This window comes from Nicotiana tomentosiformis, chromosome 8 (assembly GCF_000390325.3).
Source record: "Nicotiana tomentosiformis chromosome 8, ASM39032v3, whole genome shotgun sequence".
Classification (NCBI taxonomy): domain Eukaryota; kingdom Viridiplantae; phylum Streptophyta; class Magnoliopsida; order Solanales; family Solanaceae; genus Nicotiana; species Nicotiana tomentosiformis.
In genome coordinates this window covers 127,841,621-127,913,709 of record NC_090819.1, presented here as the reverse complement: position 1 = coordinate 127,913,709, position 72,089 = coordinate 127,841,621, and the positions used below count along the sequence as shown (strand labels likewise).

The following is a 72,089-nucleotide window of genomic DNA, read 5'->3' as shown; positions in this document are numbered from 1 at the left end:
TTGAGGTGTAAATTGGGGATTTGAGGCTAGGAATTTGGAGAGTTGGTTTTGAGGATTTGAATGACCAATTGGTGTCAAATTTTGATGAATTTGGTATGGTTGGGCTCGTGAGTGAATGAGCTTTCAGATTTTGTAACTTTTGTCGGATTTCGAGACGTGGGCCCGAGGGTCGGTTTTTGGCCGATTTTGGATTTTGGCTATAATTTCGTATTTGTTTTGTGGAATTAATTCCTTTAGCCTATATTGATTGTATTGAACTGCTTGTGGCTAGATTCGGGAAGTTTGAAGATGGATTTGAGTTGTTTTTGGTTAGTTTTGAGCCGTTCGGAGGTCGGAACGCGCATGATGGCATCTTTGGAGCATCGCTTGGCTTGCTCATCATTGGTATTGGCTTATTCGAGGTAAGTAACTCTTCTAATCTTAGTGTTGAGGGTTTGAAGCCCCAAAATACGTGTTATGTGATTGGAATTGAGGTGACGCACATGCTAGGTGACGGGCGTGTGGGCGTGCACCATGTGAATTGGGACTCTTTTGTTTCCGTGGCACTATATAGTGGTCCTACTTTGTTGATGTTCGTATTTTCACCATGTGATAAAGTAATTGAGTTGTCAATCATGCTACATATATGTTTAGGTTTTATGACTATACTGCTAGGACCCATGTGGTCATTTCTTGCTATCATTTCACCGATTTCATTGATATTTCGTACTCAGTCATATTCATGCATTCATATCATATCTCAGTCTCAGTTGTTATTTATTGATACATCATATCATTTTTGTCAGGCTAGTTCATGACATTAAGAGCCTGTGAGTGAGACTGGAGAGATTGACGACTGAGTGAGGCTGGGCCTGTGTGTGAGGATATTGATACTATAGCACGTGAGTTGTCCGTGCAGCACGTGAGTTGTCCTTGCGTATCCATATATTGATTTTGATATTATGGCGCGTGAGTTGTTCGTGAAGCACGTGAGTTGTCCGTGCGGTTTATAGCGCTTGGGCTGAAGGAGCCCCTCCGGAATCTGTACAACCCTAGTGAGCGTGGATGATATTATTGAGGGATGGATTTCCCTGGACATGGATTTGTCCGAAGTATTTGATACTTGGAGATGGATTTCTCTACAGGGTTGGATTGCCCTTTTTCCTCAGTGCTGGTTGACTTACAATCAGTGTTGTATATGTTCCTGGATGGATTTCCCTGGGCCGTATGGGCCATATACAGTACCGAGTGGTTGAGCATGATGAGTGAAAAGTATGAGACAGTGAGATCGAGTACTCTAAGATTGTGAGTACATGAGTTCATCTCTGAGATACATTGCATTGACATGCACACATGACATACACGGATAGAAATATATTTTTCTCATGTTGTTCGGTATCACATCATTCATGATTTCTCACATATGTTGGCCGATGGCCATAGTGGTGTATTTGTTTTACACTGGTTGTCTGGGGAAAAAAAATAAACCTGTTGTTTATTATTGAAAGGATTTTGGGAAAATTAAATATTTTCAAACTTATTCATATTTTTGGAAACTCCGGTAAACGATTTGGGTTTTTCATTGATGTACTTGAAAGGCAGAACTATTTTCAAAAGTCATGTTTTGTCGAGCATTTGATTGTTGAGTTACTTTTGGTATTACATGCTTTATGTTGTTATGAACTGGTGTTGGTTATGGAAGTTGAACTCTGACCTTGGTACAAGCTTGTCACTACTTTCAACCTAAGATTAGGTTTGTTACTTATTGAGTACATGGGTCGGTTGTACTCATATTATACCTCTGCACCTTGCATGCAGATGTTGGTTGCTGACGTTGGTGTGTTCGATGGGAGCTGGATTGAAGATGTACCTGCGTCCCGATTGTAGCTGCCTCTTATTCGTGATATCCTTAGATTTATAAAACTCTATTTATGTACTTTTCAAACCGGCTATGTATTTATTTCATTTTTGCTTTGTAAACTCTATTCTTAGAAGCTCATGATTTGTACTACCAGTTCTTGGGGAATGTATAAGATTAAGATAATTCTTTACTTAAATTGCTTTATTAATTGTTATTGGAATTGGTTAGTGATTAAGTGGCTTACCTAGCAGTGGGTTAGGTGCCATCACCACTAGTCGGATTTTGGGTCGTGACAAGGTGGTATCAGAGCTCTAGGTTTATAGGTTTTATAAGTCATGAGCAAGTGTCTTGTAGAGTCTTGTGGATCAGTATGATGACGTCCATACCTATCTTCGAGAGGCTACAGGACATTTAGGATATACTTCTCATCTTTCTTTCCTTATCATGCGGCATTGATTCAGCTCGAAGCGTAACTCTTTGAATTCCTTCCACGCATTCGTATGCGCACCTGAGCGCTCGGTATCGGTTGTGTGCCGGCGGCTTGTGATTCCATGGTTGAGGTGCGATATGTGATTTTGGCGTGCTGATGATGAGCCAGTCTGGAGGACTTGAGGACGGGTTTTGACGGTAGCTTGAGCACTGAGATTTCGATTGTGTGAGCACGTGCTTTTGGGACTTATAGGTCTGTTGGTGTCCCTATTAGTGGAATTTGTGATTGGATGACTATGTGGTGAGTATGATGTAACTGTGAGATGTGTTCAGATTGTTCCAATGTGACGAGAAGAGTTTACTTGAGATGTAGCAAGGATTATGGGGTTTCAGATTTTTGTCTTGATTTGGCGTATGGTCTCGAGTTATGGGTGTGTTGAGGGATCTCTTATGTTGTTTAGTTGTGGAGTGAAGAAGATTCTCATGTCTTGTTGAGGAGTTCAGAATCGAGATGATTAAGTGATTGCATAGTAATCGTGACTGTGGGAGAGTATAGAGAAATGTCAGCTTGAGGCAAGCCGATGGGTTATCTCCTGCGAGGTGTCCTGAGGTTGTGTGATCCCTATGATGTTTTTGTAGAGAGTTCTCCTTTACCAGTGAATGATAATTGTGCGATTTGAGTTTGGATCGGTTGTAACAGTTGACCTGACTATCACGAGGATGAATGCGAGATTTGCAGATGATTTGAGGTATTATATGGTTTGTGTTACATGAGCTTGCAAGGACTTAGTTGAATTTCAGTGCGGAATTCTGGCAGTAATAGAGTATGGGTATTGTAAATTATGGAGTGTTTTAATCTATGGCTTTCAGCCAAGTGAGGGAGTCTGTTATCGACGAGTTGATTGCACGATTATGTGTTGTATTGGTTACGGTTTGAGGTATACTGGTGAATCAACTATGACTGCAGGGGTTGAGATTGAGGATGACTCGAGTAAGGGGATTTCTGGATACGGGTTGTATTACACTCTATGGGTATATGGGAATCATGGAATGATTGAGTGGTTATTTGTGAAAGATATAGTGTGTATGGAGTAGGAATTTGCTTGGTCGCGTTAAGGTGAGGATTACTCCTTTGGGCGTCGTCGTGCCAATGGGGCACCAATCGTTTGGCCCGTTTGGGGCGGTGCAATCGAGATTTGAACAGAGTGGATGACTCTCGAGAATGGTTCTAATGGATTCAAGAATTATATGTAGCAATTGGGAATTTCGGATTGGTGTATGGCTAGGATCTGATATTTGCATTGGACTGTGTCGAGACTTGTGGAATTTTTATATCATTGTGGATTATGCATTTCAGTATCAAAAAGGTGAAGGAAATAGTTTTAGGTTCATATAAGGTCTCTTTAGAGTGTGTGTCGCGATTGTGGTGCTTTGGGGTGCTTAAGAGAAGAGTCAGCGGCTTATGGGCCTTAGGGTGTTGTGGTTTTATACTAGGGTCTCTTGTGTGGTGAATTTTGGCTAAGGATCCTGGTGTTCCAGCAAGGAGAAGTATCAATTTGAAGATAATTTGGAAAGGACTTGGAGAAATAGGACAGCTTGGTAGTAGGTTGGGTTGGCACAGTAATGGATATAATCAGTTCTTTAGGTACTTATGATGTGGCTAGTCTCCACAGGTGTTTTGTGGCAATGCTCTTGGGTTTTGACGACCAACGTGGATGGGTTGAGTTAGAGAGATTCGGTTCTGATAGCTTGGTTATGTGCAAATGGGTTTCAAAGAGTTCTCAATAGTTTTTACCACGGTTCGAGGAGTATATTTCCTACCGGTGTGAGGAATATGTTGCATATTAGAATTTTCTCCGGGATGAGATCAAATGGAAGGTTTCTGATTGATCGAGTATGTATTCTGCTTGTGACTCGGAGTTGATTATAAGATTCTTGTACTCTTCGCATGATGGCATAGTAGACGCGGTGTATTGCGTGGGATTGAGATTTGCTTGTGCAAGGTCACAGTTCAGTTTTGAAGGGAAGGACATAAATTCGTAGGCAACATGGACGGTTTCAGATGACTAGGCAAATGATATTACTAATCAGTATGGCCTGATGAGAGTATACATTCAGAAGGGGCAATGTGTTTTGATTTATGGGCACTTCATTGGTATTATGGCACTCTCCTAGTTGATCGACTGTTGATATTCAAATTTTGCCATGTGGCACGAAAGAATTTTAGAAGTATTTCTCGTGGGATGATCGTGTATGAGAGATGTGTTAGACATTCTGGCGGTGGAGATGGGATTCGTGTGTTCTATGGATTTGGAGACTGGGAGTTCTCAAGAGCAGGTTATTTTCATGGTTGTGGACTGTGAAGTCATTGCCGAAGCTTGCTAGACGATAATATGTGTTATGATTTAGTCATTGTGGGATTTTGGAGGGTTATTTATCCATGTGTGGGTGCCCATAGTTGATTTGGGAGCCCATTGGTAGGCCCAACTAGGATGGGTATTCTACGTCGAGTCGGATTGGTTGGATCTGTGCTGCTATTATTGAGGGATGTGACATTCGGTTGTTGTTGAGCTTATTCGTGTTCTGAAATGATCTGTGAGTTACTCTTCTATGCTACGAGGGGTTGCAATTCGTGGGTTATATGCACACACGGTGTGGTTCTATTTGGGCTTTATAGCGAGATTTGAGCGAGATGAGTATTTGAGTATTGCGTGATTGTTTGCGCATTGGCTATGTTCTTTTCAGATTGTGGTATTGTGCTATTTGATCTCCTGGATTACGGTAATGCACCTTGGGTACTTGATGTCGAATTTCGCGTGGTTATTGATTTTGAGCATGGTGGCTAAGGTATTTCATATGGATTAGTGTTTAGACGGGGTCACGTATTGCAGCGGAGTTATGTTGAGATATGATTCCTTGTGTTAGATTCGAGTGTTTTGGTTATACAGTGTGTGATAGGTTCTTAGCATTGCATTGTAGTGGTACTTGTTGAGCTTGAGGGACAGTTCTACTGTCTGAATCAGTTTTCTATGATTTGAGTATATTTGGAAGGTTGCTTATTGGTGCACAGATTGCACAGGTTATGGCGTTAGAATGTATTGATATGGCATGTCACTAGAGTATTCGTGTTGGATGAGATGAGATCATTGGACCTAAAATGGATACTATCGGAATTGATTACAGCATGTTTGGAAGGATAATATCGAAAGTTGGCTTAGAATTGGCTATAGTTCTTGTCGAATGAGAAGGAATTCCATAACTAGTTGATCTGATGAATCGTTATGAGTTCTGCGTGTTTCTTTCATCATCGGCGGTGTACGAAGGTCTTAGAACGATATTTTGTTTGATATAAGGTTTATTACCGGTATTGGGTTATTTTGAGCAGCTACTGTGATTTGAAATTATCGCTATGAGTATTTGAGTTATGCGGTACATTATATGATTACATCTTGGGTTATGGTGAAGGCTTGTTACAGCTTGTTCAGACTTATACAGTGTGTAGATGCGAGATTCTGATCTTATAGAAATTTCGGATGTTGGAAATTGGATTCTAAGATTTATGGGCTGGGTTGAATTAAGAAACTATAGTTATGTTGTGTTGTCGGGCCTATATGGGACAGGGTGACGTGGGATCACCCCCGGGTATGTACATGGTAAGGTTACATGATGATTTGATGGCTTTTGGAACAACTCTTGGCACGTTAGAGGACAAACGTATGTTTAAGTGGGGAGGATGTAACGACCCGACCGGTCGTTTTGAGCATTTACACTTCGCTCGGTTGTTTGAGGGCATGAGTAGCTCCGTATGATGTATTTTGACTTGTGTGAATCATTGGGTTTGACTTTCAGATTATTCGGAATCGAATTGGAAGAAAGAATTTCATTGTTGAAGCTTTAAATTGGGAGAGTTGACCGGAGGTCTGTGGTTGAATTTGGCTCGAAATGGCGAAAGTTGAAATTTGGAAAGTTTGACCGAGAGTGGACTTTTTGATATCGGGGTCAGATTTCGATTTCGAAAGTTGGAGCAGGTCTGTAACGTCGAATGTGACTTGTGTACTAAATTTGAGATCAATCGGGCGTGATTTGATAGGTTTTGGTGTCGTTTGTAGAATTTGGAAATTTTAAAGTTTCTTAGACTTGAATCTGTGTGTAGTTTGTGTTTTCGATGTTGTTGGAGGTGATTTAAAGATTCGATTAAGTTCGTATGATGTTATAAGACTTGTTGGTATGTTTGGTTGAGGTCCCGGGGGGCCTCGGGTTGATTTCAGGTGGTTAACGAATTTGGAATGTGATTTGAGAACTTGCTGAAGTCTGAAAGCTGCTGGTATGACCGCACCTGCGGAGAGGGGACCGCAGGTGCAATGCCGTAGGTGCGGCAGGTTGAGCGCAGGTGCGGAAAGGGTGGAGAACAGCAGGGGTTGCAGGTGTGATGGTTTCTCCGCACCTGCAATAGCGCAGATGCGGACCATGGATCGCAGGAGCGGAGGCAGCCAAAGTTAGTCGTTTTCACAGGTGCATCCAGATTTTTCGCACCACCGGGCGCGCAGGTGCGAGCCTAGGCTCCGCAGGTGCAGAAGTGCCTGGGCAAAACCTATATCAGCGGGGTCCGAGATTTTTGGCTTCATTTCATCATTTTGAGCTCGGATTTTAGAGATTTTGAGAGGGCTTTTCAAGTGGGATTCTTAAGGTAAGTTCCTTGTCTTCATTTTTATTCAATAATTATGTTTCCCCACTGATTTTCCACCTAGATGGTGTGTTTTTGAGCTGTAAATTGGGGATTTGAGGCTAGGGATTTGGAGAGGTAGTTTTGAGGATTTGAATGACCAATTGGTGTCGGATTTTTATGAATTTGGTATGGTTGGGCTCGTGAGTGAATGAGCATTCAGATTTTTTGACTTTTATCGAAATTCGAGACGTGGGCCCGAGGGTCGGGTTTGGGTCGATTTCGGATTTTGGCTACAATTTCGTATTTGTTTTGTGAAGTTAATTCCTTTAGCCTATATTGATTGTATTGAACTGCTTGTGACTAGATTCGGGATGTTTGGAGACGGATTTGAGTTGTTTTTGGTTAGTTTTGAGTCGTTCGGAGGTCGGAACGCGCGGGATGGCATCTTTGGACCATCGCTTGGCTTGCTCAGTATTGGTTTTGGCTTGTTCGAGGTAAGTAACTCTTCTAATCTGAGTGCTGAGGGTATGAAGCCCCAAAATACGTGTTATGTGATTGGTATTGAGGTGACCCACACGCTAGGTGACGGGCGTGTGGGCGTGCACCATGTGAATTGGGATTCTATTGTTTTCGTGGCACTATATAGTGGTCCTACTTTGTTGATGTCTGTATTTTCACCATGTGATAAAGTAATTGAGTTGTCGGTTATGCTAGATATCATGTTTAGGCTATATGACGATACTGCTAGGACCCATAGTGGTCATTTCTTGCTATCATTTCACTGATTTCATTGATATTTCGTACTCAGTCATATTCATGCATTCATATCATATCTTAGTCTCAGTTGTTATTTATTGATACATCATGTCATTTTCGTCGGGCTAGTTCATGACATTGAGAGCCCGTGAGTGAGACTGGAGAGATTGATGATTGAGTGAGGCCGGGGGCCTGTTTGTGAGGATATTGATACTATAACACGTGAGTTGTTCGTGCAGCACATGAGTTGTTCGTGCGTATCCATATATTGATTTTGATATTATGGCACGTGAGTTGTCCGTGCAGCATGTGAGTTGTCCGTGCGGTTTATAGCGCTTGGGCTGATGGAGCCCCTCCGAAATCTGTACAACCCTAGTGAGCGTGGATGATATTATTGAGGGATGGATCTCCCTGGACATGGATTTGTCCGAAGTATTTGATACTTGGAGATGGATTTCTCTACAGGGTTGGATTGCCCTTTTTTCTCAGTGCTGGTTGACTTACAGTCAGTGTTGTATATGTTCCAGGATGGATTTTACTGGGCCATATACAGTACCGAGTGGTTGAGCATGATGAGTGAAAAGTATGAGACAGTGAGATCGAGTACTCAGAGAGTGTGAGTACATGAGTTCATCTCTGAGATACATTGCATTGACATGCACACATGACATACACGGATAAAAATATATTTTTCTCATGTTGTTCGGTATCACATCATTCATGATTTCTCACACATGTTGGCCGATGGCCATAGTGATGCATTTGTTTTACACTGGTTATCTAGAAAGAAAAAGAAACATACTGTTTATTATTGGAAGTATTTTGGGAAAATTAAATGTTTTCAAACTTATTCATATTTTTCGCAACTCCGGTAAACGATTTAGGTTTTTCATTGATGTACTTGAAAGGCAGAACTATTTTTCGACGTCATGTTTTGTTGAGCATTTGATTGTTGAGTTACTTCTGGTATTACATGCTTTATGTTGTTATGAACTGGTGTTGGTTATGGGAGTTGAACTCTGACCTTTGTATAAGCTCGTCACTGCTTTCAACCTAAGGTTAGGTTTATTACTTATTGAGTACATGGGGTCGGTTGTACTCATACTACACTTCTGCATATTGCGTGTAGATATTGGTTGTTGATGTTGTTGTGTTCGATGGGAGCTGGATTGAAGATGTACCTGCGTCCCGGTTGTAGCTACATCTTGTTCGTGGTAGCCTTAGATCTATAAAACTCTGTTTATGTACTTTTCAAACCGACTATATATTTATTTCATTTTCGCTTTGTAACTCTATTCTTAGAAGCTCATGATTTGTACTCTTAGTTCTTAGAGAATGTGTAAGATTAAGATTTCTTTACTTAAATTGCTTTATTAATTGTTATTGGAATTGGTTAGTGGTTAAGTGGCTTACCTAGCGGGTGGGTTAGGTGCCATCACGACTAATCAGATTTTGGGTCATGATAGTGTATCTATATACAAAAATAAATATATATACAATTTACAATTTCCGACCGATATCGGTCGGAAAATTTATAATTATATGATAAATAATTATTTATTATAAAAAAAATGCAATTGACGTAGGGCGAAAAAAAATTAAATTCAAAATTCCGACCGACATCGGTTGGTATTATATATTTCTTTTAATTAATCATTATTTTTATAGATAATATGCAAGTTTGACCAGTCTTTGGTCAAAGATTGACCATTTTTCGACCGAAGGCGGTCGAAAAAATAATTTTTTTTTGTGGGACCAAATAAATCGACCGATATCGATCGGTATACTTTTTTATAAATTTTTATTTGATTTTTTGACCATTTTTCTTTGTTTCAGACCGATTTCGGTCGGTATTTTATTCCGACCAAAGTCGGTCGGAATGCCTTGGAAGAAATTTGCCAGATTTCTAGTAGTGATATATATATATATATATATATTCTGCAAATAGCATGCACCACGACACCTCCCCTTGGATGTGGCGCGTCGGTACGTCCATCACCAGAGCAAAGAAAAAAGGTTTGAGTGCCAACCCCTGATGCAACCCCATCATAACCCCATCTTCATCAATCTCCCCATCATTAACGCGTCTCGTCAACTTGATACGTGCATTAGGAGTTGATACGTGCATTAGAGCTCGATTAATTTGATTCACGCCACATAAGGGAAATATTTTTCCTACCAAGATATATTTCATTCATAGGGCTGGTTAGTGGAGAAATTTTATCTATTCTACAACACAAACCTTGATGATATATACGTCTTCCGTTGCGTCTCAATTCTATTATATTGTAGTCATTTCAAGAAGTATTTTCGTCTTTGATTGACAAAAAAGGCGGCTGAGACCAGTTACTTAGGTTATATTCCTACAAAATATGTGTTTTCATTAGGGGTGTACATGCACCGGGCTAGTTCGATTTTTATCAAGACCACGGGAGAAGCTATGTTAGCCCAAGAGTGGTCAACTGACCACCCTTCGCCAAAAATTATACTACGTGTAAGGTAAAATATTACTTGTTATTGAATAAAAATATACTTTAAAGTTTGAACACCATTGCATAGCTCACTAGCAAAGGGTGTTCAAAATTTGAACACCCTTATTGAATTTCCTGGTTCGCCACTAATGAAGACCAAACCAAGCCAACTATATCGGTTTGGATTGGTTCGGTTTGTCAGTATTTTCAGGTTTCTTGAATTTTTTGTTATATGAATATTATTTTAATCTTACTTTATTAAAATTATAAATAAAGTTTTGATAAACGAATATATTTTTAGTAAAAATAGAATAAATTGACAAACATATGACCAATTAATATATTACTATGGGAGAAGTTTTTAGTAACATATGCTAGTTATTTTCTTAGTCTTCTAACAATAATTTTTCGTTGATTTACGCTTTAATTTCAAGGTTAACCGGATTTAATAAGTAAACACAAAAATTAATATTAAACCTAAATAATGATATATTCTATTTAATTTTAAAATTATCGAAATATCATTTCAAATTCACAAAAGATATAAGAATTTAACATATCTTGATATATGAATATGAAAGAACAAAAAGATTGGTGCATTTCAATAACACTTGATAAGATAGTGATGATACAATCCATTATTTAAAGTAAAATAAAATGGATACACTTCATAGTTCTATTGAATATTACATCCCATGAGAGGATAATAAATATTTCTAGATATGTTTTAAAAACAATTCTATATAAAGTCTTAAAAGTATATATATATATATATATATATATATATATATATATATATATTTGGTAACAAATGTAAATATTACCATTGACCTCCAAAACCAATACAAAATAAAGAGCACCTAAGTTCTGAATGCAGACTTTAGGCCTCAACAAAACATAGTAATCCTCTAATTACACTATATATCCTGAACTAGCCTCCTACATTTCTGTGCTTTCTTTGATGCCCTTAGCATCTCTACTCTTTCCTTAATCTCCCTTTTTATTATTATTATCACCTCACTACTATGTACATTTACTTCACGAAATAACTTCCAATTCCTAACTCTCCAAGTATGATATATCACTGTTGCACATATAGCTGCCTCCAGTTCCTTCTTAAACACCTTCCAGTGTTTCTTTTTTATAGATTCCAGCATGATTTTTGCATCAGCAACTTGTACAGTTATCCCTATCCATTGCAGCACAACCTGCCATACTAACTTACTCCAATCATACTCCTTGAATAGGTGTTCATTGGTTTCCAACACCTGACAATTGCATAAATAGCAGCTGGAATCCTCCAGCTGAATGTGGAGTTTAAGCATCCTTTCTTTGGTAAGTAATCTTCTTTGGACTGCTAGCCACATAATGAATCTATTCTTTGGCTGGGCCAAGGCTGTCCATACCAGTGTAGCTACCTCAAGCTTGTTGTATTGGACAATTAGGGAAAGGTAACTCTGAGTGATTGAGTACTCTATGTTGCTTGTGAGCTTATACCTACCTTGATTATACCAATCCTCCATTACCTCCTTAAGAGAATTCAGTTTCTTCCAGTACCAACTACAGTCTAGGGGAGGTTTGTGACTCCATATATTTGGTTCAGACTTCATATATATACCCCATTTCATCCATAGAGACTCCTTTCACATTAACAGTTGCCATATCAACTTCCACACCGAAGCTATGTTCCAATCCCTGCTTCCTTTAATGTTTAAGCCTCCTAGTTTCTTTGGGCAACACATTTTTTCCCAAGCAACTAGTGCCACTTTCTTCTTATCTTCACTCTTTCCCCACAGATATTCTCTACATAATTTGTCTACCTCCTTTAGGACACTTTGAGGCAAAATAAAAACAGACCCCCAGAAACTGTGTATAGAGAACAATATTGTATTAACAATCTACAGCTTGCCATCATAAGAGAAATGCTTAGCATATGTAACGGTGATCCTTTGAGTGATCTTGCTAACTAACATTTGGTAGTCTATTTTACTCCATTTCTTAGGGGATAATGGCATCCCCTGATATCTGATAGGAAATGTCCCCAATGAAAAGCCTGTAATGGCTAAAAGTTCTTCTTTTATGCTCTTCTCCACCCCAGATATAAAAATGCTGGATTTGTCCAGATTAGCAGTCAAACCCGAGACCTTACCAAAGTGGTGCAGAACTTCAATTACTCTCTTAACTGAACTTACATTACCCTTGCATGATAACATGAGATCATCAACAAATATAAGGTGAGTAAGCCTCAAGCCTTTACACATTGGGTGGAATCTGAAGTCAGGGAGCATGCTAATTGTCTTCAATGCTCTAGATAAGTATTCCATGACTATAACAAATAGTAAAGATGACATATGATCACCTTGCCGCAGGCCCCTCTTTCTTGCAAAGAAACCATGCCCCATATTATTCACCTTAATAGAGAATCTAGTTGTTGAAACATATATCATGATGAAAAAATATGTCTAGAAATCCAAAGCCTATTAAAGCTTCCTCAAGAAATTCTCAACTCACCATATCATAAGCTTTCCTCAAATCAATTTTCATCAAACATCTAGGACTTGTCCTCCTGTTGTAGTGTCTTAACAGGTCATAACAAATCAACACACTGTGCATCATTGATCTTCCTTGCACAAAACTTGATTGGTTATCAGCTATCAAGTAGTTCACAGCAACTTTCAACCTATCACATATAAGTTTAGATATAGATTTGTAGAGGACATTACAGCAGGAGAATGGTATGGATTAGCTAGCATATTCTGGCACATCCATCTTAGGTATAAGAGAAATACTAGTTGTATTAATCTGCTTGAGTAACTTCCCATTCTGAAAAAATTCAAGCACTGCCTCAGTTACTTATTGCCCTACCACTTGCCAGGCTGCTTTATAAAACCTACTGCCATAACCATCAGGCCCTAGGCTTTTATTATTACCAATGTAAAACATTGCTTCCTTTACATCATTGTCCCCAAAAGATTTTATTAGTTCCATCTATTGTTCTGTTGACAGTATTTTACCATTCTTCAGGATACCTTCCTCTGCTTTAGTTCTTGTACTTGAACACTTCCCCAATAGATCTTCATAGAAATCTACAAACATGGTTGCAATTATATCAGGGTTTGTCTGCCAATTGCCATCTGCATCCTTCAGTTATGTAATAGCTTGCTTCAGCTTTCGGTGTTTATTACTGAATAGAAGTAACTGGTGTTATTATCACCTAATCTAATCCAATTGGCTTTACTCTTCTGTTGCAGGTATACTTCTGCTAAGAAGGAATATCTCCTGAATTTTTGATAGACTTCAGTTTCTCTACTTTGCAGAGCTACATTCATAGGGCTCTGTTGCAATTGTCCCTGAACTTGCTTTAAGTGTTCTCCTGTCCTCTTCTGCTTCTGCCATAATACTGTGAATTGGATGAGATTGTAGTCTCTTCAACTTCTCTTCAATAGATTTAGTTTCTGCACCACTCTGTATATTGTATATCCTTCAATATTCATGTCCCACACATCTTTGATTGTTGCATTAAATTGAGGGTGGTGTACCCAAATGTTACTAAAGTTAAATGAACCTCTATTTTCATATCCTCTATATGTAATGATACCTTAGTCGGGAAATGATCACTAATTCCCTCAGCAAGGAATCTAGCATTACAAGTTGGCATTTTATCAAGCCATTCACCATTCATAAAGATCCAATCTATTTTGGAAAAGATCCCCTGCTCATCATTTTTGTCATTCCAAGTATATCTATTCCCTTGAGTAGGCATTTCCATCAATCCACTTCCTTGCACATATTGATGGAAATCAATCACCTCTGCCCAAGTTACTACATTCCCTCCAATTCTATCTGTTGAGTGTAACACTGAGTTAAAATCTCCAGTACTAGCCATGGCTTAGTGCATCCCCTGCTATGCCTCACCAATTCATCCCATAACTTCCTCCTTTCTTCCTTAGTGTTGAAGGCATACACATAGGATATATCAAACTTCAGCTGCATTGGGATGAAGATGAAGAACACCTCACAAGTCACAATCTGAGGTGAGATATGAACATGTTTTATCACATAGTAGTTTGGTCGCCATGTTATCCAAATTCGACCATTATAATGAGTTTCTAGATTGGATAAGTACTCCCATCCAGCAAACAACTTCCTTGCTATACCATCTAATTTGTCTTTTTTTTTTAATTTTTGTTTCAACTAGGCATATTAAGCCAATTTTTTCTTCGTTGCAAAGGAGCTTACCTTCCTTTTGCTTATTAGGGGCATTGAGCCCTCTAAAATTCCAACTAAGTAAACTATCCATTCCCCATTTGAGGAATAGATTGTCCTCCCACATTTGACATTGTTGCTCCTTTTGAACACTCAACATGTGTATCATTCCTATGTAGCACCTGGAAAGAGTTGGAACTCTCTATCCGTGTAGTCTGCTTGACCATACCCTTGCCATATTTAAGTAGAGTCTGCCAACTTGACCCCTCATCTGTCTTATTTTTCCCAGTTGTTTGTAAGTTACCAGTTTTAGTAGGTGAACTATGGTGCTTTCCTTTGTCTCCCCCTTGTAATTTGTTCACAAGAGGTTGTTTATTTCTTACTTCTATTTGCCCACCTCCATGCTTTACTCTAATTTCTTCATTTTGGTTCTGAACTTTTGGTTCTTTTTTTTCCAATCTACATACCTCATCTGCATGGCCATACTTTGAGCAATGACCACATAGAGTAGGTTTCCAATCATAGCTAACTTTCTGTTCAACCAGCTTACCCTTCTCATTCCTAAATAATATCACATCAGGAAACTTGGCATCCATTTCTACTTCAACCAGCATTCGTGCAAAGTTTAGTCCATTTATCTTTTCTGTATTATGATCTACCATAAGAGGTTTACCAACCAAACTACCTATTTTGCTCAATCCTTTAGGGCTCCAGTACTTGAAATCCAACCCTGAAAACATGATCCATATTGGAACAGTTTGCAACTCCTCTCTAGTGAATTCCAAATCCGGTGTCCATGCTTTGACTATGAGAGGTTTGTTGTCAAAATGGAAAATTCCACCCTGGATCACCTCCTGTTTTCCTATCTCAGTTTTAAATCTAACTACAATCACTCCATTCTTTAGCATAGCAATCCTATCTATCCCATACTTGCCCCATAACCTCTGAATGTATACTTGTATAACCGCAAAATGAGGATGTGCCCCAAGGACATAGCAAATTACAGCATTCCCCCAATATGCAATTTCAGAACTAATGTCATCCAAGTCAATTTCTCTAATTTACTACTCACCTTGTTTCTTAGGAGCAACATATTCAAATTTGTAACCTGCGTTTGCAATTTTAGCTATGTCAAAGCTATCCCACACTGAATTTGGCTTTTTTTGTGCTTCTAGTTCCTCTTCGACCTTGTCCGCCCATGATTTCTTCCCACTACTTGTTGATCCTGATTGCTTGCTACTTGGTAAGGCCAGTACTTCCTCATTCCATAAACGAGCAGCTTCAATTTGATCCAGTTTCACAATGTCCTGTTGTTGCATTACTATTTCATTGGTTTTAGGGTTAGTTGAACTGGAACCCACTGATTTTCCAATTTCTAGTTGTGATTTGTACCCTCGCTGGTTGTTACTCTGCAAGGTCAACGCTTCCTTCACCATTAATACCTTCTGTGACGGGATGCGAGCTCGCTTACCCATGGTAGCGCAGGTTTGGCTAACATGCACCGAGAGAGAAAGCAGCCATCAGAGAAGGTTTTATTGGGGCACTAGAATTTTCATCCTAAGTAATTTATGCATAAAATTATATATTTATATGTCGGTTTGGTTTGAATTTTATTACGCAATATCAAATCAAATTAAACCAAACCTACTCGAATTTTTTAATCGATTTGATTTCACTTTTCGAATTTTTTAATCGATTTGATTTCACTTTTCGGTTTGGTGCGATTTTTCGGTTCGATTTGAACACACATAGTTTTCAAAATAAAAATAAAAAAGAGAAGAAAGCTCGACGGCTATTTCATAAGTACTGTTGAGATTCTGTTTGCCATTGTAATAAAGTTTGAGAATTTGTATAACTTAAGAAATAGTAAATAAGATAATTTGCAAGTTGTAAAATTTCTCCTTTTTCTTGTCAGTCGAATAAAATTAATTACACGTAGATGGGTAAAAGAATAACGCACAATGAATGAATAATTGTATGATACCAAATTAAATGCAAATTATTATTTACAAGTTGAGCTTATATACATGGTACTTGTGTTTATTTAAAAACTATCCTCATATATTGTACTACACATGTGTAGCTTATCAATTATTATTTGTGTTGTACATAGTATGATTAGCCCAAGCGTTGGAGGGGCGGTTGTCGGCTATGGGAGCTTGGAGGAGCAGTGGTGACGCGAGCACTATGTGGTCAGCGACAACAAACTATATTAGGGAGGCTGCGAGAGAGGTGTTAGGGGTCTCGACGGGCATATCTGGTGGGCACAAAGGAGACTGGTGGTGAAATGAAGTGGTCCAAGGTAAAGTGGAAGCAAAGAAGGCGGCGTACCTGAAGTTAGTGGGGAGCATAGGTGAGGAGGAGAGGCGAGTGTGCATGGAGAGGTATAAGGAAGCTAGGAAGGAGGCTAAGTTGGCGGTCACAGAGGCTAAGACTGCGGCTTATGATCGTATGTACGAGGGATTGAGGAAAAAAGGTGGGGAGAAGAAGTTATTCCGGCTGGCCAAGTTGAGAGAGAGGAAGGCTCGGGATTTGGACCAAGTGAGATGCATCCAGGATGAAGATGGTAGAGTATTGATGGAAGATGCCCAGATTAAGAGGAGATGACAGACTTACTTTCATAAACTTCTGAATGAAGAGGGGGATCGGGATATTGTGCTAGGTGAATTGGAGCATCCCGAGAGTCACCGTGACTTTGGGTACTGCAGGCGTATCGAGGTTGAGGAGGTCGTGGGAGCTATGCGTAAGATGAGTAGGGGCAGAGCGACCGTGCCAGACGAAATTCCGGTGAAATTTTAGAAGTGTGTGGGGAGAGCAGGTTTGGAGTGGTTGAATAGGTTGCTTAATATTATTTTTAAGAGGAAGAGGATGCCGGATGAGTGGAGGTAGAGTACGGTGGTTCCATTGTATAAGAACAAAGGTGATATCCAGAGTTGTAACAATTATAGGGGTATCAAATTACTGAGTCACACCATGAAAGTGTGGGAGAGGGTGGTTGAAGCGAGGGTGAGGATGACAGTGTCTGTATCCGATAACCAGTCCGGGTTCATGCCGGGTCGTTCAACTACAGAATCTATACACCTTGTTAGAAGGTTGGTGGAACTATACAGAGAGAGGAAGAAGGATCTGCACATGGTGTTTATTGACCTAGAGAAAGCGTATGACAAAGTTCCTAGAGAAATTCTCTGGAGATGCCTGGAGGAAAAAGGTGTGTCGGTTCCATACATTATGGCGATTAAGGACATGTATGATGGGGCTAAGACTCGGGTTAGGATAGTAGGAGGCGACTCTGAGCATTTTCCGGTTGTAATGGGGTTACACCAAGGTTTTGCGCTCAGTCCGTTCTTATTCGCACTGGTGATGGACGCGTTAACACACCGTATTCAAGGGGATGTGCCATGGTGCATGCTATTCGCCGATGACATAGTTCTGATTGATGAGTCGCGAGCCGGTGTTAACAAGAGGCTGGAGGTTTGGAGACAGGCTCTTGAGTCTAAGGGTTTCAAGCTGAGCAGGACGAAGACGGAATACTTGGAGTGTAAGTTCAGTACTGAGCCAGGGGAAGAGGGCGTGGATGTGAGGCTTGATTTGCAGGTCATCTCGAGTAGAGGCAGCTTCAAGTACCTTGGTTCGGTTATCCAGGGGATGGGAGATCGACGAGGATGTAACACACCGTATTGGGGTAGGATGGATGAATTGGAGGTTAGCATCTGGAGTCTTGTGTGACAAGAGAGTGCCACTGATACTCAAAGGTAAGTTTTATAAAGCGGTGGTTAGACCGGCCATGATTTATGGGGCTGAGTGTTGGCCCATTAAGAACTCACATATCCAGAAGATGAAAGTAGTAGAAATGAGGATATTGCGGTGGATGTGCGGGCACACTAGGATAGATAAGATTAGGAATGATGATATCCGGGAGAAAGTGCATGTGGCTCCCATTGATGACAAGATGCGGGAAGCGAGACTTAGATGGTTCGGACATATTCAGAGGAGAAGCCCAGATGCTGCGGTACGGAGGTGTGAGCAGCTGGTTGTGAAAGGCACGAGAAGAGGTAGAGGGCGACCTAAGAAGTATTGGGGAGAGGTGATCATGCAGGATATGGCGAGGCTCCAGATTTCCGAGGACATGTCACTTGATAGGAAGATGTGGAGGTCGAGCATTAGGGTTGTAGGTTAGGAGGTAGTTGAGTCGTGCCTTACTTCGTACCATTGTGGGACTAACTATGTAGGGTTTTTGTCTAAGATAGCTAGTGGCAATGTTGTGGCTTACTATTTCGCTTTTCAGTGCATGTCCTATTTACTAGCTATCGTTTTTGCTTTGCATCTTTTTTCTAGATTTCATGGTGTTCCTATTTTTCTTATGATTGTTGTGGTGATACTAATATTTACTAATATTGTCTCCCTTTGCTTTGCATCTTTCTTCTGAATTTCATGGTGTTCCTATTTATCCTATGATTGTTGTTGTGATACTAATATTGTCTCCTTTTTGTCTTTTTGTCATTTTGTCTTTTTCTTTTTTTGAGCCGAGGGTCTTTCGAAAATAACTTCTCTACTCCTTCGGGGTAGGGGTAAGGTCTGCGTACACACTACCCTCCCCAGACCCCATTAGTGAGATTTTACTGGGTCGTTGTTGTTGTACATAGTATGATTAGCTCTCAACATTTGAGATTCTGGATATCTCTTTGTTTTCTACGGAAATCTTATGTATATATTGTGAGCATCTAACTTTTTACTATATTTGAATTTTTATCCCTTCTACTATGTAAATATTTTCAGAAATTTAATATATATTTTTTTAGCTTTGTTACACTTTTATATATAGTGTAAAAATTAATAATAATTTAAAAGATCAATTATTACTATTAGTATTTTTTATATATTTTAAAATACAATAAAATAAAATAAAAACTGAAAATAAATTTAAATATTTTAAAAAAACAAAAATAGGAAAAGTAGAAATATAGAATTAAAAAGTAAAAGTAAAAGTAGATGGAAATATTTAATAAAAAGGTAAAAGAAAGTGAAATTTTTTAAAAATAAAAGTATAAGAATGTAGAAATTTAAAAAAATGAAAAGTAAAAGAAAGTTTGAATTAAAAAATAAAAGTAAAGGTAGCTGAATTTTTTTTTTAAAAGTAAAAGAGAGTGAAAATTAAAAAAAAAGTAAAATAAGTGAAAAAAAAGAAGTAAAAAAGGTGGGAATTTAAATATAATAAAAGTAAAAAAGTGAGAAATTTAAAAATTAAAGTAAAGGAAAGTGGGAAATTATTTTTTTTAAAAAAGAAGAAAAATGGGAAGTGAGAATTCTTTTTAATTAAAAAATAATAAAATAATAAAGAAAATCTGAAAAAATTCCGAATTTTTTTCTATAAATAGAAGAAAAATGTGAGGAAAAAAAAAGGAAGAGAGAAAAGAAGGGAGGAGGAAATTGAGAGAAATATTTTTGATTATTCTATGCTAAGAGAATTTCTATTCGTGTCATTCTTTCTTCGGCTTTCTTTCGAAAAATCCAGCAATCCATCACCAAACTCCAACCCCGAAATCAACTGGAAACCAAGCTAAAAAGCACGATAAAAACGAGCCGAAAACCCAGAGAAACAGTCCCCTTTTGTACAGAAAACAACAACTCCAAAGTTTAGTCGTCGAGTTCGAGCTCCGTTTGTCGATTTTGGTCGAGACTCCATTTGTATCCTTGTCCATTATCCGAGCTTCAAAACAATCTTTTAAAGGTCCATTTCTCCATCATTGTTTTGTTAAGATATTATGCTTGAATATATAATTTGATCTTATTTAGCTTCATGAAGATTGAAATATTTTTCTGTATTAATTGTTAGGTCTCATTAGCTTTGTTAAATTTTGTTACTTTCTTGTTTGATTATATGAAGATTGATGAAAACATAATTTTTGGGTACGTAGTGAATGTTTGAACTTTGGGGATAAAATTCATGTATGCTAGTTGAAATTGAAAAATGAGGTTTGGAGTTTTTTTTAAAAAAATGATTGGGCCCGGTGGTTGGGCTTTGCTTAATGAAACATGTACTACTGCAATTGACTAAAGGATAGTGGAGTAGCTTGATGGACTAGTAACCGGACATACTCATTAATTGGCTTTAAAAAGTCAATTGTGCTATGATCAATTTTAAGTTATCTGGGCCAGAATAATTAAGAGCAAAAGCTGATCCTTTTCACAATTGATTTCATAATTCACGGCCTCACTAATCTCAAATCTTAGGAGAATAAATAATATCCGAACCTCGTAGCTTGCTTTAGGCGCAATTAATAATAAATCATCGTAACTATGGGTACGGTTCCTGTAGCATAGTCATGATACGTAAACCCCAATTCAAGTGCGCGTTTCACGCGACTTGACCATAACTTCAAATAATAATAAAAACAATCATGTTATAAATCGCGGGTGCGTTTCACCTGACGCGGTTTGCAATGTGTATCAAAACGACAAGTGTATGACATCGTAGCTTTGTTCAAATAAATTCCATAAATACTAAACGCGGTTAAGCAAATAATTAAAATGGTCAAAAGTTAAAATGCACAATAGGTTTAAAACATATAATAAATCAGATACTTAGGCCAAGTATTAATTATTAAGCGACCGTGCTAAAACCACGGAACTCGGGAGTGCCTCATACCTTCTCTCGGGTTAACAGAATTTCTTACCCGGTCTTATGTGTTCGCGGACCATAGATAAGAGTCAATTTCCTCGATTTGGGATTTTAAAATAAATCGGTGACTTGGGACACTATAACAATTATTCCAAGTGGCGACTCTGAATTAAATAAAATAATCTCATTTCGAAAAATGTCACTTAGATCGGAAAAACTCCCCTATCCCATATCCCTCGGAAAAAAGGAGATGTGATATATATGTGTTTGAAAAATATTTTTTTCTTTCTTATTTTTATGTGTACGATAATTTATAGATGTATGTTTGAAACATAAAAGTAAAGCGTCACGCTAGTTTGACCGACAATGCGAAACAATAACTAAATTAATAAGCTACTTTAAAATAGTGTTGACGTAGGTTGACAATGAGTGAAATATAGCAACTCAATCAGTAATTCTAGATTTGTGTTAAATTACTCAAATTTTTTCCCAGTTTATTGCTTGGACGAGCACTCAGTTTGTTACCTAAAAGAAAGAAAAAAAGGGACGACAATCCTGTCATCCATTAACATATTACAAGAAATTTTCCTTTGTTTTGACGTGATTGTATAAAAAGGAAGTGATGCACGTGCTAGCATTTATACGAATTTCTAATATATATTATTAAAAAAATTATTCATTGTAATCACTATTCTCTCCTATCATTTTTACCTGTCTGTTTAGATTTTGAATAGGTACAAATTAAAAGATCTATTTAATAATATTAATCATAAAGAATATTTGACTAAATTATCTTTATCTCTTCATTGAATGAGTAATTCTTGGAATAATAAGAATAAATTTAAAAAATGTAATGCCTTCTATGTTTACTAAGAGATAAATATTTTCATTTTTATGACTAAAGTAATAGATAAAAGATTAAAAAAAAATAACATTCCATTTGCTTTAAATTTATGTAACATTATTTTTCTACTAGTTTAATTTTTTTTATTTGTTTTTTATATTTTAAATAGTTAACTTAAAACTCTCATTTATTCTTAATGTCATGATCACACAAACATCATTGCTATTATCACAAATTCCAAAAAAAAAACTTAAATTTTGCATTAAGTTAAATATGCCATATAAATTACAACGAATGGAGGAACGTATAAGTTCTCGTTTTGCATAACAATGCAGTTTTTAACGTACTCGTCAACTAGACTATCTTAATCATACGATGTAAGTTTTGTAAGTATTATTCGCATTCAAATAGTTATATTAACCAATAAATACATAATATATATTTTTATATTTATTCTTATCATTAAATTATATTACAATAATAACAAATCCAATATAATCTCGTAAGCGGGATTTGACGTGAATAGTATGTATACAAATCTTATCTCTACTTTGTTAATATAGAAAAGCTATTTTCGATAGATCATCTATTCAAAAAAAATATAATCATAGCATAGTAAAAGAAATAGAATAAAGGGAATTCCATAGAAAAAAGAAAAAGCAGTAACAAAATAATACTCTACAATAACATTATAATAAGATAATAAAGATTTAAATATAAATATATCATTTAAATTAGTAGTTTAGTTTCGGTGTAAACTGTAAACACCAAATGCGAGTAACGTTTATATTCACCTCTTCACTCTCTTCCTTCTCAAACACACTTTCACATTCAAACCCAACAAATCCGCCACTTAACCATTATTTGTACTGCTACTACGAAGTACTCCAGTACTTATATTATTCACTCACTCCTCGGAATCTCTTCAGTTTCCCGCTACTCTTTCTCTCTCTAAAAATCTAAATCTTAAACCCTAATTCACTGAAAACGGTCCGTTTCATTCAATTCTACTTCGCTTTATCCTTCTCTCTCTGCATTTAGGTATATGTTTCTGTATCTATAGTTTTTGTCTTGTCTCCCTCCCCTGTTTATTTGACGGTTTCGTAACAATTCAAGTGTTTTTCTGCATTTTTCTCCATATCTTATTCATTTCTGTTATGTTTTCAAGTTTTTTGTTTTTATTTTTTCCTGATTCTTGCTGTTTTTTAAGGTGATAATTCTCTTTGTTGTAAACTTTTTGATCATGTTCCGTTGCTGATAAAATGCTAGTGCAAAGTTTTGATCTTTGTTGATTTGAATTTTGTTTTTGTAATTAAAAATGATTTTTTTTATTTTTTGTGTACTTTATTAGTTGTAGAGGAGGACCTTTAGGGACACTAATGAAATTGAAATGGTAGGGAGACGATTAGTATGGCCACTACACGAAAATGTTATGCACAAATTGATTTGGAGAGGATACAAGTGATATACATAGCGGATCTTTACTAGTTTGGGATCAAAGCGTAGTTGATTAATTGATTAGTTCTTGAGGAGCACACAATTGATTGATTAGTTCTTGAGGAGCACACAAATTCGTATTCTGATTGAAAAAGAAGTTTCTCTTTTTTTTTCGTGTGTAATTAGTAGCTCTTGCCACTCCCAAGTCTAGATAAAAGAAGAGGGTCCTTTTGGTTGACGGCTAGTATAGAGATAGTGTAACATTATACTGAATTGTTGGGCCCAATGTAGGTGTGCCTACAGAGTATGTAGAATGGAATAGATAGATTCCTATCGCCAACCCTTACTTGGCTTTGGGCATGGCTGCTGTTTTTTTCATATGCACTCGGAAATTGTTCCTATGGAAGTTGAGTGTGTAACTAATATTTAATTGTTCTTATTGCTTGTAATTTTTCTTTTGCAGTCTGAGGATATCTTTTGGCTGCAAGATAATGATACAAGTTAAGGAGGAATCTCAGACTCTGGACTTCGGTGGATTTGCTTCTTGTTCATCTTTCTCTGATAGCAGTTACGAGGCTAGCACTCCGAGATACTCCTCCGAACCTGGGTAAGCCGAAATTTTTTGATTTGCTTTCGATCATGAAGTTGGGCCTCAAATAAGGTCATTGAAGTAAGTGGTTGATTGATGTAATTTTGTTTCACTTCATTTTTGTAAATCCTATTTCAGTTCTAGTTATCGAAGGAGCTCTGGTCCAACTAAACGTTCTTCCCAGGCAGGCTGGACGGAAGAAGAGGTAAATGGCTAGTCGCTGGAGCTCGTGTTTACCCTCTTTATACGTTAAAATTTTAAGTGCATTACTTCTCTACCAAAGCTTCCTGTGTACTTGTATGATGAATTTCTATAACCTTGTGAGTGTGTCTCCATGATAGTTAGGTACTTACACAATTATCTACACGAGTTGTCATGTCTTTTTTCCTTTTGGTTTCTTTGAGGCATGTGGTTGCTTAGGATGTATTGAGCAAGTGAAAGGATTAATATAAAACTTTGTTAGTCAGAATTCCAGTTCTGTTTGCTCATTTTTACTATTTCCATAGGCTCGTTTCTTTTGATCCAGAAATTTCTGACTTCTTTATTCCTTTCACAGGATAATCTGTTGACTGAAGTGGTGAAAAGGTTCAAAGGGAGAAACTGGAAAAAGATAGGTAATACACCATTTATTCTGTCATGCTCTGTACTTTTCAGCTAGGTTAACCACAATGGCCTTTACTTTTTGCTCCTAGTCGCTTTATGGCCTGTGTCCTGCCCCAGGATACTGTAATCTGGGACAAGCATAGGGAAATGGCTTGCGTGGGGAAATATCTACATGAGTGGTTTTTAGTGCCCTAGAACACTAGCACCCCAGACCCCACTTTGTGGGATTTCACTGGGTTTGTTGTTGTAGAACACTAGCACTTCTGTTTGCAGGCATTTGCTGCCTCCTAAGTTGTCTCCTTTTACCGTGAAAGTGACAACAAAACACGTTGACACTGGTTATTGAGTTAACGAACTACCTGCACTATGAAAATTACATACATGAAACCAGTTCATTATCTACTATTACTCAGTAGGTGCAAGGAAGCAATTTTAGGAAGCCTCTATGATCTACCTTTCTTTCAATCCTTTTCGGTACAATTGAACGTTTACTATCTTTTGAATACCTGGCTATGTCATGGAGTGACTTATACTGCTGTATCTATGAGGAAAATTTATCTGCTGAACTTTTTGTGTGATTTGTGTTCTCTTTTGTTCTATAGCTGAGTGCATGAATGGAAGGACTGATGTGCAGTGCTTGCATCGCTGGCAGAAGGTTCTGAATCCTGAACTTGTAAAGGGTCCTTGGTCAAAGGAGGTGCCAATCGATTTTACAACTATTGGTTTGCTTGGAGTTCAATTTCTATATGTCAAGAATATAATCATTAAGACAGTTGTTTTGTTCCTTCTGGAATTTCAGGAGGATGACCTGATTGTTGAGTTAGTTGAGAAATATGGCTGTAAGAAGTGGTCTTTTATTGCTAAGTCTATGCCTGGTCGCATTGGCAAGCAATGTCGGGAAAGGTCAGTTTCCAACTCTGCCTAAATCTGTTGCTATGCAACAGTTAATTTATGTTTTTATACCTCCAGTTAATTTACATGCTCTTAAAATCATTACTTGCAAAACACTTCCTGGAACATCTGTTGTCTACTTACAGAATTCTTTCCTGGCCTTCAAAACTCATTTTTCTCGTGTCATGCAGATATCATATCTTTATCCTATTTTAACTTAGCCCTGTTGGGTTTTCTTTCCTGTGAAAGCACGTCTTGTTTACTTCCTGTTAGCTATTTTTTGATGTTGTATTGTGTCTTTTCAAAACAGTCAATCAATCAACTATGCCTCAATTCCATACTAGTTGGGATTGAAAAATCCGTAATATAATTTGAGGCACAAGCCTCCTTTATCTGGATTCAGACCTGCTATTTTTGTGCATAGGCGGAGTTTTATATATTTTTAAGTGAATAAGAAAAAGCATGACAACCGGGAGCAGCTAAATATTTGATTACTTTGATTTACTGGTGAATGCTTTGTTGAATTTTGCAGTTAAAGGAGACTTGCCGCTCCATGTTCTGTTCTAATTGAAAAAGAAACATGACATTGATTTCAATTTATTATACTTGTTGCAATCTGCTGTGTACACTTATGTTGATAGTATCCTTGGATGTCACAGGTGGCACAACCATCTTGACCCAACAATAAAAAGAGATGCTTGGACGGAACAGGAAGAATCAGTCCTATGCCACTATCACCAAATATACGGGAACAAGTGGGCAGAAATTGCGAGGTTTCTGCCTGGAAGGTAAGCTAGAAAATCTATTTCTTCAATTATGTTTAAGGGTGTTTGATGTAGAGAAGCTTTGGGCATTCCCAGACGACAACAACAACAACAACAATAACAACATAGTGAAATCCCACTAGTGGGGTCTGGGGAGGGTAGTATGTACGTAGACCTTACCCCTACCCCGAAGAGGTAGAGAGACTGTTTCCGAAAGACCCTCGGCTCAAGAGGACAAAAAGACAAAATAAGACAATATCAGTATTACCACAGAAATCATAGGAAAAATAGGAACATGAAATCCAGAAGAAAGATGCAAAGCAAAAACGAAAAAAGCAGAAACAAAAACGATAGCTAGTAAATAGGTCCGACACTGAAACGCAAAATAGTAAGACACGACATTGCCACTAGCTAGCTTAGACAAAAACCCTACCAGACTAGTCTCACAACGTACGAAATAAGGCAAGACTCAACTACCTCCTAACCTACAACCCTAATACTTGACCTCCACATCTTCCTATCAAGTGCCATGTCCTCGGAAATCTGAAGCCTCGCCATGTCCTGCCTGATCACCTCTCCCCAATATTTTTTTAGCCGCCCTCTACCTCTTCTCGTGCCCTCCACAACTAGTCGCTCACACCTCTTTACCGGGGCATCTGGGCTCCTCCTCTGTACATGCCTGAACCATCTGAGCCTCGCTTCTCGCATCTTGTCATCAATGGGAGCCACACGCACCTTCTCCCGAATATCAACATTCCTGATCTTATCCATCCTAGTGTGCCCGCACATCCACCTCAACATCATCATTTCTGCTACTCTCATCTTCTGGATATGTGAGTTCTTAACAGCCCAACACTCAGTCCCGTACATCATGGCCGTCTAACCACCGCTTTATAGAACTTACCTATGAGTATCGGTGGCACTTTCTTGTCACACAAGACTCCAGATGCTAACCTCCACTTCATCCATCCTACCCCAATACGGTGTGTGACATCTTCGTCTATCTCCCCTCCCCCCTGGATAACCGACCCAAAGTACTTGAAGCTGCCTCTACTTGGGATGACCTGTGAGTCAAGCCTCACATCCACGTCCACTTCCCTGGCTCAGCGCTGAACTTACACTTTAGGTATTCCGTCTTCGTCCTGCTCAGCTTGAAACCCTTAGACTCGAGCATGTCTCCAAACCTCCAGCCTCTCGTTAACGCCGGCTCGCGTTTCATCAATCAAAACTATGTCATCGGCGAATAGCATGCACCATGGCACCTCCCCTTGAATATGGTGTGTTAACGCGTCCAACACAAGGGCGAATAGGAACGGACTGAGCGCAGAGCCTTGATGTAGCCCCATAATAACCGGAAAATGCTCAGAGTCGCCTCCTACTGTCCTTACCCGTGTCTTAGCCCCATCATACATGTCCTTAATCGCCATAATGTAAGGAACCGACACACCTTTTGCCTCCAAGCATCTCCAGAGAACTTCTCTAGGAACCTTGTCATATGCTTTCCCCAGGTCAATAAAAACCATGTGCAGGTCCTTCTTCCTATCTTTGTACTGTTCCACCAACCGCCTAACAAGGTGTATAGCTTCTGTAGTAGAACGACCCGGCATGAACCCGAACTGGTTGTCGGAAATAGACACTGACATCCTCACCCTCGCTTCAATCACCCTCTCCCACACTTTCATGGTATGACTCAGTAATTTGATACCCCTATAATTGTTACAACTCTGGATATCATCTTTGTTTTTATACAGTGGAACCACCGTACTCCACCTCCACTCATCCGGCATCCTCTTCGCCTTAAATATAACATTGAACAACCCAGTCAACCACTCCGAACCTGCTCTCCCCACACACTTCTAAAATTCCACCGGAATCTCGTCAGGCCCTGTCGCTCTGCCCCTACTCATCTTACTCATAGCTCCCACGACCTCGTCCACCTTGATGCGCCTGTAGTACCCAAAGTCACGGTGACTCTCGGAATGCTCCAATTCACCTAGCACGATATCCCGATCCCCTTCTTCATTCAGAAGTTTATGAAAGTACGTCTGCCATCTCTTCTTAATCTGGGAATCTTCCATCAATACTCTACCATCGTCGTCCTTGATGCATCTCACTTGGTCCAAATTCCGAGCCTTCCTCTCTATCAACTTGGCCAGCCGGAATAACTTCTTCTCCCCGCCTTTTTCCCCCAGTTCCTCGTACATACGACCATAAGCTGCAGTCTTAGCCTTCGTGACCGCCAGCTTAGCTTCCTTCCTAGCTACCTTATACCTCTCCATGCAAGTACGCCTCTCATCCTCACCTATGCTCCCCACTAACTGCAGGTACGCCGCTTTCTTCGCTTCCACTTTACCTTGGACCACTTCATTCCACCACCAGTCTCCTTTGTGCCCGCCAGCGTCGCCCGTCGAGACTCCTAACACCTCTCTCGCAGCCTTCCTTATACAGTCTACTGTCGTGGACCACATAGTGCTCGCGTCACCACTGCTCCTCCAAGCTCCCATAGCCGACAACCGCCCCTCCAACTCTTGGGCTTTATCCTTAGTTAAGGCTCCCCACCTGATTCTCGGTCTTCCTCGAGCAGACCTTTTCCTCCTCTTCAACATAATACCAACGTCCATTACCAAGAGCACATGTTGTGTCGTGAGTATCTCACCTGGAATCATCTTGCAATCCTTGCACAACCATCTGTCACACCTCCTGAGGAGGAGATAGTCAATCTGAGTTTTCGCCATCGCATTTTGAAAAGTAACCAAATGCTCCTCCCTCTTCGAAAAGGTAGAGTTCGCAATCACCAACCCAAAAGCCTTAGCGAAGTTCAACAACGAGGTACCTACTCCGTTCCTCTCCACAAAACCGAACCCTCCATGCACCTCACTATAACCACCTGCGACCGACCCAATATGACCATTGAAATCCCCTCCTATGAATAGCTTCTCAGCAGGCGGAACCTGGCGCACAATCTCATCCAACCCCTCCCAGAAACGCCGTTTAACCTCCTCATCTAGGCCCGCATGCGGCGCATAGGCGCTAACGACGTTTAGGGTGCACTCTCCAACCACCAACTTAATAATCATCAATCTATCATTCACTCGTCTAACCTCAACCACAGACTTTCTAAGTTCCTTATCCACCAAGATACCCACTCCATTCTTACCCTTCTGGACTCCTGAGTACCAAAGTTTATACCCATCCGCGTCCCTCGCCCTCGACCCTACCCACCTTGTCTCTTGGACGCACGCTATATTGACCCTCCTCTTCTTGAGGATCTTTGCCAACTCTATAGACTTACCCGTCAATGTACCTACATTCCATGACCCAATTCTCAACCAGTGGACACCCTTGTTCCTTTTACCTCCCTTGCTTCCCGACCCGCCCCCAACCCCCGCCCTACCTCCCGCTCCCCCCGAGGACATGACCTCACTCGACCATCCCAGACCACAACCACTATACGTAGGCAGACTAAGGGGAATCATTAACACACACAACAACCCAAACTAGAAGAAGACAAGTTGCAACTACAGGCACACTAATACGGTGAATAAACAAATATGGACTAAGACGATAACAATTTAACTAATTATAAATTAAAGACACAAGATCAGCAAGATATGTGCAACTAAATACCCTAGACAGTGCTAATAGGGCCGAGAGCAAATACAAAGGATCTAAACAGTACAAGTGAGTCAAACAATTAAATGATCTAAGCAAATAAACCACGGCTATAGCACAATACTAGTATAGAACACACTACGAACAATGAAATAAATTTAAACAAAGTGTATCTGCGACAAAGTGTAATGAGACAGGAATGTATAATCTGGTGTCGTCGACGGAGATGGTGGGACCGATGGTAGTAGTGAGAAGATGATGCCGGATGAGTGGAGGTGGAGTACGTCGCCGGCGTCTCGCCGGCAGTGAGAGATGGAGAAGACAAGAAGGAAAAGAGTAGAAGCGGGGTGAGAGAGATGGGGGGAAGAGGGAGGAGGGGTGTGGGCTGATGAAGAGGAGAGTGGAGTGGAGAGAGAGGGGACTTACCTGGGCGGAGGGTAGTCGCCGGTGACTGAATTGGTCGCTGGTTTTGTTACCGTTAAGTAATTTGCAAAATCTATCCCTCTCATACCAATCAGTGCATGGTGCTGAAATCTCATCATTACTACAAGTGTGATATATCATATATCTCGTATGCCAAATCAAACACAACTTTTTGCAATTACCTGGAGTACTACATTCATCAATTTTTCTCTAACAAGCCAAGTTCTTAATATATGATGATTACTCTTAGCTGAGTTTCTTGTTCTAAGCTTGACGCATGCTATTTGATTCATTCACCGAAGTACAATATGCCCATATCTTTGATGTGTTTCCTTTCTGATCTATTTTTCCATTTGGACCTCTCGCAGGACTGATAATGCAATTAAAAATCATTGGAATTCCTCAGTAAAGAAAAGATTGAACTTGAATTTGCCTAGTAGGTTAGTGCTGGATACAGAAAGTGAGGGATCTCCTAATTTCTCTAGTGACAAGAAAAAAATAGAGATCAAGAAGCATCCGGTACAAGCTCAAAATGCAGAACAAACAATCTTTTTAGGCAAGCAGACAGGATTGGATAATGCTGCTGTTGCTTTGTCAACTGATCTGAGAATTGGATATGCTTATTCTGCTGGAAATGCTTTGCATAAGGATACTTCTTTATTTGGAGCCTGTATATCAGCAGAAGAAAATGTGAGGGATCTGATAAAGCCACTTGGTGGAATACAATTTGGCAAGGCAGATGTTCTTCCGATTGGTGAGACAGATAAACCATGCCAATCCAATTTAAGTCGCACTAAAATATCATATCCACTCTCAGCCTCTTCTTCAGATTTTCCTTTGGATCAGTTGCACCACACAAGTTGGAGTACTTCTCAAGTTGAGGCTGTTCATCCTACTACTTTTAGGAGCATGTATGAATCTCCCAAAAGGTCTAGGCACGATACTGTTAATGATCCTAACTGTGATTTTTTGAGTTTGTCGTTGGCTAGCTTTACTGAGGTTCATTCCCAAAGTAACAAGAAGAATAAAGCATATGATACACAATCTTCTTTGGGTCTCAAGCAGCAGGGCTCCTTATATTATGAACCACCACAGTTAAAGGACATGATGATTCCTTTAACAGATGAAAACCTTAGTAGAGACGACCTTATCAGGCAACAAAATGGTCATCCATTTTGCTCTACACCTCCTAGTCTTAAATTAACAGTCTCTGCTAATGGTAGCAGTCCAGAATCTGTCTTAAGGAATTCCGCAATGAGTTACACAAGAACTCCTTCAATCATAAGAAAGAAGAATTCCAGATTTCCTGAAGCTGCAACGCATTCTAGATGCACAGGTACCACCAGTCCCACACATATTTTCCCAAGAGCATCTGACAGGGAAGACACATCAAACCTGAAGGACAGATTTTCTGGATGTAAATCATCAGCTTCGGGAAAATCTCTTGGAAGACGGTTGGAATATGCCTTTGATATGGAATGGGATGCCTCTAGATGTTGCACACCAGTTTCTGCAGCTTCACCTTGTGCACTTAGACTTGGTGGTAATACAATGCTGACACCATAAAAAAGGTATAATTATAAGTAGTGAAGCAGTTCACTTTTAGTTTTTCTTTATCTTCAGCTTTTGCTGCTTAGTTTGAGAAAATATTATTTATTTATTTATTTGATAAAGAGAATACTACTATTATTTTTTGGGAGCTTGAACTCTAGAGTAGCATCATTGTTATGCTAGTTTGGTTAGACAGCTTGAACTGATCTGACAAGTCTGCAAGATATCTTAACCCAACCTCTTATTGATGGATGTGTGTGATTGCACTGCTTTCCCATGTTAGTATATTTTAAGCGGTTACACTTTCGAAATTAGTAGGATGTAAACATGGCCATTTTTCCACATAGCAAGGTGATGGATGTTTTCAGTCATTTGAAATTCTTATCTAATGCTTCTTAGGCTCCTTGTATTGGATGGAGTAGAACATAAGGGAACTATTGGGCTTATAGCGTTTTGTCTCAAAGAATCCCGAGCCTGCAGGTTTCATGACTTAAAACTGATTTGAAGATAAGCTTTTGTGCACGCGTCTTTTGAACAAAATGGCTATATTCATTACTTTATTCTCTTTCTTTTTATTTTTGCGTTTATTCATTTGCAAAGCTGAAAGGATTATATGGTAGAAGGGCGGAAGTGGTATGTGTATAGGGTGGCATATGGGCATGACCATTGCCTTATTCCATATTCCATGCTTTACATTTATTCATTTTTAAAGCTGATAAAATGGTGTTTTCAAAAGCGAGGATATGGGTATGTGCATGGATGAGTATACAGGCGTATACTATAACTCCACATAATATATTCCTACCTGATTGTTCATCTATCCTCCTACAGATTATACTGGTATTAGTGGGCCTTTGACCAGGAACCATTTTGAATTTGGATCTTGACATGTCGGTGGTTTTTAACCGTAGTTATTTTGCCAAGAAGTTGGTGGGCTTACGTGAATTAAGTCGGGGTGGCTGGTGGTTTCGGGATCCCGTAGAAAATGCTTAATATTGTAATTTTCTGAGGATCAGTCTGGAGAGGCTTTTGTTGCAGCATCACAAGCTGGTAAAATTGAGTCTCTTCTCGCATTTGCTTTTAAAGTTGTTGCTTGTGTTCCTATTTCTATATGGTGTTGCATATTAATCGTCATTTCTGAATTGCACAGTCAAATCATACGAACTGATGGATCTTTCGGGTACTTCTTCGAGGCATGTCAATCTTTGAGGAAATAAAATGTCAATGAAGCAATTTAGCGAAAGGAAGGGTCTGTAAATATGCATTTAAATCAATTGCCTGCAGTTTTGTGGCATGTTACATGGTTGCAAAAGTTGTATTTCTAATGCTCGATTTGTCAATCCAAAAAGAATGGTAGAGTTCGGAGAAGTGAGTTTGGATATTAATTCCTTACCGATTTAGTTAAGCATAAATGTTTGAGAAGATCATAGTAAAAGGAAAACAATTTGTCTCTCCGAATTGGCACAGTACAAAGCAAATTGAGATGAAAAAAGTATATTTTTAAGTATCAAATTGAGTATCAGTGATTAAATTTTAGTCGCCAAAACCAAATTACAGTATCAGTTAATGATAAAATTTAGTAATTCTGACCCTAGGAAGTCACTTGCCACTGACAGGTAAATACACTCCTCAACTTGATCGATTTTGCCTAGTAGTTTTAGATATGGACGTGTATCGCCAGCATTTTCTGGTAGACCATCATTTTCGCCAATAACAGGATTGCATCCTTAGCTATCTCAAAGAGTTTTCGGATAAAATGATAAGAACCAATTATTGCTTTGTCTATCAATTATTAACTAATAATATGTCCTCATTATATAGTACTCCTTTTTTTTTCTTTTTCTTTTTTATCTTTATGCTTAGCTGAGAATTATTATTATATTATTATTATTATCGTTACTATTAATTCAATATCATTATCCTTTTTTGAGGTACGATTTGATTAATAAAATGCAAAATGGCAAAGAAGAAATATGCTTTTTTTGCGTTTTTACTATTTGTAACAAACTGAGGTATCTATTTCAGTTAGGAACTTAGGAAAAAAATCTTGGAAATCGAACTTTTGAGAAGATGAGAATTCCATGTCAGCCTTGACGTCTGAAATGACTCAACAACAAATTTTAGTTTTTCAAATTGGAATATTTTCGTGTACTACAAAATCACGTCTACACATTGGCCTATGGTGAGGTACTGATTGTGGGGATCGGCGCGGCTGAAACACTTGAAGATGCATATCTAGAGATTTGACGATAAAAACCGAATAATAATCTTTGGACATCAGGTTTATATATGTCCGTCAAAACAAAAACGAAAGAAAGTTTCAGCAGATAATGATAGTAATAACTCAAAAGTTAATCTAATGCAAAATAAACTTATATTGATGTTACAACTTCCAAAAGTTCTTGCCTCATGGTGAAAGAGATATTTAGCACAATGAAAGAGATAGATAGTATGTTATTGTCATACATAAATCAATTGACTAGATTATGAATATAACTTCATTATAATGTATTGGTTTAAGGTTAAAACAAACTCAATAAGTAAGCTAAACAGTAGTTCATTTACTCGCTTAAACTATTTAATTATGTGAACTTGTTTGATTGAGCACGAAATTTAATATTTAGGAGAAGACTTTGGCCATGTCACTTAAATCTATAGCAAGTGACAAAAAGACCCTTAAAGGCCCACTTATTACCTTTTACGTGGAAAGCACAGTAAAAAGAAATAAGCAGTCAGAACACACCAATGTGTTCCATTTCTTCTTACACATTAATTGAGGTGTCCATTTCCCCATACTTTATTCATATATAAGCTTTTTTAAACATTGACTTTTCAACTTAATAAATAATTCATAAATTGCTGTGATATTTAAATTCAGTGGGTCCAGATCATTTTTTTAAAGAAATTGATAGCAAGGGTAATACGGGAATCCTAAAGTTAAATTACTTCCCAATTTAGAAATGGTTCATTATTTTTGGAACGGACTAAAAAGAAAATATGTTCACATAAACTGAAACGGAAGAGATTCATATGTCCATTTATCTCCGGCTATTGGGATTCGATTTCTGCACCATCATAAGATAAGCTTACTGGTGACAAAGCATCAACAACAACATACTCGGTATAGTCTCACAAATGGAGTATGAGAGGGTAGTGTGTACAGAGACCTTATTCCTACCTTATGAAGGTGGAGAGGTTGTTTTCCAATAAACCCTCGACTAAAGAAATACATATACACCGTAGTTGAGGTAAGAAAATATGACAAAGGAAAGTCCATGTAAAAATAAACAGTAATACAGCGAGAAAAAGCTAACCGAAGCAAAAGCAATGCAGGTCTGAAATCCAAACATAGGGAATACTAGAATATATTAGTACTACAGGTATACAAAAGCAATACAGGTAAGAAAAAGAATTACGTTTAACGTCTTTCTAACCTACTACCCTAATACTTGATCTCCACACCCTACTATCAAGGATTATGTCCTCGACAAGCTGAAGATGTGTTATACTCTGCCTAATCGACTCTCCCCTATACTTCTTTGGCCTACCTCTAATACCTCTCCTTGGCCCCGCCATAACTAACTTCTCACAACTCCTTACTAAGGCATTTGTGAATCTACTTTTCACATGGCTGAACCATCTCAATCGCGCTTATCGCATCTAGTCCACTATTGAGCCACTCCCACCTTATTGGTGACAAAGCACGAAGAGTAAGATCAAATTTACGACCGTTCTTATATAGCCCAAGAATGTATCAGTTTATGCTCCTACCTATTATCTGGATATATCAGGAAAGATTGGGGTCAAGAATTCCTATATAACTTAATTGCAAATTGGCCGAGGCCTGATACTCAATTTCTTAAAATATTTCAATTGGTACATGCAAGAAATAGGTGCTAGATTCCACCAAGTGTACAAATGGAACCTAACCATATATGTCCTCCAATTATATCTTTTAAACCCCTTAGCTAAAGATCAAGAAATTCAGGAAAAAAAAAATTGAATCTAATTAGGCTATTCAACTATTTCGACCATTTTCGACCACCTCATATATTCTTTGGGGCGTCCAAAGATTTGATTTACTTTCTGGTGAAGTGGTAGGCACGTGAGAAAAGAAAAAACGAAAGTAAGTTGCTCAATATCAAATAAGAAATCTTGGCGATCACTAAGATTTTGCTTAGAAATCCCGACGAAGTCTTGCCAATATCAAATAAAAATCCTGGCGTTTGCTAGGAGCTTGCTTCCAGATTCTGGTGTAGAGGTTAATTTTGCAAATATTTTCTTAATAAAGTGAAAATTTAAACGGTAGCACCGAAAGATCCTACTTGTGCAAATAAATAGGTATCAGTTTAACAAAGAAATTTCACTTGATAAATACCTGGCTTAGATTTCAAATTACATTGTAATTGATTAATTATCATCTCACTAATAAGGGTTTTTTTTTGGTTGCTGCATGCATTTACTTATAAGATTGGAAAAAATAAATTCATGTTTTATATAACAGGAATATATAACAAACTTTGGGTGAGGGACCCAAAGCAAACCAACTCGTTGATTTTATCGTACTTGAATTATAATAGCTATAATAAAGCCAAAAGATGGCGTAAAGAATTAGGCTCAATTTGCAGCAACTTGAATAATATTACTTTCACAGAATTTGCTTATAGTATATAGTATATACTATTGCTTATAGTATATAGTATGGGAACAGCTGAACAATATATGCAACAAACGCACTATTGCTCTCAACTTGGATCACTTTTATAACTGAATAAATATTTTTATTAAAATGTGTGTTTACACCATATTTTGGATAAAATAAAAGTTGAGATGAATCCAACAACAACATACACGAAATTATCCTACACCGATTAGCCACAATAAAGAATACATATAAAATTAGTATAAAACTTAAAAGCAAAAATATTGTACAATATTTTGGTTAGCTATCTAAGCTTAATGTTATGTGTTCACAATAACATTTAGATCAACAAATCCTTAATCGTAATATAACAACGTAAGTGGAGTATTTATTTACTTGGTAAGTAAAGTCAATCTTAAAATAGTTAAATTAAATATGATAGATATGTACTTACTCGGGTCCATTCATTAAGGAAATACGAATTACTAGAGAAAAAAATGTGTATTCACTAAATTAACATTAATTAATTGTTATCTTGACATATTGCAATATAAAAATAAAGGTAAATTTTGAAAAAATAATAATTAATTCCTTCTTTATTATGTAAATGAATACTTATTCTGAATCAAAATAGGTTAAATGATCACTTATTGTGGATCGAAGGGAGTAACAAATAATTTGAAGCCTAAAGCGTAAATAAAAAATGTCTTTTGAGAAATTTAATTGCCCTATTAATCGTGACATTAATGTCACGAGACTTTCTATAAATTTGTCTTAAAGTTATTTCACCCCAGAACAATTGTGGAACATAGTTCCAACTTTGTCATTCAAAATATTACTCCCTCCGTTCCACAATAATTTTTTTTTTTTGTGATCCAAAATAAGTGATTTTTTAAGATTTCAAGAATAAATTAATTATTTTTTGACAAGAGTGAGTTGCTCTAGTGGTGAGCCCCCTCAACTTCCAACCAAAAAGTTGTGAGTTCGAGTCACCCCAAGAGCAAGGTGGAGAGTTCTTGGAGTGAGGGAATCGAGGGTCTATCGGAAACAGCCTCTCTATCCCAGGATAGAGGTAAGGTCTGCGTACACACTACCTTCCTTAGACCTCACTAGTTGAATTATACTGGGTTGTTGTTGTTTTCCTACATTGCCCTTAAAGTAAATAATGTTAGAGTATGTGTTATGAGTGTTTACGTGAAGAGATAGTAAATGTTAATATGATCAATTTCATTGCTAATTAATGTTAAAAGGTGAATTTCTTAATCTGTGTGAAAACATCCAAAAAATCACTTATTGTGGACTAGAAGAAGTAGTTTATAAATCTTTAGCAGGGAGCGTTTCCCCCGAATGAAGCTTTACGCGGCACGAATCCGAATATAATCGGATTTCAATGTGAATATCAAATACCGGGCATGAAACAAAAAAAAAACATTAGTTTATAGTACTAAATAGTCTAAATTTATATACATACTATATTTCAATGGTAACTCTCCTCCACTTAAAATATTGGATTCAAAATCCATATTGCATTCATTATTATTTATTTGCCTTTTCTGCACACACACACTCAACTCATGCCTGCCAACCCAGCCGTAACTATATTCCAAACTTCCATAAATTCTCTATCATCCCAATCTTTTTCCAAGAACCACCCACCCCACCTCACCCCATACCCCTCTAAAATCCCATCACCCTTTTTTTTTTAAAAATTCAGTAATGATGACCAGTAGTCATATTACGATTAATTTAAATTTACCTCACGTAAAACTTATTAATAAAATCTTTTTAATAAAAAAATATATTGTATAATCGATTTAAAAAATAATAAAAATATATTATATATATATTAATATATAAATTATATATATAATTTTTAAACGACCGACCATTCGAGGCCTCTAATTAAGGTCCCACCACCCTTCACATTCTCAATTCCTTATTTAAGATGTTCGCTTATCCACTTTTCAAAAACAGTCCTTGATTTGCTCAAACTCTTTTCCTTTTATCTCTTCCCTTTCTCTTCACGTATCTTCTACTTGAGCCTTTTCTTCATTTTGCGCTCAGTAGTGACAACCCCTTTTTCTTATTCTTCCATAAAGTTTGATTTTTTTTTTTTTTTTTTGGAAACTTTATTCTGTGTTGTGAAAATGGGTATGCAACGCCAAGAAAACATTTTGGTAACAGGAGGGGCTGGTTTTATTGGAACACACACTGTTGTTCAGCTTTTGAATGAAGGGTTTAAGGTTACTATCATTGATAATTTCCATAATTCTGTTGAAGAAGCTGTTGATAGAGTCAGAGAATTAGTTGGCCCTCAACTTTCCCAAAATCTTGAATTCCATTTGGTATGTTTTTTCTACTTTCTGAATTTTGTTTGATCATAACCAACACCCTTGTTCTGAAACCAGAAATGGAAAAGGAAAAAGTTAGAAATGAAAGAATTCTATACATTTCTGGGGTTTTAATCTAAAAGGGGTTAATAAGTTCACAAGAATTATTCGTTTTATAGTAGAATTATGACCCCTTGGCACAAACTTTTTTAGATGGTCATATGTTTCCACAAGAATTTTGTATTTATTGAACCTTATTTAGTGTTTTGCTTTTCGTTTCCTTTTTCATTTTTTGGTTTAAAGTTTCCCTGTTTCATGTTGTTGTCATCTTCTGAAAAAAGGTAATCTTGATCAAGTGATTGTTGCTGTATCTATGACTTTTTGTTCCTTTTTTTCTTTTTATTTGTTCTGAGATTTTGCAACTAGGTATGTATAATCCTCAGTAGGAAAAAGTAAGTAATCTCACCGTAAATACTTAACCCTGGTGTTTATACTGAATTATATCAGCTTATCATGGTCAAGTGATTAAATGAGGTGACAGTAAGATCAGCTTATCATGGTTATGTGATTGAATGAGGTGAAAGTATATAAAAAGTTAACCATGGTTAAGTAATACAAGTTTAGTGCCAAAATATGTCATGCATCTATTGACTCGGTGTAAATACTGAGTGTGGGTAAGTTTTTACCATTTTACCTTCCTTAAATGGAGAATACTAAATTGGATCTTTCACTTGCTTTCCAATTTCATCTTATTTTGCTTCTTGGTGGCAGGGTGATATCAGAAACAAAGATGATTTGGACAAGTTATTTTCTAAAAGAAAGTATGCAAATCTCCTACCTCAAATTAGCTCAAGCTGTTATACTTCCCTTTATATGCATTTCTATGGTGATCTTTTCATTGATTGTTTTGAAATATATATTGAAATAGGTTTGCTGCTGTGGTCCATTTTGCGGGGCTTAAGGCTGTTGGGGAGAGTGTTGATCATCCCTTTCTTTATTTTGATAACAATCTGATTGGATCAATAACTTTGTATTCAATCATGGCCAAATATAACTGTAAGAAGGTATGTCTTCTAATTTATAATTGGTTTTTCTTAAATACATATTGAAATACGTTATGTAATCAGGGCAAGTTGGAATCTGTTATATGTTCATCAAGTTGCTACCTTGTACTTATAATTTTTGTAGAATTTGAAGAAAAATAGTAAATATGAGCTTCTTTCAAGAACTCATTTTGCCGCAAAAAGTAGAGAACTTCTGAATTCCTACGGTTGGTGTAGAGTTGGTTGGTCAGGTTGATAACTTTTTAGTTTGATGATGTGAAATTGCAGTTGGTTTTCTCATCATCTGCAACAGTTTATGGTCAGCCTGAAAAGATTCCGTGTGTGGAGGATTTTGAATTGAAGGCTATGAATCCTTATGGTCGGACAAAGGTTTGTATTGTTTAAAGTTATCTCCTCATTTCATTTTATCCTATCTTATTTTGTAGAGTACGAACGATTGGTCACTTCTTCTCTCTAACGTGTGTTTACTTCCATTTAATTAGCTATTTCTTGAAGAGATTGCTCGGGATATTCAGAAGGCAGACACTGAATGGAATATCATTTTGCTGAGATATTTCAACCCGGTAGGAGCTCATGAAAGCGGCAAACTTGGGGAAGATCCAAGGGGCATCCCCAACAATCTTATGCCTTACATTCAGCAAGTAGCTGTTGGTAGATTGCCAGAGTTAAATGTATATGGCACCGACTATCCTACACCTGATGGTACTGCGGTAGGTACTCTTTGCTGATTTTGTAACTTCAGCTTTTCTGTATGAAGAAAACAAGGAAAGAGAACTATTAACCATTGTACTAGCATTCAAGAAGCAGGAAATGAAGAGTGAGCCATACTTAAGAGCTGATTCAATTTATGGAATAGTTATTTATGTTGAAGAATAAGACAGAAATATAATAGGAATATATCTAAGTAGATTTATGGCATGAACTTGCTAGCTTCTACATGTTTCATTCCATACTTAAGACTGATAAACCATTTATAATCTCTTGCTCGCCAGATACGAGATTACATCCATGTTATGGACTTGGCGGACGGTCATGTTGTTGCACTTCAGAGACTTCTCAAGCAGAATGACTTAGGTAAGTAAATCCTTTTCAAAATAAAGTTAAGCTCTGAATTCTTTTGACTTGTCTGCGAGAAAATGATAAATTTTCCTTATACTTTCAATTGAAGACTATGCTCTTTCATATTTACCTATTGAAGGTAACATTTTTATTCTTCTTTTTGATGTTTTGCATTAGGTTGTGTTGCATATAATTTGGGAACTGGTAAAGGCAAATCTGTGCTAGAGATGGTTGCTGCCTTTGAAAGAGCATCTGGAAAGGTCTCTCTCTCTCTCTCATTCTAAATAAATAAAGAAGTTGAATTAATTGAACAAGCTCTTCATTTGTTATATGTTTTGAACTTTCAGAAAATTCCACTTAAAATGTGTCCAAGAAGGCCAGGAGATGCCACTGCTGTTTATGCATCAACCGAAAAAGCTGAGAAGGAGCTTGGCTGGAAGTAAGTAGTAACTGTTTTTTTCCCTTTTCCTATTAGGTATCAAGGCTAATCTTCTTGCACAAATTACAAATTTCAGCAGTTGGAAGAGGATACTAAAATGGGAATTAACTATTTTTGTTTCTTTCCGCAGGGCGAAATATGGTATAGATGAGATGTGCAGGGACCAGTGGAAATGGGCAAGCCAAAATCCTTGGGGATACCAATCAAAACCTTGAAATGTTAAATTATACAAGTAGCAGTTGGAGGACTCAGATCAGACCAACATTACAAATGCTCTTTTAAACTTTATAGTACTAAGTTTCTTAAGAGTTGGATCTGTAGTTACATCCAAATATTTTACATTTTCTGCAAACATAAATGTATCCGAGGGCTAAAACTGTTCAATATGCAATAATTGCTATTGATGGTTATGTACTAGTGAATTCTGTTCTTGTCCCCCCCTTAATGGTTTTATGGGGGCTTAATTGTTGCCTCCTAAGTCCTATCTATGACCCCTTCAACCAATTGCTTTACTGATTATAATTCTTCCAAAAAGAGTAAAGGATGTGGTTATTTATTTTATTGAAGGTGACTGTAGCTGTGTGGAGACTGAACCAAGGTCAAGATTGGAGATTTATATAACGTGGGATTAGGTTGTACTGAATTAACGGGCAGGCAATATATACATGCTTCTCGTCCACACATGCGTATTCATGATTTAAGTTCAATGGAGTTTAACATTTAAGGTTTTCGGATTGAACCCGTATTTCTAAAGTTAGGGGTTCATATATGTTATTTCTTGCAATTATAATGATTTTTTATACTTAAATTTGTGCTCCCCGTAAAAAAATACTGGTTCAGATAAATTCGACACTGCATCAGCCTCTGCTCGTCAAGCAAACTTACATGTAGTATATACGATTTTGAGCTACCTTAAGGTTATTTTAACATAAGTATAATTGAACTTTTAAGGTAGAAATTCTATATCCTTATTTCGTCAGTGAATTGAGAGATGCTCTCAAATGTGTGTCATTACTTACTTCATTCTGGTGAAATCATGGTTTATAAATTGACTTAAACAAGGTAGGAGTAAGTTTTGCGTACGCACTACTCTCTCCGGACCTCACTTGTGGGATTACGGGTATGTTGTTGTAAGTTGACTTAAACATAACATCCCCTGGCTCAGTGTAAACAATTGAGAAATGCCTTCATTCTCAATTGTTGACTTAACACATCCTTTTCTATCACCTGCTTCCATTTAAATTTAGTGGTGGTTAACCAACTATCCTTTACTTGAGACAAGATATATCACCAGCCAGTTATCAGTGTGTAACTTATGCACTTTTCTTCAATTGGCTGCATAACAATCCAAGCTGCTAAATTTTCACTAGTTCCTGACCATCAAATTGCGCTCTTAAAACACACTGTTCTTTTGAGTAACACACAGTTGAAAAAAAGAGAGAATAATGAAAGAAAGGAATGTGCTGATGATTGCTCAGAGAATGGTATCTGATGCATCTCCTTCATCAACTCCAAGATCTCCAGCTACACAACCACCTTTGCCAACACCATCACCATATTCGTTTTCTGTGGCATCGACAAGGTTGAGCTCAAGGCCTTCTATTCATACATATGATCTTACCCTCAGGTCACTGTCACTTCTCTTTTCCTTCATCTCCGCTCTCTCACTAGCTGCACCAGAAGGGACCAAACGAAAAACGATTTCCAGATTCTATGATCACCCAGAATTAACGTAAGAATCAATACTGAGATCCACTTAAATGTCTTTTTCTGGTTGTAGGGGATACTAGAATTTAAACTAAGAACAATCAGTCCCATGGTTTTGAGAGCTAATTTACACCACTGCAGGTACTGCTTCACAGTAAGTATATTACTTTTTATCTACTCGGCCTTTCAACTCTTCAAAAGAGTTTGTGACATTGCTTATAGAGGAGTCTTGATCTCGGATATGACCTCTGACTACCTCAGTTTCATATTTGATCAGGTACTTACCAACTCCAGTTAGCTAGTGATTTCTTCTGAGTCCACAACCGAAAGGAAGATGGCTCACTGTCTGATTCACATATAACTATGACCATAAAAATGGTTGGCACCCATTCCTTTATTTAAAATTAGTACCAAGAATTTAATCTCTCTCTTTTTTCCTTTTTTCTGGATGTCACTCGAAGGAAATCAAGAATCTACACTCTATTAACCACTAAATTTAAATCTTTATGTTGAACATTAACGGTAACAAGCACCAGACAGTAACAAGAAGCAGACATCATCTTATCTCTATCCAAGAAAGAAAGAAAGAAGAGTGCACAGCATCTTAGTTGACTATCAAGCAGCCTAAATTTCAACATTTTTTAATGCTTTTTTCTAGTTCTTCTCTACATTCACTGCAGATAAATCTTTCAGAAACACAAATTCTCATAAGCAGAGTGTTGCACAGTTGGCAGGTTACCTCCTTGTGTCTTCTTCTTCAGTAACCATACCAGTCATTCAACAGATGAATAGCCAAAGCTCTCTCTGGAAGGCGGCTGTTGTTGCTGTTTGCATGTCATTTAGTGCTTTCATGGTCATTGCAGTCTCCGCTCTCTTATCAGGCTACAAGCTGTGCAAAAGGATCATATGGTAATGCACTGGGAATTGGACGCGCATCCAGGATTGACAAAGCTAGCATAGAGTGTAAAATGGAGACATAATTTCTTCACCACTTTTTTGTTTCCATCAAGAATGTTTGGCATATACCTACTGTCCCCGACTAAGCTATTTGGTCTGGCAGAAATTAATAAGAAGAGGGTTCGGAAGTTTATAGCAAAGAAGAGATGATATTTTGGTAGAAACTATCCATATTTTAATTGTGTCGTTGTCATGGTGAATAAACAGTGTAAATAGAACAGTATAAGCTAGATTTTTGCTTCAAAATAACAGCAACTTACAATTCTATATCTACAGAAAATGTTTTCCTGTATTTCCAATTATGCCCTGAAGACAATAATTAAACAGGACTATATTCCCTTTTCTTCATCGGGAACGAAATTATTATCAATAGTATAAAACACTAGCCATTCCATATATAACCAAAACAGTTAACCTTGATGAACAAAGAAGTAGGTTCAGCTAAAAACCTACTGTTGTTGCCATTTCAACATTAGGAACACTAATTCACACAGTATTTTTCAACATCTATTTATTAATATCCGTCATATCTTGAATAACATTTGTCTCAGATGGCTTACATATATGATTCTAAATACGTAGAGGTTGAAGCAACTCCTTCACCATACCATCAGATCCAATGTACACTGCCTCAGCACATTCTTTAGAAGGCAAAATCTCATCTAAATTGACATGTTAATGGCAGGCAACAACATTTTCAGCTCTCACCATTAGTAAACAAAATCCAGTTGCCTTTAGTGATTTGTCTTGTAGAAATTTGACAGAAGCATGTGCTATGTAGATTAATCTTCTGTAATGACAAGATTTCCCTCAGAAAATTCACAAGCCTGAATGGAGAGGGAAAGCTGCTTCTGCAGCTTTTTTACAACAAAGACTTCTGGCTCCTCACATATGGTCACCACCGTGCCCTTGCGGCCAAGCCTACCTGTACGCCCAGCTCGATGTGCATAATGAACTGAGTCAGTAGGTAACCCCAGATTAACTACAAGATCACATTCAGGTAAATCCAAGCCTCTAGCCGAAAGCTCGTTTGTTAGCAGCACCCTGACCTCCCCATTTCTGAACTTCTTTAAGATAGTTGATCTTACAAGTTTGCTGAGATCACCATGTAACTCTGCAGCTTTCATACCACGAGCTTCTAGTTTGAAGACAGCATCTTTTAGTTGTTTTGTGTGGTTCATAAAAGCTATCACACACTTGGCATCCAGAGCATGCACACACCTTCTCAACATATCAATTTTGTGCTGTATCCTAGTAATAGTGTAATAATGCTGCAAATTAGGGGGTAAGCTCTGAACACTAGGCATAGTTTGTATATTTGAGCTTGAACTAGCAGTAGAAGGTGTTCCTGAGTTATTAACAGGTCCAGAAGGAGGGACAGACTCGAGCGGGACGACTTTATTGGCTTGGACGAGAAGTGGATCACAACCCCAACTTCTTGCTGCTCTTATAACTGAAAAGGGCACCGTTGCAGACACCATGATAGTCTGACGCGCAGATCGCTTGACAAGTGGACTATTTGACTCTCCCCCACGTGCACCAGGTCTTCTCCCCACATGGTCTAATATCCGCTGCATGTCCTCCCGGAAATTGATAGCAAGGAGCTGATCAACTTCATCCAATACCAAGTAACGACAACCATGGGTAGGAAGCTTTCCAGCTGCACTAATCTCTGCTATCCGTCCAGGTGTCCCCACCACGATGGCAGGCTTATTCTTCCTCAGAGCTTCCTCTTGTCTTGATCGGTTTGCACCCCCTACAAGTTGCTGGACTAGTTTCTTATCTGCTGGTCCTAATAGCTTTTCTACTTCCCTGACAATCTGCATGCCAAGTTCCCTTGAAGGAGCTACTATTACTGCTTCAATGTCCACTTTGTTCCCCTTTCCATTGCCATTTAAAAGTTCCAGTTCCCCCCTCAATGGACCGACTTGAGACAATATAGGAAGGAGATAAGCTAATGTTTTTCCTGAACCTGTGTAGGACTGAATCACAACGTCGTGATTTTTAAGAACAGTTGGAACTGCAGCAGCCTGAACATCAGTTGGAACCGTAAAGCCTTCCTTCTCTAGCCTTTCGACCAACAACGGTGGAAGGCCAAGCTCTGAAAATGATTCCACAGCAAATGGTGCAGTCTTTATATCTACGGGGTTCCTCTCCTTAACCAATCCGGTTTTATTTCCACTAACTCTTTTGTTCACTCTGCTCTTGGGGACCTCAATTGTTGAAACACCCTGCTGGAGCTTATTTTTCTCATTTCCACTTACTGTCTTAACTTCATTCTTCAATCCAAGGCTAGCTAGAGTGAGGGATCCGCTGTCACTTAAAAAGCGAATATTGCCTCGAAATGGAGCTATCCTTGTAAACTGTGAAACTTTTCTCAAAGATAAAGAATCCCCAACTAACAAGAGAGCCCTTGTTAGCACTAAAACAGGCATGATTTTTCTAGCACTTGTATACCTAGCTGCTATCTCATGGACGAACTCAAAAATGATATGACTATTTACAATGCCAAAATCCTCTCAAGCAGCATTATCTCACCGATCAGACTGCAACAAGAACGTTAAAATCTCAAATATATATATAAAAATATTAGGACCTATAACAAGTAAAATTAAGATTTTATCATATCGACATTCTTTTTACTAGAAATTCAGATGTAGTGACAGAGGTATGCCTCTTTGTGCTGTAATATCCCCGCCCTTTGAGAAAAAGGAAAAGAAATTAACATTAGAGCAAAAGGAATGTCAAACATAACTCAAGCAATAAATTCACTATGTCCCAATCAAAACTTGTTGGTGTCTGTTATATGAATTCTCCATATCAATTCCGCTCCCCCCATCAATACATCCTATTTTTTTTACCTGTGTTTGTTAAGCTTTGAAACCCACCTTAGGTACTGAGTGGTGTCCTATCCTCCCTAACTAAACAGAATTCTTTGTGTTCATCTCATACCAACACCAAATAATTTGTCTTTAAAGGCCATGAGCAGAAGAAGCAATTTTTAGAAGATTACTTGTTCACTCTTTAAGAGTGAAGCCTGCACAATAAGAAAATCTAACAGAGACATCAATCATTCAGGACAAATTTTGCCATTTGTTGAAACCCCAGAAACCAGAAACCAGAAACCAATAAAAGCAGACATTTTGTCAAACACATGGTGACCAAGCCCAAGAAAACCAATCAAAACTGCACTCAACTCTTATTTCAACACACCGAACTCAACTCTCATGTCTACACACCTATGCATCCACTATCACATTCAACGTATAAGTGAAGTATTTTTAAAGTTTACTACTTTCAAAAGAGTGAATTGAAGGTCTTTTACCTTATGCTTCTGTTCTCCACCTTAGCTGCTGCTAGCATTCTGTTCCTAGCGAAAGAGAACCATATCCTGTTTCTTATCATTTTGATAACCACAAGGCCCAATTATGAAATATCCCGTTCTGTTGGGCTTAAATAAAAAAGTCCACAAACTTTAGCAACTTAAGCCTAAGTCCTTTTTGGGCTGCAGCCCAATTTATTTGGACAAAATACAAAATTGATCGATCGGCTGAAACTAATTGCATTTACTAGTCAAACAATATATAAAATATGTATATTATATTTTGTCAGCTATTATTTTTGACAATAATAACAACATCAAACCCAGTATATAAGTATCCCGCCTAACCCCGAAGAAGTAGTGACGAGGGGCCGACATCGATACTTACTATGGGCTATAAATAGTATATCAAAGATATAATTAAGTATGGATTATATGAACGGTTGCAAGCTCAATATTTTTAAGTAAGTAAGCAGCTCTTTTATAATTAAGAAATCTCCAAATTTATCACCCATTATTGAACAATTTAACTCAGGCCGAGGAGGCAATATCATTATTTATAAATTCCAAGGCAAACAATACAAGCATGAGCAAATCATGTTGAGGTCGTACGGACCGATCCAACAAATATTTAAATTGTGCACTGCTAGAGGGTCGAATGGAATGAATAATAGATGCATTTATTTTATCTGCCGAAGCAAACGGCCAGCTCCCATGAGAGTAGTAGGAAATACTCCGCTCGCAAATCATACGTGCGACGCGGTCAAACATAACTTTAAGGAATCACCCGCTCGCGGATCATACTTGCGACATAGTCAAATATAAATTTAACATTAAAATCATATCTCTTTCTTGATTCTTTTCAAAATAAGAAAAATTCAACTTGTAGCTTTTTAAGGAAATTACCCCGCTCGCGAAACATACATGCGACGCAGTTACACATAGATTTCTTCAGCTAGTATATTATTCCTCAATTCTTTTCAAAATTACGAAGTTCAAATGAAACCTTTTAAATCTTAAGTTCTTCAATTTCAACTCCTTTCAAAACATTTAATAAGCAGACTCAATCTCGCTCCCTCTAAAGGCAAACAATAAACATAAATCAATAACAATATCAACAAGGCATGATGTAAGCCTAAAACTACCCGGATGTAGGCATAGCTAGTAGCTACGTACGGACTCTCGTCACCTCGTGTGTACGTAGCCCCCACAAATAGAAACACACAATAATCTAGTTCACCTATGGGGTTAATTCCCCCTTACAAGGCTAGAAAGGAGACTTACCTCGCTACGTAGTTCCATAACCGGCTTCCGAGCCCTTCAAGCAACTTAAATCGATGCACAATGCTCCAAAACTATCCAATAATTATGCAAACCCATTAATATATACTAAAATACTCAATATAATCCAATTTACAACAATTTCTAAGCCCGATCGAAAAGTCGATAAAAATACCCCCCGGTCCACTTGCCCGGATTCCAAAACTTTTTGAAGATAAACTTTACCCATGACCTCACGATATCAAATATATAGTTTATTCTCAATTACATGCCCAATTTCGTGGTCAAAATCCAAAAATACCAAATTCTAGGTCTTCTACCAAAAACAACACAATTTATACTAATTTCCAAGTTTAAATCCTTATACAAAACATGTATTTAACTTATAATAAGTGGGAATCACTTATATTTGCATTGATGATGAAGAATGAGCTCCAAACTTGCTCCAAGACCGGCTCTCATGGAGAAAATGAGGTGAAAATGAGCCAAGCCCTCGTTCTTTAAAGAACACATTGCCCAGCCCCGACGTTCGCACCTGCAGCCTCTTCGTCGCATCTGCGGTCTCGCAGGTGCAGAAAAAGCCTCGCACCTATGCATTCCCTCTGCCTAGCACGACTCCGCACCTGCGCCCTACTTTTGCATCTGCGCCTCCGCAGGTGCGGACATACCCTCGCACCTACGCTCCCAGATTCTTCTCTCACTCTCGCACCTGCGACGCACCTCCGCATATGCGACCTCGCAGGTGCGGACAACCCTTCGCACCTGCGGTCACTGTCCAGCTTCGACCAAACCGCACCTGCGACCACTGGCTCGCACCTGTGGCCCTTATTGCGCAGGTGCGTTCACACCAGATATAAGCTACCTCATATTTTCTTCCAAGTCAAAACTCAATCCGTTGACCATCCAGAATCCACTCGAGGCCCTCGGGACCTCAACCAATTATACCAAGACGTCACAAAACACATTATGAACTTAGTCGAGCCTTCAAATCACATCAAACAACGTCGAATTCATGAATCGCACCCCATTCCAAGCTTAATGAACTTTAGAATTCCAAACTTCTAGATTCGATGCCGAAACCTATCAAATCGTGTCCGCTTGGCCTCAAATGTTGCACACAAGTCATATTTTACATTACGGACCTAGCAACTTCCAGAATAAAATTCCAACCCTGATATCAAAAAGTCCACTCCCGGTCAAAACTTCTCAAAATTATCCAAATTTCCAACTTTCGCCAAATTATTCCAAAATGACCTACGGACCTCCAAATCCACTTCCGGTCACGCTCCGAATACCGGAATAACTATACGGAGCTATTCCCAGTATCGAAATTTCAAACGGACATCGATAACATTGAAATGCACTTCAACCCAAATTTATGGAATTCTTCCAAAATGCTAACTTCCACAATAGGTGCCGAAACGCTCCCGGGGTATCCAAAACCTAATCCGAACATACGTCCAAATTTGAAATCATCATACGAACCTGCTTGAACCTTCAAATCCCGATTTCGAGGCTTTAGAAATGAGAATTTTCTTTCCAAATCAACTTCGAACTTCCCGAATTTAAATTCTGACCACATAAATAAGACATAATACCTGAAGTGAAGCTACTCAAGGCCTCAAACCGCCGAACGACGCGTTAGAGCTCGAAACGATCTATCAGGTCATTACGATAAGCTCCTTTTAAATTTTCATTTTCAATAATAGTTGGGACCAATAAAATTATAATTTTTAATGACTTTAAGTGTTTTAAGAATAACTCGATCTAACTCTACCATAAATATTTTTACGGCACTAATATTAGGTAATAGTATTATTGGGCTTGCACATCATAGGTTATCCCTTACTAATATTATGTATAGGAGGTGATATGTAAACTTGATCTAATACAGATTTTATAGATAACGAATGAAATACACCAAAACTGGTATAAACTCTTATCAAATACATTTTAGAATTTAGTACTACTTAATTTAAAATCATGCGTCTAAGAGTTAAACACAAAAAAAAAAGATTGAAGAGTCTGTCAGACAACCATTAGACCGTCCCAGCACACCCGAAATGTCACCACCCAAAATTCCAACCCGTCGTGATGGCGCCTATCTCGTTACTAGGTAAGCCGAAAATCTCAATAAACCACAATCTCTATTAAGTTTGAAAATATTATATTTAAATACAATACAAAATCCCACAAATACTGATACGAACTCTCCCCAAAACCTAATGTCACTAGTACATGAGCATCTAATATGGATACAAGTCTGGAACATAAGGTCTATAATAGTCTAAGACCAAATTATAGTAAACAATGAGGTAGGGAAAGAGAGACAAGGTCTGCGAAATACAGCAGCTACCTCTATGTCCAGAAGCACCTGGACCTGCTCTCAACACCCGCAAGATCAACTGCACGAAAGAATCAACACCCGCTATGTCCAGAAGCACCTGGACCTGCACACAAAGTGCAGGATGTAGTATGAGTACAACCAACTCAGAAAGTAACAATAATAATTAAGGAACTAAAAAATAGTGACGAGCTATACAATTATAATTCATTTCCAGTAATTCCAGCAAAGAATAGACATGATTTCAAATCCGACAGTTTAAGTCAAATCAATTTTATACAATTCAAGTTCATGTAATCATGATATAGAATTCATCAGAGATTTCTCCACAACAACAGATAGCAACTAAGTGCATCAACCAATGAAAAATAAGTACAACCTCTCAGGACAACAATCCCTCACTGGGCTCCTAGCCCTCAGCACCCACACTCAATGGGTACCCGCACTCACTAGGGGTGTACAAACTCCGAAGGAGCTCCTACAGCCCAAGCGCTATAATCTATACGGACAACTCACATGCTGCACGGACAACTCACGTGCCATAATATAAATATCTAGATCTGAACGATCACTCACATGTTGCACGGCCAACTCACGTGCTATAGTATAATATAAGGATCCGCACAGACAACTCATGTTCTGCGCGGTCAACTCACGTGTTATGGTATAATATCTCACAATCAGGCCCTCGACCTCACTCAGTCATAAAGCTCTCCAGTACCCCAAGCTCTCCACAATATTAAAATCAGTCCAAACAACAATGATATGATACACCAATAATGAACAATAGAGACTGAGATAAAATAATCAAGTTGTGACTGAGTACAAAACAATAATTTAAGCAGATAATTCACATGTACACCCAATAATACCAACATATAGCCTAAACATGGTTTCTAGCATGACTTATAGTCAAGTTTCCACAACACATAGAGAGCACATAACTATCAACAAGTTATTCAGCTTTACAGTTTTCCCGGGACGGACCAAGTCACAATCCCCTCGGTGCACGCCCACACGCCTGTCACCTAGCATGTGCGTCACCTCCAAAATAATCACATGACACAAAATTCTGAGGTTTCATACCCTCAAGACCAGATTTAAATATGTTACTTTCCTCAGAGCATGAAATTCTTTACTTTGCTATGCCTTTGCCTCGCAAATCGGCCTCTGAATGCCTCAAATGTAGTCACAAATAATTCGTTTCAGTCAATAAAATTCATTGGAATTAATTCCGTAAGAAAATGCTAATTTTTCATAAAACTCCAAATTTTAGCTCAAAAATCACATCTCGGAACCTGACAAAAGTTATAAAATTCGAAAGCCCATTGAACCACGAGTCTACCCATACCAATTTTACCAAAATCCGACCTCAACTCAACCCTCAAATCTACAAATCTTATTTTGAAATTTCTACGTTCCAATCTCCGATTTACACCTCAAAATCATGCAATCTAGTCGGATTATTCGATGATAATTCAATATTATGGAGTAGAAATGATCACAAGGGACTTACCTCAAGTTTTCCTTGAAAATCTATCAAAAATCGCCTCTCCTCAAGCTCCAATTTATCAAAAATGGCGAATGGGACAAAGTCCCTGCTTTATAATTCTACCCAGACAGCCTCGGTCCTGCCTCGATCTTGGCCTTCGATCGTGGTACTCGATCCTGGGTCTCGATCCTGGGCCTTGATCCTGGGTCTCAATCCTGGGCCTCGATTCTGACCCTCGATCATGGCCCTCGACCCTGGCCTTCGATCATGGCTTCGATCCTGGTCCTCGACCCTGCCTTCGATCGTGGCCCTCGATCCTGGTCCTCGACCCTTCCTTCGATTGTGGCCCTCGACCCTGGGCTCGATCATGGCTTGATTCTGGGCTCGATTTTTGTTCTCGATTCTGGGCTCGAATCTGGGCTCGATTTCTGGCAGAAGGAATTTCCAGTATAAGGAAATTGCAGCAGCTGTTGTAGTTCAATTTTTGATCGGTTAACCATCAGAAACTCACCCGAGGCCCTCGGGACCTCAACCAAATATACCAACAAGTCCTAAAATATCATAAGAACTTAGTCGAATCCTCAAATCACCTCAAACTCATGAATTACACCCCAATTCAAGCCTAATGAACTTTGAAATTTCTACTTTCTACAAATGACTCCGGAACCTATCAAATCACATCCGATTGACCTCAAATTTTGCACACAAGTTATAAATGACATAACAGAGGTATTCCAATTTTCAGAATTGGATTCCGACCCCAATATCAAAAAGTCAACCCCCCAGTCAAACTTCCCAAAAAATCAACTTTCGGCATTTCAAGCCTAATTCCACTACGGACCTCCAAATAATTTTCTGGACACGCTCCTAAGTCCAAAATTACTATACGGAGCTATTGGAATTATCAGAATTCGAATCCGAGGTCGTTTACATATAGGTCCATATCTGGACAACGTTTCTAACTTAAATTTTCAATTATGAGACTAAGTGTCTCATTTCACTCTGAATTCCTTCCGGACCCGAACCAACTAACCCGGTAAGTCATAAAACAACTATAAAGAATAAATTGAGCAGTAAATGGGGGAACGGGTTTATAATACTCAAAACGACCGGCCAGGTCATTACATTCTCCCCCTCTTAAACAAACGTTCGTCCTCGAACGTGTTTAGAATAATACCTGGAGTCTCAAATAAGTGTGGATATTTGCTCCGCATCTCCTGCTGAAAATCCCAAGTAGCTTCTACGATTGGATGGCCTCTCCACTGCACCTTAACTGATGCTTTACTCTTTGACCTCAACTTTCTAACCTACCTGTCTAAAATAGCCACCGGCTCCACATCATAAGTCAAATTACCGTCAGTTGTACTGCACTGAAATCCAGAATATGAGACGGATCTCCGTCATACTTTTGGAGCATGGATACATGGAACATTGGATGAACACTTGATAGACTAGGTGGCAAAGCAAGTTCATAAGCCACCTCTTCAATTTTCTTAATTATCTCAAAAGGCCCAATGTACCGAGGGCTCAACTTGCCTTTATTCCCGAACCTCAACACACCCTTCATGGGTGAAATCTTGAGCAGAACCTTCTCCCCAACCATGTAAGTAACATCACGGACCTTCCTGTCGGCATAATGTTTCTGTCTAGACTGCGTCATGCGAAGCCGTTCTCGAATCACTTTGACCTTTTCTAAAGAATCCTCAACCAAGTCAGTACCCAATATTCTAACCTCACCCACCGGAGACCGACACCGTCTCCCATATAAAGCTTCATACGGAGCCATCTGAATGCTTGACTGGTAGCTATTATTGTAAGCAAACTCCGCAAGTGGCAGAAATTGATCCCAAGAACCCCCAAAATCAATGACACAAGCGCATAGCATATTCTCCAATATCTGAATAGTGCGCTCGAACTGTCCGTCCGGGCTGAATGTGAAATGGTGTACTCAACTGAACCCGTGTGCCCAATTCTCGCTGCACTGCTCTCCAAAAATGTGATGTAAACTGCGTGCCCCATGTAGGCAAACAATCTCGTGAATATAAATCCCAGCCAACCGCTCCAAAGAATAATTAGAACCAATTGGAATAAAATGCACAGATTTGGTCAACCAATCTACTATCACCCAAACAACATCAAATTTTCTCAAGGTCCATGGGAGCCCAACAACGAAATCCATGGTAATATGCTCCCATTTCCACTCCGAAATTTCAAGTCTCTGAAGTAATCCTCCTGGTCTCTGATGCTCATACTTTACCTATTAAGAATTTAAACACCGAGCTACAAACCCAACTATATCTTTCTTCATTCGCCTCCACCAATAGTGCTGCCTCAAATCCTGATACATCTTCGCGGTGTCTGGATGAATAGAGTACCGCGAACTGTGAGCTTCCTAGAGAATCAGCTCACGCAAACCATCTACATTAGGCATACATAGACTGCTCTTCAACCGTAATACATTGTCATCTCCAATAGTGACTTCCTTCGCATCAATATATTGAACTGTGTCCTTAAGGACAAGCAGATGTGGATCATCATACCGGCGCTCTCTGATGCGATCATATAAAGAAGACCGAGAAACCACACATGCCAAAACTCGATTCGGCTCGGAAACATCCAGTCTAACAAACTGGTTGGCCAAGGCCTAAACATCCAAGTCTAAAGGCCTCTCTATTACCGGTAAGTATGCTAACTGCCCAAACTCTCCGCCTTACGACTCAAGGCATCGACCATTACATTGGCCTTTCCAAGATGATAGAGAATGGTGATATCATAATCCTTAAGCAGCTCTAACCACCTTCGTTGTCGCAAATTAAGATCCTTCTATTTAAACAAATATTGTAGACTCTGATGATCGGTATATACTTCACACTGGACACCGTACAAGTAATGCCGCCAAATTTTCAAGGCATGAACAATAGCTGCTAACTCAAGATTGTGGACTAGATAATTCTTCTCATGTGCCTTTAACTGTCTGGACGTATAGGCAATCACCCTACCGTCTTGCATCAGCACTGCGTCGAGACCAATACCCGATGCGTCACAATACACAGTATAAGACTCTGAACCTATAGGCAACACCAATACTGGAGTTGTAGTCAAAGTTGTCTTGAGCTTCTGAAAGCTCTCTTCATATTCATCCGACCACCTGCCTCAATAACTGAAGATGGTCTGGGCCAATTTTGAACTGCCTCTATTTTTTTCGGATCGACCTTAATTCCTTCACTGGACACTATGTCCCAAGAATGCCACCGAACTAAGCTAGAACTCACACTTAGAGAATTTGGCATAAAGTTTCTCCTCTCTCAGACTCTGTAATACAATACCAAAGTGTTGTGCATGCTCCTCCTGGCTACGTGAGTACAACAGAATATCATCAATAAATAACACTACAAATAAATCAAGATACGGCTGGAACACACTATTCATCAAATGCATAAATGCGTCTGGGGCATTGGTTAGCCCAAAAGACATCACAAGAAATTCATAGTGGCCATAACGAGTTCTGAATGTCGTCTTTAGAATATTCGAATCCCGAATTTTTAACTGGTGATACCCAGATCTCAAATCAATTTTGGAGAACACCCTCGCTCCCTAAAACTGGTCAAATAAGTCATCAATACGTGACAAGGGATATTTATTATTGATTGTAACTTTGTTCAACTGCCTATAATCGATGCACATCCGTATAGTACCATCTTTCTTTTTCACATACAGAACCGATGCACCCAAAGGTGACACACTAGGCCTAATAAACCCCTTTTTAAGGAGTTCCTGATGTTGCTCTTTCAATTCTTTTAACTCAGCTGGTGTCATACGATACAGAGGAATAGAAATGGGCTGAGTGCCCTGCACCAAGTCAATACCAAAATTAATATCCCTGTCGGGTGGCATACTCGGCAGGTCTGCAGGAAATACATCCGAAAAGTCTCGCACGACCGGTACTGAATAAATAATATGAGTATATGCATCCACATCTCTCACAAAGGCCAAATATGACAAGCATCCCTTTCCAACCATACGTTGGGCCTTCAAATAGGAAATTACCCTGCTAGGAACAAGATCTAGAGAACCCCTCTATTCAACATTTGGCAACCCCGGCATCGTCAACGTCATGGTTTTTGCGTGCCAGTCCAGAATAGCATGACATGGAGATACCCAATCTATAACCAAGCTTACATCAAAATCAACCATACCGAGTAATAAGAGATCGAATCTAGTCTCCAGTTCCCCAATAATTACCACACACGACTGATACACACGATCCAAAATAATAATATTGCCCATCAGTGTAGATACACAAACATGTAAAGCTAATTACTCACAGGGCATATCCAGAAAATAAGTAAAATATGATGATACATATGAATAAGTGGAACCGGGGTCAAATAATATAGAAGCCTCCCGGTGGCACGCTGAAACAATACTTGTGATCACTACATCTAAGGCAACAGCATCTGGCCTGGCAGGAAAAATATAGAATCGAGCCTGCCCGCCACCTGATCAGCCTCCCCCTCTTGGGCGACCCCTAGTTGCCCGACACCCACCCGTGTTGGCTGGGCGAGTGGTGGAACTGCTGGTGCTGGTGCCGTCAGTCGAGTACTCTGTTGTGTAGCCCCACTAAATAGCCTAGGACACTCTCTCTTGAAATGACCAAATTTTCCGCAATCGAAACAACCTATCCTCTGATGGAACAAATGCTCCTGATAACCCGAGAAATTACCTGCAGAAGCCTGAGCGGACGAAGCATGATGAGAACTCTGCGCTGGTAGTGCACTAAATGAAGACTGTCTTGAGTGAGCACCGTAAGAACCATGGCTATTTGATGCACCACGATGAATTGGACGACCCGTCTGAGCGTGTCTGTAAGAACGACCCCTACCGCGGTAAAACTGACCCCTGAAGGAACACCGTTGTAATCACCTGGACCACGAGGCCTCTTAGCCTCTCTCTCTCTCTCCACGTTCCTGGCTACGAACCATCTCTATCTGCCGAGAAATGTCCACTACCTCATCAAATGTAGCACCAGATACCCTCTCCCTAATCATAAGTAACTGCAGCTGATATGTGTGGCCATAAGTGAACCTCCTAATCCTCTCCCTATCAGTGGGAACCAACCAGACTGAGTGACAAGCCAACTTAGAAAATCTCATCTCGTATTGCGTCACGGACACATCACCCTGGCGAAGCTGCTCAAACTACCTGCGTAGCTCTTCTCTATGGGACTGAGGCACGAATTTCTCCAAAAGGACCACGGAGAAATGTTGCCAAGTAAAGGGTTCTGCGCTAACAGGCCTACGCCTCTCGTAAGTCTCCCATCATCTGAGTGCAGCCCTAGAAAACTGAAAAGTAGTAAATGAGACCCCACTGGTCTCCAGAATACCCGTTGTCCGAAGTATCTGTTGACACCTATCCAGAAAACCCTGAGCATTCTCTGACTCAGTACCACTAAATGGTGGAGGTCGAAGCCTCTCAAATCTCTCAAGTCTCCTCTGCTCATCATCTGCCATAACATGAACTATCTGGGCTTGAACAGTTGCAACCAGCTAGGCTGGTAGTGCCCCCGGTATCTGAAATCCATGTACTACCTGGTCTGGAGTACGGGCAACAGAGTTATGAGTACCTCCCCTGGCCTGAGAAGTGGCAGGTGCGGCCTGAGCTGAAACCACCTGAGCCAGACCAGTGCAAGCTGCCAATATCTGGGCCAAAGTCTCCTAAAGGCCTGGAATCTCAATGGGCACAGCTGGTGCTTGAGCTGATCCTGTAGGCTCGGCTATATGTGGAATGTGCTCCTGAGCTGGAGCAACTGGTGGTACTACAGGTGCTGGTCCAACTATGGTACAAGATACACCTCGACCTCTACCCCGGCCCCTACCTCTCGAGGCCCTAACTGGTGGCGCTGGTGGCTGACCATCCGATCCGGTAGTATGTGTCCTCACCATCTATGAGAGAATATATTAACAGAGATTTAGTTTTCGGAATCAACAAATTCGCATGACAGAATACAAGAAAGTGAAATTTTCCTAAGGGTTCTGTAGCCTCTCGAAGATAAGTACAGACGTCTCCATACCGATCCGCAAGACTCTACTAAACCTGCTCATGACTCGTGAGACCTATGTAACCTAGGCTCTGATACCAACTTTTCACGACCCAAAATCCCAACCTGTCGTGATGGCGCCTGTCTCGTTACTAGGCAAGCCGAAAATCTCAATAAACCACAATCTCTCTAAAGTTTGAAAATATTATATTTAAATACAATACAAAATCCCACAAATACTAATACGAACTCTCCCCAAAACCTAATGTCACTAGTACATGAGCATCTAATATGGATACAAGTCTGGAACATAAGGTCTATAATAGTCTAAGACCAAAATATAGTAAACAATGAGGTAGAGAAAGAGAGACAAGGTCTGCGAAATACGGCAGCTACCTCCGAATCTCCGCAAGATCAACTGCACGAAAGAATCAACACCCGCTATGTCCAGAAGCACCTGGACCTGCACACGAAGTGCAGGGTGTAGTATGAATACAACCAACTCAGCAAGTAACAATAATAATTAAGGAACTGAAAATAGTGACGAGCTATACAATTATAATTCATTTCCAGTAATTCCAGCAAAGAATAGACATGCTTTCAAATCCGGCACTTTAAGTCAAATCAATTTTATTCAATTCAACTCCATGTAATCTGGATATAGAATTCTTCAGAGATTTCCCCACAACAACAGATAGCAACTAAGTGCATCAACCAATGAAAAAAAAGTACAACCTCTCAGGACAACAATCACTCACTAGGCTCCGAGCCCTCAGCACTCAAACTCAATGGGGAACAGCGCTCACTGGGGGTGTACAGACTTGAGAGAGGCTCCTACAGCCCAAGCTCTATAATCTGCATGGACAACTCACGTGCTGCACGAAAAACTCACGTGCTATAATATAAATATCTGGATCCGCACGGCCAACTCACGTGCTATAGTATAATACAAGGATCTGCACGGATAACTCACGTGCTGCACAGACAACTCACATGCTATGGTATAATATCTCACAATAAGGCCATCGGCCTCACTCAGTCATAAAGCTCTTCAGTCTCCCGGGCTCCCCACAATCATAAAATCAGCCCAAACAACAATGATATGATACATCAATAATGAACAATAGAGACAGAGATAAAATAATCAAGTAAGTTGTGACTGAGTACAAAACAACAATTTAAGTAGATAATTCCCATGTTTGTGGGTCCCAACAATACCAACATATAGCCTAAATATGGTTTCTAGCATGACTTATAGTCAAGTTTTCACAACACATAGTGAGCGCATATCTATTAACAAGTTATTCAGCTTTACATTTTCCCCGGGACGGACCAAGTCACAATCCCCTTAGTGCACGCTCACACACCCGTCACCTAGCATGTGCGTCACCTCCAAAATAATCACATGATACAAAATTCTGAGGTTTCATACCCTCAAGAACAGATTTAAAACTGTTACTTACCTCAGAGCATGAAATTCATTACTCTTCTATGCCTTTGCCTCACAAATCTGCCTCCGAATGCCTCGAATCTAGTCACAAATAATTTGTTTCAGTCAATAAAATTCATTGGAATTAATTCCATAAGAAAATGCTAATTTTTCATAAAAATCTGAATTTTAGCTCAAAATTCGCTCGTAGGGCCCACGTCTCGGAACCTGATAAAAGTTATAAAATCCGAAAGCCCATTCAACCATAATTCTACCCATACCAATTTTACCAAAATCCGCCCTCAACTCAACCCTCAAATCTATAAATCTTATTTCCAAATTTCTAAGTTCCAATCTCCGATTTACACCTCAAAATTATGTATTCTAGTCGGATTATTTGATGATAATTCAATATTATGGGGTAGAAATGATCACAAGGGAATTACATCAAGTTTTTCTTGAAAATCTATGAAACATCGCATCTCCCTAAGCTCTAATTTGTCAAAAATGGCGAACGGGACGAAGTCCCTGCTTTATAATTCTGCCTAGACAGCCTCGGTCTTGCCTCGATCTTGACCTTCGATCATGGTCCTTGATCCTGGGTTTCGATCCTGGGCCTCGATCCTAGGTCTTGATCCTAGGCCTCGATTCTGACCCTCGATCCTGTCCCTCGATCATGGCCTTTGACCCTGGCCTTCGATCATAGCTTCGATCTTGGTCCTCGACCCTGCCTTCGATCGTGGATATCGACCCTGGACTCAATTATGTCTTCGATCCTGGTCCTCGACCCTGCCTTAGATCGTGACCCTCGAACCTGAGCTCGATCGTGGCTTGATTCTGGGCTCGATTTTTGTTCTCGATTCTGGGCTCGAATCTGGGCTCGATTTCTGGCAGAAGGAATTTCCAGCAGAAAGAAATTGCAGCAGCTATTGTAGTTCAATTTTTTATCTGTTAACCATCCGAAACTCACCCGAAATGAGGCTGAGAACGATCATCTACGGTGCCATGACCCGAGGGCCATGAGAACCACCATTAATCACGCTCTAGTCTATTGGCTAAATTTCATCCACCAGACTTGGTTTCCTATCTCCTTAGAACTCAAGGATGTATCCTCAATGAATCTTATAATAAATGTTTTATATGATTTCCTTAATAAGCATAAAGAAAATTAAAAAGATATTTATTTTAGATATGAGGTAATATTAAATGTGAACCTAATTGTAGTTGCATTAGATAACTTAACATTGCAAGAAAAGAAGATTGCTAATGCTTATAAGTTAAATGAAAGTTTTATAACTCCTGCTAATTCGCACAACATGATCATCAAACAAGCTCCTTTTAAATTTTTATTTTCAATAATATTTGGGACCGATAAAATTATAATTTTTAATGACTCCAGGTGTTTTAAGAACAACTCGATCTATCTCTACCATAAACATTTTTACGGCACTAATATTAGGTAATAGTATTATTGGGCCTGCACATCATAGTCTATCCCTTACTAGTATTATGTATACGAGGTGATATGTAAACTTAATCTAATACAGAGTTTTTATATAACGAATGAAATACACCAAAACTGGTATAAACTCTTACCAAATACATTTTAGAATTTAGTACTGCTTAATTTAAAATCATGCATCTAAGAGTTAATCACAAAAAAAAAAATTGAAGAGACTGTCAGACAACCATTAGACCGTCCCAGCACACCCGAAATGAGGCTGAGAACGATCATCTACGGCGCCATGACCCGAGGGCCATGAGAACCACCATTAATCATGCTCTAGTCTATTAGCTACATTTCATCCACCATACTTGGTTTCCTGTCTCCTTAGAACTCAAGGATGTATCTTTAATGAATCTTATAATAAATATTTCATATGATTTCCTTAATGAGCATAAAGAAAATTAAAAAGATATTTATTTTAGATATGAGGTAATATTAAATGTGAACCTAATTGTAGTTGCTTTAGATAACTTGACATTGCAACAAAAGAAGATTGCTAATGCTTATAAGTTAAATGAAAGTTTTATAACTCCTGCTAATTCGCACAACATGATCATCAAACAAGTGTCACGACCCAAAATCCTTGAAAGGTCATGATGGCGCCGGACACTACTGTCAGGCAAGCCAACACCAATAATTAGTAAATTCTCATTATAATATTTTTGAAATCATAGTTATTCCCCTCAATTCAATAGCAGAAGATGGAGTTTACAAAATATGTAATAATATCCTTAAAAGAATTTTCAATACAGTGTAACCCATAATAATTCCAAAATCCGGTGTCACAAGTGCATGAGCATTTACTAAGAATGTAAAATAAGATACAACAGCTGTCTGGAATACAATTGGACAGGAAAAATGTAAGCACTCTGAAGGAGACTCTATTGGCTGCGGAGCGTCGTATAGAATGCAGCTCACCTAAGTCCCCGCCATAATCGCGCCCATGTGCCCACAAGGCAACTAAACATATGTGTACCTGCACAAAATGTGCAGCAAGTGTAGTATGAGTACGTAAATCAATGCGTGCCCAGTAAGTATCCCGCCTAACCCTGAAGAAGTAGTGACGAGGGGTCAACTTCGATACTTACTATGGACTATAAATGGGATATCAATGATATAATTAAGTATGGATTATATGAACGTGTAACAACCCGACTGGTCGTTTTGAGCATTTATACTCCTTTTAACTATTTGAAGTCTTGAATAACTTCCCACGAGATATTATGAATTGTGTGAATTGTCGGTTTTGGTTTTAAGGTGTTTCGGAATTAGCTTGGAAGAATGAATTTAATTTTGGAAGCTTAAGTTGAAAACGTGGACCGGATGTGGACTTATGTGTAAACGACCTCGGATTTGAATTTTGATGATTCCAATAGCTTTGTATGGTGATTTTGGGCTTAGGATTGTGTCTGTAATATTATTTGGAAGCCAGTAGATAAATTAGGCTTGAAATGGTTAAAATAGAAAATTAAGTTTGAAAGTTTGACAGGGGAGATGACTTTTTTATATCGGGGTTAGAATCCAGTTCTGAAAATTTGAATACCTCCATTATGTCATTTATGACTTGTGTGCAAAATTTGAGGTCAATCGGACTTGATTTGATGTGTTTCGGCATAAGATATAGAATTTGAAAGTTCAAAGATCATAAATTTTGATTTGAGCTGTGATTCGACATTTTGATGTTGTTTGATGTGATTTGAAGGCTCAACAAATTTTATAAGATGTTTTAGGACTTGATGGTACTTTTGGTTGAAGTCCTGGGGGCCTTGTGTGTGTTTCAGTGTGAGTTTTGAGCGAATCATTTCGTCACTCTGATATTGTTCTGGCACTTTTGGGCGTGCGGACCGCACATTTTGGAGTGCTGAGGCGAAGGAGAAGTGAGAACCGCACATAAGAGTGCGGACCGCAGAATTTTAGCGCGGACCTTAGAGCAGGAGTGCAGACTGCACAATTTTGTCTGCGGCTGCACTCCAGGGAGTTCTGCACATTCGCCGGTCCGACTTCAAAAGCTTATATCTTTTGATCTACAAGGAATTTTGAGATGATTCAAAAACAAAAGTTGTAGTCCTTCGTGTCTAGTTTCCAGACAGGTAATGATGTCATCATTTGGACATATATAGAGAAGGTTATGGCCAAAATACTAAGTCGTGGAAGTGCAGTAACCAAAAGACGCGGCCGCACCATTTTTGTGCGACCGCAGAAGCTGGGATGTGCGGCCGCACTTGGAATTGTGCGGACCGCACATGGTGAGTTTAGAGAATGTACTATATAACCGAATCTTAGGTTATTATTTCATTTTTGGACCTTGGGAGCTCGGTTTGAGACGATATTTCGTGGGTGTTTCAAGAAATTCATCGGGGTAAGTGATTCTAACTCAGATTTGGTTAACATACATGAATATATTGTTGTTTTCATCATGTAGTCAGTATTTTGAGTTGGAAATTTGGGAAAAATTATAGAAATTTCATAAAACGAATATTTGGGATTTAAACACCGATTCGGAGTCGAATTTGAGTAAAATTAGTATGGTTGAACTCGTAATTGAATGGGTTGTCAAATTTTGTGAGTTTCGCCGGATTCCAAGATGTGGGCCGCACTGATGATTTTTGGAGTATAATTTCGGATTTTTATGGAAAATTAGTATTTTCTTATGGAATTAATTCCAATAAATTTTATTGAGTGAATCGAATTATTTATGGCTAGATTCGAGGCATTTGGAGGCCAATACACAAGGCAAAGGCATACCGAAGTAAAGAATTACACGGTTTAAGGTAAGTGACACTTCTAAACTTGGTTCAGAGGGTATGAATTCCCGAATTTGGTGATATATAAATTATTGGAGGTGACGCACACGATAGTTGACGAAAGTGTGGATGTGCACCATTGATATTTGTGACTTGAATAAATTCTGTGAAGTTGTAAAAATTAAAGAATCATGTTATTATCTAAACATTCTCCACGTGCTAGAGAAATTGAGCTGAGACTCCTATTAAAGATCATGTTTAGGCTACATGCTATTATTTTAGGACCCACAGGGTCGTGTTGCTATTGAATTAATTATTCAAAAATATACATTTCACACTCAATAATATTTGTCCATTGTGAGGATATTTATGGGATTGGGGCTACCCGCCTGCAGCAGGCCTTATTGGATTTATTATTATATGGATCGTAGTTGCCCACCTGTAGCAAGCCTTATTGGCTTTACTATTATATGGATCGGGGCTGCCCGCCTGCAGCAGGCCTTATTAGCTTTACTATTTTATGAATCGAGGTTGCCCGCCTGCAGCATACCTTATAGGCTTTACTATTTTATGGATCGGTGTTGCACGTCTGCAGCAGGCTTTATTAACTTTATTATTATATGGATCGGGACTGCCCGCCTACAGTAGGCCATATTGGCTTTATATCACGCTTGGGCTGAAGGAGCCCCGAGCCCCTCTGAGAGTCTGCACACACCCCTAGTGAGCGCGGTTGATTTATAGCGCTTGGACTGAAGGAGCCCCTCCGGAGTCTGTACACACACCCAGTGAGCGTAGATGATTATATATATTCGGATGGATTTTTTGAGGGCATGGACTTGCCTTACTTATTTATATTGTGATGAATTTACGTGGACATGGATCTTGTCTGTATCATTTACATTTGGGGATAAAATTCCTAGGGCTGGATTGGCCTTATACGGTACTGTGTGAGTGACTGTCAGTCTATGTATATATGTATATGGGATGGAATATCACTGGGCCAGATTGGCCATAAATAATACCGAGTGACCAGATAATTTGTGACCAGTATTTACATGAGATCTTTCTACTAAGATGTCATATTTCTCATATCATGCAGTATTGATCTATTTCACTTGTACTGTTTAAGTGTTGAATTTGAAATCATGCCTACATTTTTGTACCATAATTTATACTGGACTGTACCTGCGGAGCTCGTCATTACTTTCAGCCCAGAGGTTAGTCTTGTTACTTATTGAGTTGGTTGTACTCATACTACACTCTATACCTCGTGTGCAGATCCAAGTGCTTTCGGACACAGCGACTGTTAGATTTCAGAGTACTATCAGTTGGAGACTATCAAGGTGGCTGCTTGGCGTCCACTGACCTTGTCTCTCTTTCCTTTAGTTATTGTACCGTTCTATACTTTCAGACATTGGTTTTTATCAGTCAGACATTGTATTCATATTAGATGCTCATGTACTCAGTGACAACGGGTTTTGGGAGTGTTATATTTGAAATTGTGAGATTTCTTCCGCGGAATTTAATTATTTTATTTTCAAATTTAAAAGATATGGTGGTTTATTGAGATTTTTGGCTTGCCTAGTATTGAGATAGGTGCCATCACGACAGGTGAGATTTTGGGTCGTGACAAATTAGAATCAGAGCTCTAGGTTACATAGGTCTCACTAGTCATGAGCAGGTTTAGTAGAGTCTTGCGGATCAGTACGGAGACGTCGGTACTTATCTTCGAGACGTTTCAGAACCCTTAGGAAAATTTCACTTTCTTGTATTCTATCGTGCGGAATTGATTCAGCTTGAAACATAATTCTTTGAATTCCTTCCACGCACTTCGTATGCGCATATGAGCGCTCGGTATCAGCTGTGCATCGCCGGCTTGTAATTTTATGAACGAGGTTCAAGATGTGTATTCTGTGTGTGATGGGCCAGTATAAAGGACTTGAGGCCAAGTTTAGACCGCAGCTTAGGCTCGGTAGCTTCAGTTGTAACCTGTACATTTGGACTCATATGTCTGGTAATGTCCCTACGAGTGGAATTTGTGGCTCGAGGAGCGGTAAAATGTCTTTGTGATGAGTATGATGTAACTGCGGGATGTGTTAAGACGATTTGAATGTGATGAGGAGTGTTTCCTTGAAATGTAAAGGAAGGCCATTGGGTGCTTTATTTTCGTTTTGATGTGCGTACAATCTTGATTGTGAATGTTTTGAAAGATCTTTCACGTTGTTAAATTTTGGGGCAAATTAAATTCTCGTGTATGGTTATTAAGTTTGGACTCATAAAGATTAAGTGATTTCATAGTAATTGTGGATGCGATAGAGTATAATAAGATGCCAATTTGAGACTAAGCATGTGGATTATCTCCTGCGGAGTAATTTATGTAAGTGTGTTCCTTATGATGTGAATAGAGAGTTTCTTTTCCACCAATGGGGCGTATGTGTTGAGATTTAAATTTGAATCGGGTTGAGAAAGTTGACTTGATTGTTGCGAGAATAAATGCTAACTTAGTGGATGATTGAGGTATTGTATGGTGGGTGTTGCATAAGCTTGAGAAGAATTTTTGTTGAATTGACTGCAGTATTATGGCAACATTGAAGTATGGGTATTATGAGTTATCGAGTGTTTTGTTCTATAGCTTTGAGCCAAGTGGGGGAGTCTTCTATTGACAATTCTTGGTGGGATGATCGTGCATGAAGTATGTGATAGTCATGCGAATGATGGAGTTGTGATCAGTTATGATGGTTCATGTGTACTTATTTGATTGCTAATGTATGATATGCTTGGATTAGGCCTGTGACCATGGCAAGCGGACTAGGTTATTGGAACGTGAGTTGTCTGTGCGGATCCATACACTGATATTATTGGAATGTGAGTTGTTTGTGCAGGTCCAGATATTTATATTATTGACACGTGAGTTGTCTGTGCGGGTCCAGATATTGATACTATAGTAAGTGAGTTGTCCGTGCGAGTGATATTAATGTGAGATATAGAAGAGTTGGTTATTGTTATTAAATTTGTGTCTTGGTTCTATTATATATAATGAGCTTATAGCATTACAGTTGTGGTGGTGCTTGTTGAACCTACAATACGGTTCTCTACTTTGAGACATCTTCCATTTTGGGTACAAGGTTGCGCAGTTGTGGATTGAGTTTTATTGGTGTGGCATGTCAATAAGATAGTTTTGTTTAATAAAATAAGGTCATTAGACCTAGAACGGATATTATCAGGTTTGATTCCGGTATATTGGGAGGATAATATTGAACGTCAGCTTAAAAAGTGATTATGGTTCTAGTTGGGGCGAGAGAGCTCCATGGCTAGTTGATCTGATGAGTAGTTATGAGTTTTTGATTGTTTCTTTCATCATTGGCAGTGTACGAAGGTTTTGGAATGAGGTTCTGTTGAATGCGGAGTTTTATACTAGTACTTGGTTGGTTTTGAGTAGTTACTCAGATCAGAAATGGTGTTACGAGTATGCGAGTTGTGTAGTATGTTATGCGATTATATATGGGCTTATGTCTAAGGCCTAATACATCTTATTAAGACTTAAACAGTGTGTAGATGTGAGATTCGGGCCTTGAAAAGAAATTTTTGGATGTTGGAAATTGGACTCCAAGTCTTGGGCTAAGGTTAAATTAATTATTTTCAGTTGTGTTATGTTGTCAGGACTATATAGAATAGGGTGACGTGGGATCACCCCCAGGTATGTGCATGGTAAGGTAGAATAGTGATTTGAAGGTTTAGAAACAACTTTTGGCACGTTCGAGGACGAACGTATGTTTAAGTGGGGGAAATTGTAACGACCCGACCGGTCGTTTTGAGAATTTATGCTCCTTTTAACTATTTGAAGTCTTGAATAACTTCCCACGAGGTATTATGACTTGTGTGAATTGTCGGTTTTGGTTAAGGCATTTCGGAGTCAGCTTGGAAGAATGAATTTAATTTTGGAAGCTTAAGTTGAAAAAGTGGACCGGATGTGGACTTATATGTAAACGACCTCAGATTTGAATTTTGATGATTCCAATAGCTCTGTATGGTGATTTTGGGCTTAGGATTGTGTCCGAAAAATTATTTGGAATCCCGTAGCTAAATTAGGCTTGAAATGGCTAAAATAGAAAGTTAAGTATCGAGGTCAGAATCCAGTTCTGAAAATTTGCATACCTCCATTATGTCATTTATGACTTGTGTGCAAAATTTGAGGTCAATCGGAATTGATTTGATGTGTTTCGGCACAAGATATAGAATTTGAAAGTTCAAAGTTCATAGATTTTGATTTGAGGTGTGATTCGACGTTTTGATGTTGTTTGATGTGATTTGAGGGCTCGACTAAGTTTATATGGTATTTTAGGACTTGATGGTACTTTTGGTTGAGGTCCCGGGGGCCTAGCGTGTGTTTCGCGGTGATTTTGAGCGAGTCCGGGCATTTTGGCACTCTGATATTGTTCTGGCACTTTTGGGTGTGCGGACCACACATTTTGGAGTGCTGAGGTAAAGGAGAGGTGCGGACCGCACATAAGAGTGCGGACCTCAGCAGAAAAGTGCGGACCTCAGAGAAGGAGTGCGGACAACACAATTCTGTCTGCGGCCGCACTCCAGGGAGTTCTGTAGATTCGTCGGTCCGACTTCAAAAGCTTATATCTTTTGATCTACAAAGAATTTTGAGATGATTCTAAAACAAAAGTTGTAGCCCTTCTTGTTTGGTTTACAGAATGGTAATGATGACATAATTTGGACATCTGTAGAGAAAGTTATGGCCAAAATACTAAATCGTGGCAGTGCAGTCACTAAAAGGCGCGGCCGCACCATTTTTGTGCGACCGCAGAAGCTGGGATATGTGGCCACACTTGGAATTGTGCGGACCACACATGGTGAGTTAAGAGAATGTACTATATAACCGAAGCTTAGGTTATTATTTCATTTTTGGACCTTGGGAGCTCGGTTTGAGACGATATTTTGTGGGTGTTTCAAGAAATTCATCGGGGTAAGTGATTCTAACTCAGATTTGGTTAACATACATGAATATATCGTTGTTTTCATCATGTAATCAGTATTTTGAGTTGAAAATTTGGGGAAAATTATAGAGATTTCATAAAACGAATATTTAGGATTTGAACACTGATTCGGAGTCGGATTTAAGTAAAATTAGTATGGTTGAACTCGTAATTGAATGGGTTGTCGGATTTTGTGAGTTTTGATGGATTCCGAGATGTGGGCCCCACGGACAATTTTTGGAGTGTAATTTCGGATTTTTATGGAAAATTAGCATTTTCTTATGGAATTAATTCAAATAAATTTTATTGACTGAATCGAATTATTTATGGCTAGATTCGAGGCATTTGGAAGCCAATTCACGAGGCAAAGGCATACCGAAGTAAAGAATTACACGGTTTGAGGTAAATAACACTTCTAAACTTGGTTCTAAGGGTATGAATTCCCGAATTTGGTGATATATAAATTGTTGAAGGTGACGCACACGATAGTTTATGAGCGTGTGGACGTGCACCATTAAAGTTTTGACTTGAATAAATTCTGTGAAATTGTAAAAATTAAAGAATCATGTTATTATCTGAACATTCTCCACGTGTTAGAGAAATTGAGCTGAGACTCCTATTAAAGATCATGTTTAGGCTATATGCCAATATTTTGGGACCCATGGGATCGTGTTTCTGTTGAATTAGTTGTTCAATAATATACATTTCACACTCAATAATATTTGTCCATTGTGAGGTTATTTATGGGATCGGGGCTGCCCGCCTGCAGTAGGCCTTATTGGCTTTATTATTATATGGATCAGGGCTTCCCGCCTACAGAAAGCCTTATTGGCTTTACTATTATATGGATCGGGGCTGCCCACCTACATCATGCCTTATTGGCTTTACTATTTTATGGATCGGGGCTACCCACATACAGCAGACCTTATAGGCTTTTCTATTTTATGGATCGGGGTTGCCCGCCTACAGCAGGCCTTATTGGCTTTATTATTATACAGGTCGGGACTGCCCGCCTGTAGTAGGCCATATTGGCTTTATATCACACTTGAGCCCAGGGATGGATTGGCCTTATACAGTACTTTGTAACTGATTGTCAGTCGATGTGTATATGTATACAAGATGGAATATCCCTGGGCCGGATTGGCCATAAACAGTACCGAGTGACCAGATAATTTGTGACCAGTATTTACATGAGGTCTTTCTACTGAGATGTCATGTTTCTCATATCATGTAGTATTGATCTATTTCACTTGTACTGAGTTTAAGTATTGAACTTGAAAGCATGCCTACATTTTTGTACCATTATTTATACTGGATTGTACCTGCGGATCTCGTCATTACTTTCAGCCCAGAGGTTAGTCTTGTTATTTATTGAGTTGGTTGTACTTATACTACACTATGCACCTCGTGTGCAGATCCAGGTGCTTTCAGACACAACGACTGTTAGATTTCAGAGTACTATCAGTTGGAGACTATCAAGGTGGTTTATTGGCGTCCGTTGACCTTGTCTCTCTTTCCTTCAATTATTGTAATGTTCTATACTTTCAGACAGTGATTTTTATCAGTCATACATTCTATTCATATTAGATGCTCATGTACTCAGTGGCACCGGGTTTTGGGAGTATTATATTTCAAATTGTGAGATTTCTTCCGCTGAATTTAATTATTTTGTTTTCAAATTTAAAAGGTATGGTGGTTTATTGAGATTGTTGGCTTGTCTAGTATTGAGACACGCGCCACCACGACAGGTGAGATTTTGGGTCGTAACAGAACGGTTGCAAGCTCAATATTTTATTATAAGTCAGCAGTTCTTTTATAATTAAGAAATCTTCGAATTTATCTCCTATTATTGAACATCTTAACTCAGGCTGAGGAGGCAATATCATTATTTATAAATTTCAAGGCAAGGAATACAAGCATATGCAAATCATGCCGAGGTCGTACGGCCTGATCCAACAAATATTTTAACTGTGCACTACAAGAGGGTCGAATGGCGCAAACCATAGACGCATCTATTTAATCTGTCGGGGAGAATGGCCCGCTCCCATGAGAGTAGTAGGAAATACCCCGCTCCCGAATCATACGTGCGACGAGGTCAAACATAAATTTAAGGAATCACCCCGCTCGCGGATCATACTTGCGACACTATCAAATATAAATTTAACATTAAAATCATATCTTTTTCTTGATTCTTTCCAAAATAAGGGAAATTTAGCTTGTAGCTTTTTAAGAAAATTAGCCCGCTCGCGAAACATACATGCGACGCGGTTACACATAGATTTCTTCAGCTAGTATACTATTCCTCAATTCTTTTCGAAATTACGAAGTTCAAATGAAACCTTTTAAATCTTAAGTTCTTCAATTTCAACTCTTTTCAAAACATTTAATAAGCAGACTCAATCTCGCTCCCTCTCAAGGCAAACAATAAGCATAAATCAATAACAATATCAACAAGGCATGATATGAGCCTAAACCTACCCGGACGTAGGCATAGCTAGTAGCTACGTACGGACTCTCGTCACCTCGTACGTACGTAGCCCCCACAAATAGAAGCACACAATAATTTAGTTCACTTATGGAGTTAATTCCCCCTTACAAGATTAGAAAGGAGACTTACCTCGCTCCGTAGTTCCATAACCAGCTTCCGAGCCCTTCAAACAACTTGAATCGATGCACAACGCTCCAAAACTAACCAATAATTATGCAAACCCATTAATATATACTCAAATACTCAATATAATCCAATTTATAATAATTTCTAACCTGGATCGAAAAGTCGATAAAAATTACCCTCGGGCCCACGTGCCCGGATTCCAAATATTTTTGAAGATAAACTTTACCCATAACCTCACGAACTCAAATATATAGTTTATTCTCAATTCCATGCCCAATTTCGTGGTCAAAATCCAAAAATACCAAATTCTAGGTCTTCTACCAAAAACCCACAATTTATACTAATTTCCATGTTTAAATCCCCATACAAACCATGTATTTAACTTATAATAAGTGGGAATCACTTACCTTGGCATTGATGACGAAGAATGAGCTC

The 72,089-nt window shown here is 38.7% G+C and overlaps 4 protein-coding genes across 7 annotated transcripts; 3 read left to right on the top strand and 1 right to left on the bottom strand.

Annotated features, from left to right (window-relative positions):
• Window positions 1-22,622: 22,622 nt before the first annotated feature.
• Window positions 22,623-33,074, top strand: LOC104101038 (transcription factor MYB3R-2). Of its 4 annotated transcripts, none has more exons than XR_687384.4 (10): window positions 22,623-22,872; window positions 23,732-23,875; window positions 23,996-24,062; window positions 24,414-24,471; window positions 25,063-25,157; window positions 25,260-25,363; window positions 26,011-26,139; window positions 30,519-31,721; window positions 32,613-32,751; window positions 32,852-33,074. XR_687384.4 is itself a non-coding variant. In XM_009608440.4 (9 exons), exons 2-8 carry the CDS (start codon window positions 23,760-23,762, stop codon window positions 31,714-31,716), a joined length of 1,767 nt encoding a protein of 588 aa, XP_009606735.1. In that variant the 5' UTR covers window positions 22,623-22,872; window positions 23,732-23,759; the 3' UTR covers window positions 31,717-31,721; window positions 32,852-33,072. The 4 variants fall into 4 exon arrangements, 2 of the variants coding, with proteins under 2 accessions (XP_009606735.1, XP_070038879.1); XR_687383.4 differs by having other exon boundaries at window positions 32,533-32,751; XM_009608440.4 differs by lacking the exon at window positions 32,613-32,751 and having other exon boundaries at window positions 32,852-33,072.
• Window positions 33,075-38,313: 5,239 nt separating this feature from the next.
• LOC104101039 (bifunctional UDP-glucose 4-epimerase and UDP-xylose 4-epimerase 1) lies at window positions 38,314-41,796 on the top strand. The gene is made up of 9 exons (XM_009608441.4): window positions 38,314-38,688; window positions 39,445-39,494; window positions 39,602-39,737; window positions 40,005-40,106; window positions 40,220-40,447; window positions 40,730-40,811; window positions 40,974-41,056; window positions 41,144-41,235; window positions 41,366-41,796. The coding sequence occupies exons 1-9, from the start codon at window positions 38,491-38,493 to the stop codon at window positions 41,448-41,450; spliced, it is 1,056 nt and encodes a 351-aa protein (XP_009606736.1). The 5' UTR covers window positions 38,314-38,490; the 3' UTR covers window positions 41,451-41,796.
• Window positions 41,797-42,630: 834 nt separating this feature from the next.
• Window positions 42,631-43,923, top strand: LOC104101040 (CASP-like protein 4A4). The gene is made up of 3 exons (XM_009608442.4): window positions 42,631-42,967; window positions 43,084-43,219; window positions 43,670-43,923. The coding sequence occupies exons 1-3, from the start codon at window positions 42,681-42,683 to the stop codon at window positions 43,853-43,855; spliced, it is 609 nt and encodes a 202-aa protein (XP_009606737.1). The 5' UTR covers window positions 42,631-42,680; the 3' UTR covers window positions 43,856-43,923.
• A 336-nt stretch (window positions 43,924-44,259) lies between these two features.
• Window positions 44,260-47,319, bottom strand: LOC104101042 (DEAD-box ATP-dependent RNA helicase 47, mitochondrial). The gene is made up of 2 exons (XM_009608443.4): window positions 47,225-47,319; window positions 44,260-46,445 (listed from the first exon to the last, which is right to left on the bottom strand). Exon 2 carries the CDS (start codon window positions 46,332-46,334, stop codon window positions 44,682-44,684), a length of 1,653 nt encoding a protein of 550 aa, XP_009606738.1. The 5' UTR covers window positions 46,335-46,445; window positions 47,225-47,319; the 3' UTR covers window positions 44,260-44,681.
• Between the last annotated feature and the right edge of the window lie 24,770 nt (window positions 47,320-72,089).

Coding starts and splice junctions, on each gene's coding strand:
- LOC104101042 (XM_009608443.4), bottom strand. CDS start 46,334: ATGCCTGTTTTAGTGCTAACAAGGGCTCTCTTGTTAGTTGGGGATTCT.
- LOC104101040 (XM_009608442.4), top strand. CDS start 42,681: ATGAAAGAAAGGAATGTGCTGATGATTGCTCAGAGAATGGTATCTGAT. Junction 42,968..43,083: donor TATGATCACCCAGAATTAAC/GTAAGAATCAAT, acceptor ACACCACTGCAG/GTACTGCTTCACAGTAAGTA. Junction 43,220..43,669: donor TCAGTTTCATATTTGATCAG/GTACTTACCAAC, acceptor AGTGTTGCACAG/TTGGCAGGTTACCTCCTTGT.
- LOC104101039 (XM_009608441.4), top strand. CDS start 38,491: ATGGGTATGCAACGCCAAGAAAACATTTTGGTAACAGGAGGGGCTGGT. Junction 38,689..39,444: donor AAAATCTTGAATTCCATTTG/GTATGTTTTTTC, acceptor TCTTGGTGGCAG/GGTGATATCAGAAACAAAGA. Junction 41,057..41,143: donor TTGAAAGAGCATCTGGAAAG/GTCTCTCTCTCT, acceptor TTGAACTTTCAG/AAAATTCCACTTAAAATGTG.
- LOC104101038 (XM_009608440.4), top strand. CDS start 23,760: ATGATACAAGTTAAGGAGGAATCTCAGACTCTGGACTTCGGTGGATTT. Junction 24,063..24,413: donor CAGGCTGGACGGAAGAAGAG/GTAAATGGCTAG, acceptor TTCCTTTCACAG/GATAATCTGTTGACTGAAGT. Junction 24,472..25,062: donor GAGAAACTGGAAAAAGATAG/GTAATACACCAT, acceptor TTTGTTCTATAG/CTGAGTGCATGAATGGAAGG.